This window comes from Haliotis rufescens, unplaced genomic scaffold, assembly GCF_023055435.1.
Source record: "Haliotis rufescens isolate VD_foot unplaced genomic scaffold, xgHalRufe1.0.p SCAF_4, whole genome shotgun sequence".
Classification (NCBI taxonomy): Eukaryota; Metazoa; Mollusca; class Gastropoda; order Lepetellida; family Haliotidae; genus Haliotis; species Haliotis rufescens.
In genome coordinates, this window is record NW_025964112.1 from 14458014 (window position 1) to 14530102 (window position 72089).

Consider the following 72089-nt stretch of genomic DNA (forward strand, 5'->3'; position numbering starts at 1 on the left):
GTTTCATAAAATACATATTCCAGTCGTGGCGCAGGACCACCCTTTTTGTTGTGCCGTCATATCTTGCCCAACGTCTCTTGGACATTAAATATATTAAAAATCATTAAAATTTATGAAGTGATTGAAAAATGTGTCATGACTTGGTTACCGTTTCGAGAAAAATATTTGTTCGCTGTGGGTTAAAATATTAGTTATGTTTAGCCTTCCTTGTCTCGCTGGAAAATCGAGCCTTAGTACCCTCTTCAAGACGATTCAACCATATAAAGAAGCAAACACTCGCCGCAACCGTAACGACTTAGCATTCATACCATTAGACAACAAAATAAGTATTCTGAACAGGATAATTCCCATGGTTAATATTCTCTGTCACGTGTGTGTATTTATTAACATTCGTATCTGAAATATGACCTCTAATTTCATTATTAGACCATAAAACACATTTAGTGTTGGTGTACAAATGATACCAACAGGTTGGATTTTTTTTTTAAAAAAAACATATAAAAATACATGCATACATGCATCCATAATTCCGGATAGATTTACTTGGTATTTACGATCCACATCAAAGCGTACGACACAATCATTTAGCTTCACTGTAAGAAAACATGAATAATACCAGGTTACTACTGTGAAAGACAAAAATGTGGAATGTACGACAATGCTCGTTGCCACGGTAACATCAACGCACATCATCGAGTTATCTCCCTTCGACACAAGCTGAAGTTTGCATGGCAAGAGGTCACAAGGTCACCGAGCTGCCATTTGTCGGTGGAAAGTGTCTTCACATTTATCACAGATCTTGAATGCACTTGGCGGTGCTTTCAGTATCGTCAGGATACCTTTTGTCCCCCCGGACAGGGATCAACCTTTTGTCGAACCCATGTCCACTTGAGCATTGAGAATTTCTTCCAGGTACTTCGTAGAGATTGTCCGTAGGTCGACGAGCATGTTTATGATGCGGGCGAGGAGGAGGACCCCTTCGCCGTGGTTGAGGAGAAGCTGGCACTTGAGGGCCATGCACAGGTCGGTCTCCAGGTTCTCTAACATCTTCCTCGTCTTTAGCCCTTCACGATCTGAAAGGAAAAACAAACGGGTTTCAGAATATTCGAAAGCTTTTCAATGCTACGCTTCTACTTCAAAATCAAATTCTTAGAATCCAATTTCTTCAAAGAAGAAGACTTCAACACACCGAAAACTGGCACTGAACACTTTAATTGTTCAACATATGTCAACGTATGAAAATTCCTGTTTTGACATATTTTGTAGGAGTTGGTACACGCTTTGGGTTTTTTGTACGGATCCAAATAGTGGAGAGCACGTTTTCTTTTCGTTTTTATTCATAACTCGTCCGGGTTACAATATTCAAGGTCTCGGTGGAGCTTTCAAGGGGTTTTGATGTAGATATGTGGAGGACATGTCCAAATCATCTTCCCGAGGCAAGCGTGTCCACTTGCCTATATCAAAGCCTAGTTTGTGGAAACAAGACTTTGCTAAAAAGGCTAGTGGAGGCTCCTGTCTAAGAAAGATGTTTCCAAATATGACGCTTCGGTGGCAAACATGATGTCCGATGCTATTCCCTTTTTTACTTGTGTCATATGCAGAGCTTTATTATGAATGTGGAAAGGGTTTTGTCGTATTTATTTAATGAAGTCAATCCTTAAAAACATTTCGTTGAATATAGCCGTCAACTGCTTCTTACCTGGGCACAGAAGGACAATTGCACAGACAAGGGACATCTCCACATCCGTCAATTCAAACTTCCTGATTTTACTGACGACATTGTGGAAGTTCCTGAAAACCGTTCCCATGAGCCCAAGGTTAGAAAGAGCCTCCGTCTCCATATGGAACTTGAGTTTCTCGTCCACCCAAACCCCATCGGTCAGATGAACATGGGTGGAATCGTGGAGAACCGCCATCTCCAGCAAACAGGACTTGATGAGGACACGCTGGTCCTCAAGGGAGATGTCAAGGAACTGAGGAATCTCCTTGGCGAATGTCGAGATACAACGCACCATGGTTGGGAGATACCGGAGGTAAATGTTCTTCGACTCTTCCTGGGTGGATATCACTTCCATCTGGAACATATCAGCGGGTTTGTAAGTAAAGGTTGAAGTGTGGAGAAGAGATATAACAGTGGTTTGTAAGTTAGGGCAGGAGTGTGGAGAAGAGATATAACAGAGGTTTGTAAGTAAGGGTTGGAGTGTGGAGAAGAGATATAACAGAGGTTTGTGAGTAAGGGTTGAAGTGTGGAGAAGAGATATAACAGCGGGTTTGAAGGTAAGGGCTGAAGTGTGGAGAAGAGATATAACAGAGGTTTGTAAGTAAGGGCTGAAGTGTGGAGAAGAGATATAACAGAGGTTTGTAAGTAAGGGTTGAAGTGTGGAGAAGAGATATAACAGAGGTTTGTAAGTAAGGGTTGAAGTGTGGAGAAGAGACATAACAGTGGTTTGTAAGTAAGGGCAGGAGTGTCGAGAAGAGATATAACAGAGGTTTGCTCAAATTCTTCCTATTCGAAAACGTATAGCCTTTAGGCATTGTATCATTCAATTTCTATTTAGTTACGTTTAAGTCTAGACCAGATAATCCAGGGATTGGCATTATGAGCAATCAACCAAGTCAGCCAGCCTGACCACCCGATCCCTTTAGTCGCCTTTTACGTATGGGTGGCTGAAGACCTATTCTACCCCGGGTCGATAAGTAGTGTCATGTGATCAATGTAATATTCCACTAAAGTTAAAGAACAAAGTTATAGATATAAACACACATGTAACGGATCGCCATATATGTATATGTTTCCCAGATTATTGTTGACACAACGACCAAAGTTGTGGGCTGACAATAACCAAAAATACCCTGAAAAACAACTAAATCGTTACATAAACATTCAGCCATTAAATCTTAGTCTCATTCTAGTACTTTATTTCTTACCAATCAGTGACAAAAATGATGTCTGATACAATTTAATATATTGACTTGTACCATATGTTCCCGTGGTGTTTTTTTTCAGGTAAACAATTGACACGCCTTTGCGTGTGTTTGTGACGGCTGCCACCAGTGGGGCAGGATACGCTCACCTTTTCGCGAACACCTGGTATCACTACTATTTGATAGTGATTCATGAAAACATGTTTATAATACAGTCGGAATCATACACCGACTCTGCTTTAAGTAGAGATTTCTTATTATTAAGGAAATGCTTGTTTTCGTTTCTATTTTCCTAAGAAGCTCTATTCACTAATCATTACTGCAAGCGATTAGTACTTGGAAAAAATGAATGAAGCGAGTGTCTTATTTTTAAAATAGCTTGTTTGCTCACTTCTAGTCTCTGAAATTAAGATATTTTACAGAAAACTAAAGTTGTTAAATTATCTTATACAATATAAAAAAGGAGCCCAGAGACTCTTCATTTTCAGAAAGTGAAATCTACACTCGCCCACTATTATAGACTTGCATGGGCTGTATTGGATATATTTGTTTCAGGCTCTGTATCACCAGCTGTGATCTAGTTTACTGACCTTTACAAATCATTGAAAAACAGCCATATGGCGCTAACCCATTAATTTCAATGATCTGTCATCAATCACGATTTTACAACCATTTCCCAACACCAGTATATCATGTTTCTCGTTAGTGCTACACAGCGGTTTAAATGCCCATGGAGATCTTTACCCCGTAAATGCACTTGTCTCAATCACAGAGGAATGTCACGATCTTAATGTGAACTTGCGAAACACAATGAACTACCTGTACTGATAATCAATGGACGCCTACTACAGTGTACTCTTCATATGAAAGTGACGGACACACGCCTGTATACAAAAGACGTTTTAATAACAATAATCAATCTAAATGTCATGTGTAATTCCAAAAGGCATAGTCCTTGAGTAAACCTACTCTTGTCAAAGGATATGTGACCCACCTACATCATATAACAAATATAGCTTGACATATCGGCGCTCAATGACGAACCACTCAGGTCTGCGATCAGGGCAAAGGGTTCATCATGAGCTTATAGCACTCAACAGGAAATCTACCGCTCTGAACAAATAACTTGCTTTTTACACAGAGATTCCAGCTCTCCTTATAGATAAATATATGGATTAGCGTAGCATGGCAACAAAACCAAACATTTCCGCAATATCAAAGCGTAAACAGTTGTTGAGTCTTAATGACTTAAGGATGGAGTGAGTGAGTTGGGTTTAACGCGGCTTTTAACATTATTCCAGTTACATCATAGCGTGTCAGCTTAATGTGGAAGGAAAGCCCGAAGTGATGCAGGTCTCAGACGTTTACCACTTCGGTGATACCCACGAGCACGGGTATGGTGCTGACAAACCTAGAAACATAATCGGGGCGAACCGGGATTCGAACAGTCATAGGTTTCTGGCGTGCCCAAGGGACGCAACTCTGCACAGAGAATCGCGGCGCCTTAGTCTACTGGGCCACCCGTGCCCCGCACTTAGGATGGAGAAAAGGAACGTTAACTATCGTTCCATGAATTTACATAGTTTTAATTCCTAGTTTCGTCACCTCATAGTTTCGCCTGAAGCATGAACATCACTTTTCCTCCTAAATTTCTAGTGAAGATATGTCTAGTATTTTCTAAATAGTTTTCAGATCTGGTGTTGTGGGTTCATAGAACGGTAAAGCTTGAAAACCTGTTGAATATTTCTTCCCATGGTCTTTTTCATCGGCACCAAAACCCAAGGGTTGACCTGCGTTACTTGTGACTTTTCTCCTACACCAAACTGCCAGGTGAAAATTATAAATATTGTTCAAATCGGAGCTAAACCCAACCCACGCCCTCAAAATTACTCACAGCCTCTTCATTGTACTGAGACTGGTTTATGTGATAAAGTACACGAAGTTCATACAATGTTATTTTCTTAAAGTTCAGCCACGCACACAAGTGCCCACGAAGACATTTCGTGGGTTTATTAAAGGGCAAGTTAGTCTGTGAGTGAGTTGGGTTTAACGCCGCTTTTAACAGTATTAGAGTTATATCACGGCGTGTCAGCTTAATGTGAGAGGGAAAGCCCGAAGTGATGCAGGTCTCAGACGTCAACCACTTCGGTGAAACCCACGAGCACGGGTATGGTGCTGACAAACCTAGAAACATAATCGGGGCGAACCGGGATTTGAACCCACTATCATAGGTTTCTGGCGTGCCTAAGGGACGCAACTCTGCACAGCGAATCGCGGCGCCTTAGACGACTGGGCCACCCGTGACCCCCAAGGGCAAGTTAAGTCAACTTTGCAGATATAAATACTTTAGGGCATAGTTAATCACAAATAATTGACCAAAACTAAATGTGGCAATCGGAAATCGTGTGAAAAACACAATAATAAACGACACACGAAATCGTCTCCCAAACGAAAAGTATCCTCCGGTAAGAGAATTCCCCTCGCAGGAGGTTAAAACGGGTTCCCGCTGCTTGATGCGCTGCGCTGTCTTAACGATCAGGCCGGCTCCCAGTCTGCCTGGTGGTTTATTACGGGTCTTCCTATTTGTCCCGCACCCGAGGGTACCTGTACCTATTAAGGGTACAGATCTACCCGTGCGTGGTGATGGGTAAGACAATATGGGATTAGGGGGGCATCTCACATAAGACAAGTAATTCATGAATAGCTCACAACATATGACGACACTATTCACATACACTGCACTGAGTGAAAGCGTTTAACATATATATCAATGAATGAGTGAACATTTTAATCATTTAGTACGATTTGGGCTATAAAAGGAAATACAGACAAGAGTGGCCTTCCATTGTGGCATTCCATTTACAGTTCATTCCCGATTCTGAGAGAGATCGGCCCTTGGGTTTTGTCGGATATAAGTTCAAGATTAAGACCAGGGTCCACCTGCACAAAGCGTTCTTTGCGCTAAGACTATTGTAAGCCTATGTTAAAGTATGGGAGTTACGATCATCTTAGCGCTAAGATCGTTTTGTACAAGTTAGCCCAGACGTCAAACTTCCATTTAAGCACCAAACACCAAAGCTGACTTTCACGAAGCACAATTAAATGTCTCTGAGCAGTGGGGCGACGCCACAAATCATCTCGAGGGATTGCATCACAATCCAGCTACTTTTTGATGGCACCCAAGACGAAGTATCGAAACCTAGACTATGACCTTGAGGGAGAAGAGACAATTTCTTGCCAACCAGAAACCAGTGAACGGTTTTATCACAATGCTGTTTCCCATCTGGACTGTGACTTATACAAATGGAAATGGGAAATTGGACAAAAAAGACAATATTGAATACAGTGTTCATTCGTTTTATCAATTGTTTATTACACATGTATATTTTGGAGTAAACGACGTCCTCAAATTCACCTTATGCCCCGTCAATACACGTTTGGTGCTTCATCGATGCTTCCAACTTTTTTATAAAATCTGTTAATGTTTTCACTTCGTCTGCAGAAAATGTTCCGGTGGTTTTCCTGCTAGAATTTTCTCATGAAATGGAGACCGCCTCCGTGGTCTTGTGGTAGAGCGTCCGCCCGGAGAGCGGAAGGTCCAGGGTTCGATCCCAGGCCGCGTCATACAAAAAGACGTTAAAAGATTGTACTTGTTGTTACCCTGTCTGGCGCTCGGCATTAAGGGGCTAAAACAAGGACTGGTCGGCTCAGAGTCAGTATACTGTGTCTGAGTGGGGTATTCATGTTAAACTGCGGCATGGTATCTCAGTGAGCTAGCACTATAAATCGGCATCAGTCCGGACTAGTACAAGCAGCGACACACACACACACACACATACACGTGCATGCACGTCGCTATATAAGTGCAATAATCTTGGACGCGACGTTAAACCCAATTTCACCTCACCTCACCTCATGAAATGGAAAGAGTTATCTCCCCAATGTATGGCTCACACGAGGTACCACACCAGGTTAGCATTGCGTGGTCTTTCGTGAGTAGTGCCTCCCCATCTGTGTCACCAACACACCCAAATCTGAAGGGCGTATATGTTAAATTACGAAACGTATCAAAGCTTTCATAGGGCATAAAACAATAGTCCACAATATACATACCCTGGTTTGACACAAATTGTCACTAGTATTGCTACCATTCAGCACACATTCGCATTAATTAAAAATTGAATACACAATTTTCCATTGTTATTTAGTGTGAAGTCAATAGCTTATCCATGCCCTCTGTGTAGACAGTCTCATCGCCACAGCGGCTGTTAAAGTCACCACATATGAAATGTATGTTATGATATCCACATACCTGTGACAGCAAAGTATCATAAAATTCTTCAACAGATACATTTCTAGATGAAGCAGACACATAAATACTTTGTACATTGTCCTGATTTGTTTATAAGTGATAACCAAATAAATATATGTGCCTTCATTGGTATCATCCTCCACGGTAACATCGTATGAATCAAAGATTGCATTCTTTATTAAAAAACCCATTCCCCCAGAGCCCCGAGGGGAATATGTTGAGACCGAACCACTTGTATAGATGGTCGGAGATGAGTCTCGCTTATACTGAGAATATCCCAGTCGGAGTTTGTAGCACAAATCTGTCGCAGAGCGGCATTTTCCGAGTTAGAGTTTTTGACCAACCTTCCACGTCCCAACACCCGCCCTTTAACTATAGTAGTGAACTCTGTTGCGTGGGTGGACGAAGCTCGGCTTCGGTCCCGCCCTCTTCTTGACCGTCCATCCACATTGATGCTTTGCGTCTCTCTGATTGGTCGACCTGTGGTGATCACGTGATCTTTGTTGACAAACACCGTCAGGTTCACGTGCGTCCGGACGTGTTGTCCTTGTGTCATCTGGGTGATCTGCCATTACGGTGGTGGCTCGGTTGATGATTGTTGTTCTAGCATATCCTGTCGATTCTGTCGTACCCAATGCCATGTAGACGATGTCTGTCAGCCTTAGTTGCCAGTCACCAACTGTTTCCACAAGAGCAGGCATATTCGTCTCGACAATTCGTTGTTGTAAAGGCTTGTCACTCAATGTATGCACGACCCGTGAAGATCCGGGGTAGAATAGGTCTTCAGCAACCCATGCTTGCCGTAAATGGCGTCTATGCTTGTCGTAAGAGGGATCGGATGATCAGGCTCGCTGACTTCGTTGATGCATGTCATTGTATTCCAAATACGTGAATCGATGCTCATGATGTCAATCACTGGATTGTCTGATCCAGACTCGCTTATTTACAGACCGCCGTCATATAGCCGGAATATTGTTGAGTGCGGCGTTAAACAACAAACAAACAATGTATACACGAGAGATTTTTTGCTGTCTCTGAAACTATTCTTTTTCGTGATAATGTTTCGCTTATCTTCAATAGACTTACAAGTTGCGATAGCTGCACCAGGATGTTTCACACTGCGGGTCTTTTTCCTCTGTTTTTGTCTATTGAGATATCTCCCAATTTGAGACTATCTCTGATCAGGCTGTTATTTGTAACATATTCACCAGTCAGTGCTCTCTTGTAAATTTCTCCCCACAAGGTTTAGGTGGATAGACAGCTTCGCTGCCTCTGCGTCTAAATGATATTGCGTGCGCGTAAGATCGGCAATGTCTCTCTTAACTGCTATGCAACCTTGTATGTCCGCCACGTAACTGGGACACGTCATTGTTAACGTCACACTTTTCACTTATAAATTCTTCTCTCACTTCTCGGATTTCACCGTTTATCATCCACTAAATTCATTCTTCTATCAAAATGTTCACTGAGATCTTTAATTTCCTGAAATACATCTGACACCGTTTGTCACCATGTCGACTGCGTTGGGTGTCCTCCCTACGGGTATGCGGTTGCCTGTCACTGATGCTGTGGTCGCCATTACTGAACTCACAAAATCTTGACAGCTCTGATGATCGGTATGCAGTCGCTTGCGGGGCACGGGTGGCCCAGTCGTCTAAGGCGCCGCGATTCGCTGTGCAGAGTTGCGTCCCTTGGACACGCCAGAAACCTATGATTGTGGGTTCGAATCCCGGTTCGCCCCGATTATGTTTCTAGGTTTGTCAGTACCATACCCGTGCTCGTGGGTTTCACCGAAGTGGTTAACGTCTGAGACCTGCATCACTTCGGGCTTTCCTCCCACATTAAGCTGACACGCCGCGATATAACTCTAATACTGTTAAAATCGGCGTTAAACCCAACTCACTCACTCACTCCAGTCGCTGGCGAGAATTGCCTAATGCCATGGGTGGAACACCCAGAGATCACATACCGGTATATCGCTGTATGGTCTCTAGAACAGCACAGACAAGGGTGTTGATTCATGCATTGTTATCTTGTTTTCTACATGCCATCTTCTTATCTTGATTTTTAAGCTTGTTTTACAAATACTATCTTAATATTAAATGGACAGAAATACGGATGTATTATGTCAAATAAAACATGTGTTTCAACATTGTCCAAACCGTCTATCATACGCTATCTCGCCGTCGCGCATTCATGTTTTATTGATGGAAATGTATATTTAGTGCCTTATAGATTTTGTGAATTTGATACGTCCATCAAGCTAACTTTCATGTGAAGAAAGGTATTCTTTCATATGTACTGTCTCAGACTGTGCACATTTGTATATGTTTTAAGCTTTTTATATTATAGTTGTACCTAAGGTTAGACTAACATAACATAAACTGTCTGTCTGCCAAAATTACTGTGCAAAGCAACAAAATGGCATAGTACACAGCTAATCCCATGCCACATTAACTAAATGAATTAATTTTAATCATGTTATGTATTTTCCTTATCTTAACCATGTTTTAACTTTACTAGATAATATTATTTGTTTGTTTTTAACGCCGCACTCAGCAACATTCCAGCTATATAACGGCGGTCTGTAAATAATCGAGTCCAGTTATTGACATCAAGAGCATCGAGCCACGCAACTGGGATACGATGACATGCATCAACCAAGTCAGCGAGCCTGACCACCCGATCCCGTTATTCGCCTCTTACGACAAGCATAGTCACCCTCTACGGCAAGCATGGGTTGCTGAAAACCTGTTCTAATTCAGATAAACATTGACACATTACTGTTCCAACTTCTAACTGCCTCTCAAAGACATACACCCGTTTGATAAGATGTAACGGTCATTTTATATGTTTCCGCCACTTTTCTTCTTATCCCTTCTCTTGGGCTGTTCGCGTAGATGTTCACTGATGCAAAATACCCTTTCGGTGTGTCATGAGAAACATACAGTACTGTTTTGAGACCGATTGACAAAGTATTTAACGTTTGTTGTTATCTGTGCAATTTGCAACCACCTCACATCATAAACAAAGACTGAATTTACAGTAACACGGTATTCAATTAATTATGTTGTTATTGTGCAGTTTGCAAGCACCTCTCATCACAAAAGGAAACAGAAAACTGAATATGAAATTTCATCATTTTCAGTGAGAATACGCATGACAAATGAATAAAAGTTTTATTAAAGTTCTGATTCAACCACCATGTTGACGTGAAAGCACACTACATTCTTCATAATACATTTCCCCATATCATATAAACAAATTTTTTACAATTATATTTACAATTTGACCAACTATAATAAATAATGAATGAATAATAAATTCCATCGTCACTTATGAAGTTCACTAAAACGTCACAGATAAACACGGATTCAAGCCAAATCTGTCATCTGACAGAATCCATGAACTGGTAGAGTGATTTCCCATAGAGAAAAAAGGGATTAAAATCCTAACGATAACCAATCTAAATGCTGTTCCACAAGTATTCACTGCCAATTTACTCTAACAATAAGCAGTTATCTTTGGTAAGATACAGAATAATCTTCATCTTAAACACGCTGTTTGTGAGTGAATGTTGTTTAATGTCACATTTAGCATTTAACAATATCCCTGTACTTAATCGAGTCGTAACAAGACAAACTTGTGGTTGATATTATGAGCAACGCTGTCGGGGTTCGATGACATACAATTTATAAAGTCACCGAACCTGACCACTTGGACAAGCTGCGGACCTATTCTGACGGTGATCTCTTGGTATCACCAAAAGCATGAAGTACTCGTTGCCTATTTTGTCCAAGAATCGCCACAGGGTAAATGTCGACCCTCTATCATATGACTCGGCCAAGGATTTATATAAACTTTTTACACATCATGGACAACAAATATATCCCTGCTACAAATAATATTTGTCTACTGACCTCAACAGGGGCCACGTCTTTGGAGACTCTGTCAAACTCCTTCGAGGCGGACTTGAATGCGTCATGTATACAGAGAACCATCTGTTCGTTCTTCACCTGTTTATCTACGTCAACTGCACCGCTCTGGTTTTGTGGAAGGACAAAGAAATTGGCGCTAGATGGTCGGTCCTTTTTCGGACAGCGTCCTAACCGTACCGCTGAAAGAGGAAACAGACATGAAAACATGCACTACACCCTAAGGCAACATCGTCCGTACCGTATGCTATTCACATAATAGAACTTCTGAAGTCAAAATCTCGATATAATGGAAAACTGTTAATGTGATACACCCAATCGTCGTTGATTCGTTGTATGGTAGTATACCGGATTAACGAGGTTTCACCGTATATGGAGGGCGATGGGGTAGCCTAGTGGTTAAAGCGTTCATTCGTCATGACCCGGGTTTGATTCTCCAATACAATGTGCGAAGCCAATATATGGTGTCCACCGCCGTGAAATTGCCAGACTCAATCTCACTCACTCTCGTACTTACTCACCCACTCACTCAATCACTCAATCTCACCCACTCCCGTACTTACTCACCCACTCACTCAATCACTCAATCTCACTCCCGTACTTACTCACCCACCCACCCACTCACTCAGTCACTTACTCACTAATTCACCCACTCACTCACTCACTTATTCACTCACTCACTCACTCACTCACGGTATATGGTTTATTTCGTATGGCCTATAAAGACAGATGGAGGGTACTAAACAAAGAGAAGTCTTTTTTAGTCGAAAAAGAAAACGATTCGGTACAAACATCGCGGGATAATCAGATGCTGTTCCGCAAAACTGTGCCGAATTAGAATTATCGACCCTATTAAATAAACGGCATGATACCATGTTTACATGACCTGACAGCTTTTTTAAAAAGGGAGGGGACCAAAATATCACAATCCTCTCTCAGATAATTTTACTGCCTTCAACATAATACATACTGGTTTTGCTTTTCAAAAGAGGGACAGGACCCCCTGGACCACTACGCCACCCCAGAGCCCTCTTAGAGCTCCCGTGAAGATCCGGGTTAGAATTGATCTTCAGCAACCCATGCTTGTGGTAAGTAGCGACGCTGCGATATAACTGGAATACTGGTAAAAGCGGCGTTAAACCCGACTCACTCACGTAAGTAGCGAATAACGTGATCGGGTCAAGCAGCTCACTGATTTGGTTGACGCATGTCATTGTATCCCAGTTGCATAGATCGATGCTCATTATATCAATCACTGGTTTGTATGGTCCAGACTCAATTATTTACAGACCGCCGTCATATAGCTGGAATATTGCCGAGTGCAGCGTTAAAAACAAACACATAGACAAACAAACACGCGTAAGGAGATACTCACACTCGTGTGACATGCCCACAGTTAGGCATTTCTGTAAGCGACAGAACTGACATCTGTTCCGGCTGATCCTCATGATAAGACATCCCTTGGGGTTATCACACGGTTTGTACGTGATGTTCTGGCGGATAGTCCGTCGGAAAAAACCCTGCAAATTGAAAAGTGAGACTGTATTGATGTTTGCAATAGATTCAGTGATGATTGTGATGATGGAGGAAGGCATCCATAGAAAGGCAGGACCAGAGTGGATGGAAATGTCAAGACAAGCCCAGGAGCAGGGCTCCGCGTCCTGACTTCTAACATCTCTCATATAGACGTCTACAGAGATATTAATCTTAAAAGAAATACAATATACAGAAATCATTATTTTCTTCAATAGAAAGGGGATATATTCATATTTTTATCAATTTTGAATTGAATCACTTGTGGTCATTAAGGGTATGCGCGGATTCTCATATTATATCACATACTTCGTGCATCATTAAATACGGCCAGACATTTTTATGAGTGATTCGGAAAATTTAGTGAAAATGCTTATTCATTCCTACATGTTATTTCATTGTGATTAACGTCCATGTGTAATGCCCTAAACGAACCAAAATTAGTGTGTTTCTCTTCCTCTCTTCTCTTCAAACCTTGTCTGACATCCTTTCCCGGATTTATTTTAACTTCTTACATTTTGTCTCCGAAAGTCTTCCACAAATTGCACTACTACGGACTTCACATTTGCTGATTTCAAAGTAAAAACTTCTTGAATATCAACTATTATGCTCTTTGGGCAGGCAATGGGGATCTGCTTGGGTATTGGCACCTTTGCGCCTCAATATTAATGACTAGCTTTAGCTTCAGTTTAGATAGATAGATCATATATCCTACAGAATACAATGTACAATGCAGATATTACGCCCCAACTTTGCATCCTTCAGTATTAATTGTACTGAACAGATGGTTAAGGTCGTATCATATATCCTCAGAATACAATGTACAATGCAGATATTACGCCCCAACTTTGCATCCTTCAGTATTAATTGTACTGAACAGATGGTTAAGGTCGTATCATATATCCTCAGAATACAATGTACAATACAGATATTACGCCCCAACTTTGCATCCTTCAGTATTAATTGTACTGAACAGATGGTAAGGTCGTATCATATATCCTCAGAATACAATGTACAATCCAGATATTACGCTCAAACTTTGCATCCTTCAGTATTAATTGTACTGAACAGATGGTAAGGTCGTATCATAAATCCTCAGAATACAATGTACAATACAGATATTACGCTCAAACTTTGCATCCTTCAGTATTAATTGTACTGAACAGATGGTAAGGTCGTATCATATATCCTCAGAATACAATGTACAATACAGATATTACGCTCAAACTTTGCATCCTTCAGTATTAATTGTACTGAACAGATGGTAAGGTCGTATCATATATCCTCAGAATACAATGTACAATACAGATATTACGCTCAAACTTTGCATCCTTCAGTATTAATTGTACTGAACAGATGGTAAGGTCGTATCATATATCCTCAGAATACAAGTTACAGTACGCCGTACGCCCCTACCTTGCATCCTTCGCACGAGAAGACGCCGTAATGGAAGCCAGATGCCTTGTCCCCGCACACTTTACACAGGATGTGTCCTCCGGGGGGTGCGCCTGCAAACGAGGAAGAAGACAGTGGATAATTGAACTGTACACACACACACACACACACACACACACACACACACACACACACACACACACAATCGAATTATGGGCTAAATATACTCATCGTCATAGATGAAGGGTCACCTAGGTATGTAGGATGTCAGTGAGCGAGTTAAAACTAAACAAGAGTTTGCCACTAACGTGGCTATATCCCCCGCCCCTGTTGCAGAATTTATGACATAATTAAATCTAAACAAACCCTAATCTTTTTTAACCGAGGTTGAACTTTTCATGGAAATTGTAGAGAAAAGAAGAGGTAAATAATAAAAAATTCTAAAATTTCTAAATAGCAAAAGGCACCAGTTCAGCATGAACTTGACAGACCTGCAAAGTTTGATGAAAAAATATTGAATGGTTTATGAGTTATGCTCCGGAAACGAACCCTACCCTCACAGAACCTAAGTCCATCTCGTTGCCATTGAAACGTAAAAAATAAAAATTTCTAACATTTCTAAATAGCAAAAGGCACCAGTTCAGCATGTACCTGACAGACCTGCAAAGTTTGATGAAAAAATATTGAACAGTTTATGAGTTATGCTCCGGAAACGAAACGTTTCTATATCCCCCGCCAACTTTGTTGGGCGGGGGATAAAAATTAACGTCGCATCGGCATTATTTCAGCATTATAGCGACATATGCCAGTAAGAGTCAATAGGTCTGTGTATCAAGTAAGGGTAGGATTTATGGATGAACAACTTCTATATTACAATTAAGAGCGACGTTTCGGTGTAGGTTCTTACACCGTTATCAAGCAGGTGATATACAGAGTATAAATGACAAGTATATATATATATAGGTAGGAGGCATGTTCAAAGAGTATGTTCACAATGTGATTTTCAGTTGAAGAACTGGTACTTATGCCTGTCACACTGATTGGGTGCCTCTATGAAATTGGAAAAAAAAACCCAGGAAAACGACTAGTACAAACAAAGAATAGTGCAAGATTGAAGGTAATAGAAAAAGCTACCCAAAACACACGCCTGGACTAAGGTTCAAACAGTGCGCCTGTAATACGTGACAAGTAACTGTCAATGTGGGTATAAAATTGTTCGTTCCAGATGCAACTGAACTGCACTTTTGGAAGTTGATTTTTTTTAAACACTTTTATATCTTATCATCTGCGTGACCGGTCAACAATGAGTAGCTCACAGGTGCGCCACGTTCAACCTTGGAACAGAAGCAGCCATCAGAGCAGTGAATTGTATTAGTGCAGGCTGGTCAACAGAAGCAGCCATCAGAGCAGTGGATTTTATTAGTCCAGGCTGGTCAACAGAAGCAGCCATCAGAGCAGTGGATTTTATTAATCCAGGCTGGTCAACAGAAGCAGCCATCAGAGCAGTGAATTGTATTAGTCCAGGCTGGTCAACAGAAGCAGCCATCAGAGCAGTGAATTGTATTAGTGCAGGCTGGTCAACAGAAGCAGCCATCAGAGCAGTGAATTTTATTAGTCCAGGCTGGTCAACAGAAGCAGCCATCAGAGCAGTGAATTGTGTTAGTCCAGGCTGGTCAACAGAAGCAGCCATCAGAGCAGTGAATTGTATTAGTGCAGGCTGGTCAACAGAAGCAGCCATCAGAGCAGTGAATTTTATTAGTCCAGGCTGGTCAACAGAAGCAACGTTCAACTTGATGAGTGTCGTTCAAAACATCAGTTTACAGAAGCAACTCTCAGATTCATGTCTTATATTTCAACTGCGGGTCTCACTGGAGGACATCAGCAACGCTTAATTTGATGGAAGTCATACATTTTGTGTGTTCATGCACAAACTATGTGGTGGATTAAACAACTGAAACACACTGCCTGTTCAACGTCGTTATACTTGTCAAAATAACTCAAATAAGACATAACACTATTTTCATAATTTATGTGTTTACAAAATGCCAAATATACGAGACTGTTTCATATTTCAAAATATCAATGTTTATGTTAATACCATAAACTGGTTGAATAGCGAACAGAATTACCAGTGGTTAGTTTGGGGCTGAGGAAGATGACTCTGACAAGTTGAAGTTATCAAAGTTGGTTTGTTATAGGCGAAAAGGTCGTTTGTTACACGTTAATCCTAGATATTAATTAACAGAAGTTGGTATCATAGAAAGTAAATAGTTCAGAATTCATGATCCTAAGGGAAGTGTTAACCATAGCAATACACCGACAAGAATACAATTTTAGCGGGTGCCTTAAGGCCATTTTCCACCGGCCCTTTTCACCCGTCCTGCTAAACAACAGGGGGTTTGTTGGACTTGCCCCTTACACATGCGGGCTTATGCTATATACATATGTAAGCGAGAGTGAAATTACACAATTAAATGGCAACCATACTGCGATACCATTTTGCTCTTTTGACCTTCACGGTGATAAGCTATTCACATCTGATATGGTAGGGCTTGTTTAGTTGACAGACTTGACAAGGATTTCATGGTCTTTTAATGTGTGCTTTCTGTTCAGGTGCACAAAGAGCCAGGGTCGTTATCACGCAATGCACTCGCAACACTTGTTGATGAAAATTAATATCCATATATTTTTAGTATAGCATCTAAAATGACATACGGGCGAAAACAAGTGCATTAATTTAGAAAGACCAAATGATGATAATAAAGCTGAACTCTTTAAGAAAATGTAATCACATACTTTAGTGAACATTATTTTGTGATGACCTTGGCCTTTGTCATATGACAACTACTTACTAGGTTATAAGGTGCCGAGGAGTTCTTTTTGAACTAAGTAAGATTTGTATTTCTTTAGGATTTCATGTCATCTATACCTTATGGTCCAGTGTTTTGAAACATTTGGCAGAATAGATTCTGAGAAAAGGTATTTTTGCAACATTGTCAACTGAACTGAATGACGACAATGCCGCACGTTGACCTAACTTAAATATATTAACGTCTGTGTCAATCTCACAAAACCTCAGCTACGGCCTTTGAGAATAAGATGGTTAAATTTTAAATGACATTTGATTCTTGGTTCTTTTAAACCTGAGCGAGCGGGATAATTTGTTACAAAGCCAATGCAAATTGAATGTGGAGACAATTTAAGACCTTGGTCAAAGTATTGTCAAGGTCAACTGTTAACCTATAAACTAACAACAGTGCCACAGCAATGTAGCGCATCTAGATATGTAATCACACAGCCTAAAATATATGTTGCTGCTAGCACTTATACTTAAATATTTTCTCCAGAGATAATGCAAACTAATTGACAAATATTAACTTATTCACATTCAATACTTTCTAATCTGCAGTAACTAACTGTATCTGAAGGTAACTCATGTCGTGTTAATTTATAACACTTCAAGCTTATAATAGACACAAGCATTATGCTGACTTGCACCCCAACAAAATCCACAACACAACCTCGTATCTACAGTCAAATTACTGTCTTGATAATGGTTAACCAAATAACTAGAAGACCGTCTGGACCTGATGGAAGCTTTCACTGAAACCTGTAGGGTTGCGACGGGTACTCGAGTACCCGATAACGGGTCGGGTAGCTTATGACTCGAGTCCAATTTTCTGGACTCGAGTACCCGTTCAGGGGAGATAACTCTAATCGCCTTTCGTAACTCGTAAGTCACTTCAAAATGGACGACAAAGCGGACAAACGTTCAAATGTTTTAGGTAAGCCATGCAGGCATTTAATAAAAAACATAATACCTTAGAATAGATCAATAGATGTTTGATGACCTTTTATTCGCAAAAGCATTACAAACAAGTGGGACAACATTGAACTACGGGTACTCGAGTCCGGTTCGGGTATTGTCTGCCGGGTACTCGAGTTCACTTTTCGTACCCGGTCGCAACCCTAGAAACCTGTATCACTTCATAATGTCATTGCACAGATCCCACACTGTACCACATCCATCTTTTTGCCAGTATAACCTTATAACACATTAACGTGCATAGTGTAATCACGTTATGCATTTGTTTGTTGTATTTCCAAGAGTAAGTGACCTACATTTAAAGTCCCATTGGCAATGTTTCAGTCATGTTGGATGTAATATGATAAAGACGCTTTCTTTGCCCACTTGAAAAAAATATAGTTATATAATGAAAGTTATGGTACATGTTCATTCGACTAAAACCTAACTGCATACTTCCTGTCAGTTTCAAGGTTGGACTATGAGATGATGTTGTATAGAACTACAGTAAACTACGGTTATAACGAACACGCTTATAACGAACTGACGGATATAACGAACTTACTTTTTTCGTCCCGACTATTTGCTGTAGTTATGCTGTGTATATGCTTATAACGAACTACGGTTATAACGAACTAAAATTAGTAGTCCCTTTGAGTTCGTTATAACCGTACTTTACTGTATAGCTAAAAGAAGGGGAATAATTACCTTTGAAGGTTGAGAGAAAATTATTAGTAAGCCCCTGACGCAAGATGAACTTTTCACCACTTGCTTGTTCACTCCTTTCCCAAAAGAAGCTTTGACCAATCTGTTTGCTCATATTCAATTACTAAACATACGCTTCCTGAAAACATAATTTAATCAACACCCCCGTGAGATTTCCGGTTTAGGGCTGGTCCCCATCAACCTATGATGGTCGTAAGGGGCGACTAAATGGATCGGGTGATTTCGTTAAAGCGTGTCACCATACCCCAAATGCGTTGTGCCGACAAAACAAGAAACATAATCATAGCGAATCTGGGATTTGTATCCTGGCACGCATAAGGGACGCAACTCTTGCCAGCGATTTGCGACATCCTAAACGAGCGGGCCACCCTCGCTCAATAGAATTGCTAAGGTTCAATAATGTCATACTCTGTATACAGGAAAAAATGAATTGATGAAGTGAGGACAATATAAATCAATAAAAATGTACGTTAAACAACTCACCGTGCTTTGTTGAACTGCGTTTTGCAACCATCTGTCTTGATACACTGATAACCATTCCGTCTGTATTATCTGAAATCATAACAAAAACATGATATTCATCATTTACATAATTGAAGTCATTCCAGATACCACGATATAATCAAAAAGTCTGTACAATGAAATTGAAAATCCAATCAAAATCGAAAGGCTTGAAATGAAACACCAGGGCAAAATTAAATAGGAAATTCGAAACCGAAAACTATTAACAATATAGGGTCAACCAATCACAAACATAAGGTATGGATATGATATGGTCATAGATAATATATATGACAAAGATGGTATAGTGAAACAGTTATATATATTCATATACTTTAATTTTCAACATAAAAAGTGGGATACTTTTCAAACACGTTCGTTAAACATTAAACAATTGTTAAACAAAAGAAACTAATGTACACTCGGCAACAACCGGAATATATTTATCTGACTTAATTGTCGTTATTCACATCACAGATTTGTTACTATTGAAGAAATATTTATATGCTATTTTCATTAGGTTTGTCAATTAAAATTAAGTTCAAATCGGTACATACAGCAAAATAAACAATGGACTAACATGTGATAAAAAACACATATGGAAGCATAATTAAAAATGGAAGATTGTCATGTTTCAATTTGTCAAAAGAAATTTGCATCCCAAATAAGACCACTAATTTGAATAAAGACAGAAAGCGGTGGGCGTTTAATTAGAAACAATGGACAAACATGTGACAAACACGTATAAAATCATCCTTTAACGTGGAAGACAGTCATATTTCAATTTGTCAAAAGAAGTTTTCATCCCAAATAAGACCACTTATTTGAGTGACGACAGACAGCGGTAGGCGTTTAATCGGTGTTACAGTATCAAAATAACAATGCTGAAATATTTTAAAATGTTATCCTATAATACATCAACTAAAATGTCTTTATTTAGCAAATATGCACCCATGCAAAAGGTAAAATCTTCAAAAGAAGTTTAGAGAAAATAATTTTAATTCATCAATATCCCCACCACTCTGAATAATAGAAACAAACGAAACAGGTCAAGAAAGTATTAACGGGGCATATGATCAACGGTCGGGTACCCGTTTCCAGTAATGTGTAAAGCTGAGACACTACAAGATGAATATTTATTTAATTCTAGATTCAAACACATCACGCAGTTAGCAATCACACATAATTAAACTTGTTAAGACTCAACAAGGAGTCCTTGTAGTTGATCGAAGTTCAAATAATTCGTAAATACACAAACTAACAAATCCCCAGTGCTCCATGCTTATCATGAGAGAGGGATGAGGATCGAGGTTGTGTACCATCGTACCAAACGGGGAAGGACGTTGCTACCATGCAATCAGCCACTAGGTTGTCTGAGCTAGACCCCCCAAAAGCATATAAAAGCATACCCCCATCTTGCGAGGAACAGGATAAAAGCATTTAAAATTAGGCATGGTTTTGCAATAGCCCATGAAAACGACCTCAGAGGAAAGATATGGTCAGGTTTAATTTTCTCTTTGCTAAAAGCTGTCCATTGTACTATATTAACACCATGTGTTTAGCAATCACTATAAAATGATGACAGCAGTTGCATAAAGATGAGCGTATCCTGCATGACAGATGGCATTCGTAATAAACACATGCAAAAACAAGTCAAGTGTTCACCTAAAATAACACATATGGTACAAGTTATTAATAGCGAAAAGCATCGGACATCATTTTTGTCACTGAAGCGTCAAACTTGAAAATGTCCTCCACATGTCTACCATAAGACCTTTTGAATGCTTTGCTGAGGCCTTGAATGTTATAACCTATTAAAACAACTTTTCAGCAAGAATCGTGAGACGTACTTTGAAATCTTCGTAGAAAGAGCATGCTCGATTGTACTTCTAAGGCTGCGAAGTGAATACACCAAACTACTTTCCACACCTTTCTTAATATCAACTCACCCAGTTACAACATCCGGGGGTGTCGTTAGTTGAGAATCAATAACATACTGAGCGACACAATTTTATTGAAAGGGTCATACAAAAAGGTGTGGATAACAGAACATGTCATTTTGCGTCAGGTGGTGGACATCGCATCTGTTTCATGACTGTGACCATACTGACAGTCACAATACTTTCTGGTGACTTGGCATTTATTTATTTTTAAAGAAAAACTACGAGCCTACATATTTTTGTAATAAAAACACCTTACAAACATGGATTTTTTGTGGCAGACAATTTCCTCTTTTTTTCACCAGTCTGAAGGATGATTATTTTTTCAAGTATTTTCTGGGACAATTTTTTTTTTTCGATAAACCCCAGGGAGCAGGGTTAAACCTACAGGCCATACAACATAGCTCCACGTGACAGTGGATAACTAGATTGGTTTCACACCCAAATATAGACCAAGTTCATGACACTTCGCGTGGCGGACTAGTTACAAACCAAGTTCACCTGTCACACGCACAGACATCTGGCTTGTTGTCAAGGAAACGTTACTGATGTTTCCTTTCCAAACCAACATGGCGGGAGAGTTGACAATGTGTTTTTAACAAATAGACAGACTTTTGCAGCTCTAATCTTGGTATATGCATTAAGACGAAAATCATCTGACGAAAATGAGCAATCTGATTGGTGGTTTACTTGCAGAAAATTTGCGGACACGCGGTCAACGAAAGTTGAAAGCTCCTTCTGGGTGCAGATGTGTCGGCCTGGAATAGAGCCGGTCTGTATTCCTCGCCGACAGTTGCTATGAGGTAAAACTAAATTCGTAAAGGATGACACACAAGGCACTTTATGTTGCAGATATAGGTTGACCGATAGAAATTGCCTCGTGTCTCATGGGCTTGACATAGGCAAAATATGCAAACTAATGTGTCATTTCGGATGTTCTCCATATTAACCTCGCCAAAGGAAGGGGTAGGGTCAAGATGCTTATGCAACGTTGTAAAGTATATGGTATATTTGGTCTTGTGCGGCCATCTTCCGGTTGTAAGAGAGTTAACTGACTATAAAAGTACAGTTTTCGACCTTGCCGAACTTGGCTGGACTAACGAATTTCTGTGCATAGTCCAGTCAAAATCGCGTAATAAAATCGACATCCTGTTCGTAAACTGCCATAGAAATTTCGGTCGAGTGCAGGATTTGCAAAGCATGTGCACCGTCAAATGGCCATCGTCATAATCAAAGTGCTCAAATAATTTGATGCACTTTGCGAGGAAAGACCCGTGTTGTAACTATATATAGATCTTGATTATCGATCATCGATCGTCTTGACTGGGCGCAACCATTTTGTTTGAAGCAATTGCAAGGTGGAATTGCAAGGTGGAATCTGATTGGTCAATAGGAGGAACAAGAAAGGACATAACTCGTAATAGCCACTGATGGCGCCACGAAATTCCAACCAAGTTAACTCCCTTGCCTCGGAAAGATGAAATATCAGTTGTTAGGGTAATACAAGGTAGAGTACGATTCATTATAGTGCATAACCGTAGGAGTATTTACTGTCCACTGTAGGTGTGTTTATTGTACATTGTAGGGTTATGTACGGTATCCAGCAATATCACAACGGAATGCACAATGCAGGAGCTGCGCACACAGTACCTACGTGGGTTCCAGTCATAATAAACAAAGGAAAAAAACCTCATCGCTGTTGGTTGATGAAAAATAATTGAGTGGAGTATCCCGCCGTTGTAAACCGCGACCTGTCAGCTTCAAGTGGCAGGAAAGCCCGAAGTGAAGCAGGTCTTAGATGTTTAACTCTTTGTTGAAATCCACTGGCGCTGGTATGGTGCTGTCAAACCTCGAAAAAAAATAATCAGGCCGAATCTTGAATTTGAATCTATGATCATAGGTTTCTGGCACGCCTAAGGGACGCAACTCTGCACAGTTACTATATTTTGAAAAACATTCATAGATGTCAACCGTTACAGGCGACGGTTTCCTTCATCATATTTTAGGGCACAGGTGACCCAGTCGTCTAGGGCGCCGCAATTCGCTGTGCAGAGTTGCCTCTCTTGGGCATGCCAGAAACCTATGCTTGTGGGTTCGAATCCCGGTTAGCACGGATTATGTTTCCAGGTTTGTCAGCCCGTATCCGACATAAGCGTTCTCGTCGATTTCGCCAAAGTGGTAAACGTCAAATAGCTGCATTACTTCGGGTTTCCTCCAACATCAAGCTGACACGCCGTGATATAACTGGAATACTGTTAAAAGCGGCGTTAAACCCAACACACTCACTCATTCACTCACTTCATCATCTATGATTACATAACATTAATGACTGACAGTAGACATGTTATAGTTCGACATGATCACACATGTAGTGAGGTTCATCATCACGCTTTGATATATGACTTTGAAAAGTGCGCAATAAAGACATGTTGTACCCGGACATATATATAGATCAATATAGAACAAGGTTTTGTTTGTTTGTTGTTTAACGCCACACTCAGCAGTATTCCAGCTATATGACGGCGGTCTGTAAATAATCGAGTCTGGACCAGACAATCAAGTGATTGACATCATGAGTATCGATCCACGCAATTGGGATACGATGTCATGTATCAACCAAGTCAGCGAGTCTGACCACCCGATCCCGTTTGTCGCCTCTTACGACAAGCATAGTCGCCTTTTACGGCAAGCATGGGTTCTGAAGACCTGTTCTATTCTATTGAAATCACCGAAAATTTTGACAATGATCAGCCATGTTAAAATTGCTTAACAACTTTCCTTTTTTACACTTGCAAAATTAGTGAAACAAGCAGATATTTCTAAATTGATGAGAAAATCTAACGATGAGCAGACATCCGCGGACCAGGTGAATTTTGTTTGTCACAGTCTGAACCATTTTTACGTCACCTTCGGCAAAACACCATTTTCGACCATCCAGTGTGTTAAAATCTCCATCTCTTGATTGGTCGGTTAATTGTAGCGTCGTGTAATTCTAATCGGGCTCAAAACGAAGCTCACGTAGCGAACGAGTAATTTTTATAATAGAATCGAGCTATCATACCCTGGATTATCGAGGATGATCAGATACTTGCTCATTTTCTAATATAGGTCAGAAACTCCCTGATAATATCTTTCAGCCCTTTTAGACGCATTTTAGTTGTTTTTTTTGTTGTTTAACACTGCACTCAACAGTATTTCAGATGTATGACAGCGATCTGTAAATAATCGAATCTTGACCAGACAGTCCAGTTATTGACACGAGCATAGAACTACGCAGTTGGAATAAGATGACATGCATTAACCAAGTCAGCGATCGCGAGTCCTAAATAACCTATATGTTCTAAGTTTGTGAGACCAGTATCGTTCCACAGTTGATTATGCCAATTTTCACGATCTATAATTTTAAGGTTATCCTTAATAAAACAATTGGATATATTGATTTTTCAAAATTAAATTGCAACTGTATATTATTAAAAAAATTCCAGAACAGTATTATCCCAAGATTCTTGAAATTTTAAGGACCATTTTTTTCAATAAATGATTATCTACAAGGCGCAGATAAATGTATTTTTTTCAAAAGAGAAAAACGGCATTTGTTTTGTTTTGTAAAAGACGATATTCAACCCATTTCCCCACTAGAAACAAGATTTGGCGTTTTATTACCTACACCCAAGGAGAAACCAGCGGCTCTATTTGAATGACATTAATAGCTGAGGCGTAACATATGATAGGCTGTACGAAGCCATTGCAAAGAGTATTAAATTCTTCGTAAGACATTCCTCCAATTGATATAAATTTATTAATTATAACGCCTAATGCACTACCAGCTGATTTTATTGCAATTTTGTTTAGCTGTAAAATTTAAATTTAAATGTTCCTGGAAGTATATGCCTAGATATTTAAAAGCCATGGTAATTACTATAACGTTAGTTCAACAAGAAAACGGACGGCAAAAGATAGTGGACGATTTTTGTCTTTATGATATTTATCATTAACCTCCATTGGTTACACCAATTATGTACAAAACTGAGCATCAATTGCAGAAACCTTTCATAAGGGGCAATAAGGGCGAGGTCGTCGGCTGCATACAGTAGGCAACTCACAATAGTGTCATCGATATCTACTCCGCAGCTTAACTTGTTAAAACTGAAAATAATCACGGAGATAAAACACATCCTTGTTTACCACACTATAGACAGAATAGTTATCAGTAAAATGGCCATTTATGGATCCACTTGACGAATTGCTCTCATATAACTGCAACCTAACAGCTAAATAAAATCTACAATTTATACCCACTAGTAGTAATTTAAACCAGAGATAGTTTCTATTGTCTCTATCGAAGGCCTTTCGAAAGTCAATACAAAATAAGTTTCACTTGGTAGATTTACGATTACTTATTATAGAATATAAGTATAAATTTGATCCAAGGTGCTTCGGTTTTTCCGAAATCTATTTTGTTCCTGGGCTAAAACACTGTTGTCGTCAAGTCATTTAATCAAACCAAACTTTAATATATCAGAACATATTTTGAAATGGACAATATCGTGATTGGACGGTAGCTTAAAGGTTTTTTTGGAGTCAGTATCTGGTTTCTTTATTGGGAAAATTACCCCTTGTTGCAAGATATAGGGGATGTGTCATTGTGGAAACAAAACGTAAAAGTCTTTAGTAAAAATTCAACAAAAAATGATTTTTTCAGAGCTTATCATGTGATACCAAGTGTCTCTTGCAGACGAAGTAGGAATATCAATTACACATTCAGTGACTGTACGTAAATGATCCTCGTCGAACATGCCTTCATTATTATATAAAAAGTTTTCCCATTTTTTTTTAGAACAACGTTCGTTTTGGGTACAGATGCATCATCTTATATTACCTCCCACGGGACGTTACCCTGTCTTTCATCTACAATATCCAATTACCAATATACTTCCAATAGTCACGAGAATTAAGTTGGTTATATTTATCTCATTAACGCTGTTGTTCCTGTTTCCAATAAGAACGCTTATTCTTACGCAACAATTTATCAAATAATTATCTTTGATGCATGTTAAAGACTTTTTTCTTAAAGGGATGTGCATAGATGATGCATCAACTTAAAGAGAAAACTGCATGACAACACAATTATAATGGGTGTGTCATGGAATACGTCAACGGTGCGTCACACGTTTTGAAATTAGTTTAATGGTTCTGCGATTATCAAGCTTGTTCTCATTACTAGAAACATGATGTTTTCTTTCTTACATGTGCAAGCTTTGGACAACAAGTCTGTATTAATGTTATATCGATTTGGGTCAAAGTCTTGTTCGCGTACATGTTAAATACGCGCTTCTTAAACAAACACTCTACATCTGGGTTTTTGCAAAATACCGAAATTCGTCCAACTGATAAATTTAGCAACAAATTCTAAAACGTGTGCCCTTTCTAAATAACGCGTACATTGTGAGCTCATGTGGGTCCTATTCAAACCGTGTCCGTCAAAATATAGAATTATTAGTCAAAATGGTCAATACCTAGCAGGTATTTATATCCGCATCACATTAAATGTGGCCAACAAAAGCATAACTATCGCCACAAAACAAACTGTTTTGTGAATTAATAATAAACTTCAACAATCTCGATCGTTACATCCACGATGGGATGAAACGCACACGAACATGGCAACAGCTGTAATTCCATATGCATCGTGATCCCGTAATACTATTACATGTACTGTTGTATGTAACCTAATTTTCTATTTACATAAATGTATAAATCTTAGTAAGCAACATCTCAAATGTATAGTGTTTGTAAATGTATATATTTTAAATTGATCAGCGCGCTAACGCGTACTTGCAATTAGCACTGAATGCGCGAAAGAGTGGTTAACTGATCACATGATGAATGAAGCCTCTACTGTTTGAATATACCCACTCTCTTTACAGCGCATATGCTAAAATAAATTCAGCAGGCAGGCTGAGAAGTGTGAAACAAACAACAACTTATATTAATTTCTTAAAGCTTTCGGTCATTTATTAAAACTTGGCCGACTCAATTGCTAATAATAGTGCAAAACATTTACAATTAAATATCATTTAAAAATATTAATGCAATAAGTATTAAATAATGATATGACAGGTATGCTGTGTTACGTGTTAATATAAAAATCCATCTTACTCATGAACAATCATTCTATTTTAGTCATTCAGGGTTTTGTATTTGTATGTTGTAAGATCAGTCCACTTCGGGATAAAGGGAACAGGGTGGGGATTTGCTACCCACTGGACCATTAACATTGTTGTTTAGACTGTAGTGATTTTGTCATGTAGTTATTTGGGGAGGATACCGCCACACCCTCAGTAATTACAAGTCGTATTGGTAATCTACATTTGAAACCTCTAAATCTAATTACAGTCTAATCATCTAAATGTTCTATTTGATATACAAGTATTGTTTATTTATTTTCAAACTAAAACTTTTGTAAACGGACCATAGATAATTATATGTGTATACTGATATACATGTGTCAAAGTATATTGATATATATTGTTCGCTTTTAAAGAAATCCATTCACATATTGAATGATAAATAGAGAAATATTACATTCGCTGTCGTTAGATAACATTTTTGACGAAATGTGTGGATTTTTTATCATGTATAGTATCTTGCCGAGAGAAAACCAGTTCAAAGTCCATAGAAACTTCATTAGTTTCGTCAAAATGGTATCTAACGAGGCTGAGTTTGGTATTTTATTTATTACACATGATGAATATGTAAGTCACATTTAATTGTAATAAATAACATGTTTGGTTCGTTAAACAGGCTATATCAAAGCATGTACCATATTGATATATGAATATTGTGGACTTTGCTATGCATACGCATTAACAAAGTGTTCCTGCTATTGTGTTTTCAAAGATGACAGCAGCAATGCTCTTGAAATCATAATCTAAGAATCTTCAACAAATGATATTCAAGTGCATAGTTAGTCCACAGAACAACTGTAAGAACACTCGCATCGCCGGTATTATCGCTATGAAATCAACATTGCTCCGTTTCTTTATCTATCACATGAAATTACATCCTGTCCCTACCATTTTGATAAAGGCAAATCAGGAAATCAGAAAATCCCCAAAGGAGTTCACGTTACCTGCACGACCCTATACTTGTTAATTAAAAACAATCAACTCTGCGGGGATGCTGTGAATCCTTCAGAATAGGATATGACATTCGTGATCAACACAATGCGCTTAAAAAATATCAGGCACCGTTCCAAGGAGTTTTGGAATGATTCGTGTCGAGGCTGTTCATTTTGAGTGATCTGATCTCGAAGTCGAGTACGTTCACTCACATACTTTCTGAAACAGTGCCACACCATATGCTTCGAAGAGATGATACAACCGCAGTATCCAGCGTCGTATGTCTGATGACGTTCCAAATAATTCAAACTGACTAAATTTAGCCACTCTGAACTTTATGCATTAAATGAAATTGAAAGTAGAAAGCAGTCGTGTGCATCACACTCACAGATCAATCTGTATGTAGTCTGTTTGTATGTGGGACTCCATGGGGGATCTCATAGCGCTTGTTTGGTTCAATAAAGTATTATTTACACAAAAAAATCTCTTTATTTTTCATGAAAGAAAAGAAAAGTTTCAACGTGACCTTTCATGTGTGACCTTGACATCCAATCAAAACCATTAAAACGAGGCAAACCATGTACGACACACGTGTGATGCACGGATTTAGTGTTTCACAAAGTGTCTTTCAACTAGTAGGTCATATCACCTTATAGGTGCTAGTTTGTTCTGTCAGAGCAACTTCGTAATAACAATAAGCAAGAAAACAAAAAAGTTCAATATACAGATAGCTTTGTTGCTTAATGAGGAATGTCAGAAATATCATATATTTTCAGTGATATGCGTTTCAGAGGGTATACCTGACCAAAGCGTGACCAATAAGACAGATCTAGAGTATATGCACACATATGTATAGACATGAGCATATTCAGACGTTTATCAAGCAAACAATTGTGAATATGGAAAACCCAGCGTAAATTGATGTTCAAAGACGGTTACGAACTGTGACAATACATTAGGCGTCTCATGGTAAGAATACACATGAATATCAAAAAACATAAATACACCAAAAGCTATCATGTGTAAAAGCCGAAACAAATATAAATGAGTAATTTATGTGTTGTCATAGCGTATAAAAATGGCTCCCGGGGAACGGTATCAAACACATCATCTCGACTGCAAACCAGGGAATCGGTCAGGTTTAAACACAGTGTTACTTTCCGTGACTTTGTCAAATGATGTGAAGATCAAGATTATGGGTGCATTAATGTCGACAAACAAAAATATGCCGAGCGACTCTGAAAGGAATTATGCATCAGGTGTCTGGAAAACAGGAAAATAGCATTTTAATTCACGAGGCAGAACACATGTCGCCTCTATTCAACGATTCACTATGTCCACAATGACAATGCTCCCAAGGACAACGCGTGAAGAAAATGAAGAATCAAAAACGTCTGTCAATAAAACAATGCACATCCATTCAGCAAAACATGAACAGTTCTTATAGTCAATTTGTCTCAAAGAGACAAAAGCACATAAGCATGGACAGAGTCCATATGTCGATGATGTCTCTCAACAAGAAGTATGTCGTCACACTTCTGCACAGTTACAGATCAATGTTGATATTTCTCAAATGAGCACTAATTAAGTCAACATGCTCCACACTTTCGGTTGTTTAAACAGCTATAAAACAAACAAATGGGCATTATAGTGACGACAAGACATAATGTATGATATTTAAACAGAAGATCACAAACGCAACATTGTACCTTACGGCATAACTGCCTTCTTTAGTCGTAGTCTAGTTTGACTTGATCACTGTTTTCCTTCAACGAAGCGTTAACGTCATCTGCTCTGCGTTTACCCTGTGTACATAACGAGCGTAAGATACACACCCATCAATGTACAGACAGATGGAGGATTGCGCGACACGCACGCGTTGCTGAAGTTTGCATACATTAGAGGTACGAGGCGGGAAGGGGCGGGCCTAAAAGTATCACCTTGACAACGGAATGTGAGGCGCCTTTTAAACTACTCTTGCGTGATATCATTCATGTTCATACGTGTAGACAATCTGTTGCATACATATAAAATGGATCTTCTGAAACATATCCTTGTTTACGACCTTTGATTTTTGACACACACACACACACACACACACACACTCAGAGCTCCAGATAAGCTGCATATTTGCATCAAATACCCCCCCCAAATTTTTTTTTACAAATTTATAAAATAAATGAATAAAAAATATAAAAATTCAAAACCCAATTTCTTTCAATTAACGTGCGTACAGAAACGCATGCATTAAATGAAAAACTCAAATGTATAAAAACAGCATGCGTAAATACCCAATGAAGCTTTTTCAGCATGCGTACCACGGAGCTAATTTCCGAAACACAATTACGAGCTAATTTACTTTCCAAGTCAAACCTATACGTAGAACCGTTATATACATCTAATATATTGTTTTATATTATTTGAAATCCCAAAATGTGTACTCAGTTTGGGAACCAATAGAGTGATGAGTAGAAACATACATTTCCAAACTTGTGCCCAATCCCAAAATTGACTTTAGTTTTGGCTTATGTTACTTTCCCGCCCACCCTAACCTAACCCATACCCCACCCTCACCCAACACACATCCTCACCCTTGTTCTCAGCCATTGTTAATGAAATTCACGATGTGTAACAATCAAGAAATAAATCGTGATATTCTAGCTGAATGACATCAATATAATAGATGAAGTTACATGGTACATATCATATAGAAGTTCGTTTGTCAAGGCTATATCGCATTTTGCATTTATTAGTTATGAACTCTATTACATATCGTGTTTATTGATCAGGCTTCGAATAATACATAAAATGCACACGCATAAACAATCAAATGTTTCGTATGCCATTGACTTTTACATAAATATTTTGTAATTACTATGGTTACGCTACTGGTGAATCCCATTTATGAATCTGAAAAATGTTCACAATACTACCACAATAAAGGTAACCATTTAAAAAAATAACATTACAATGTTTGCTCGTGTAAATTGTCAGATTTTGCGAAAAACTTTTAATACAAATGTTCAATGTACTGCTGATGTGTGCATAAAGGAGTGTCAAATGTCACGTCTGTAGGCACCGTGCTACTTAGGTCTCCCAACATTTCAGCGATGGCCATATTTAAGAATCCAGGGAGAAATTCCACCCCGATCTGACCCTGTTCTTCAATCAATTATGGAACTTATTTCTAAACATGTCCGAAATAACATTGTTATTTTCACTAGTGATCAATGCAACAAAAAAAACATTCTGGTCTTCAACATTACGTCTTCCAAATGCCAATAAAACATTCAAGTCTTCATTAATACGTCTTTAACATGCCAATAAAACAGTCTGGTCTTCAATTTACGTCCTAGGAAAATAACATGAAGTCATTGTGCAATTGGGTGTCGTTACCATGGTGGATTGGGAGAAAAGTTGGTGAAACATTTTCCAACGTTTCATAACGACCAACGTTTGGATTAATACAACATGTAACCAACCATGTCACATAAACTAAAGCCTGCATAGTACACTGTGCTCTTAAGCATTCTCATTATCACTTCATTAGGGAGCGTGGCATGACGCTCACATCATACATAGCTACACATATATACAGGGGAAACGACACAAGGTTACAAATGAACACAAAATCAACTTTTAACCATAAATGTCTATTGGTGGGTTATATAGTGTGTAACTTGCTTTGAGCAATAAGAATGACATGCATCATTCAAACGGAAGAAATGTGATATTAGAAACGGTATAAGGTACATGTATAGAAGCAGATCGTCATGTTCCACGTAGAAGAATCGGCTTACCTTACTATGTGCCACCAGATATTTTATTAGTTTGTGGGTGTCAAGGTTTCATTGAATTTTACATTTGTTTAGATAATAGCAGGTGTTGTTGTAATCTGATCTGATGAAGTCGCTATATAACAATGTGAATTGACAATACTACGACAACGTTTGCATTGTAATAACTGAACACCCCCTTGTCAAGCTGACGCCATTATACACACAGAGAGAGAGAGAGAGGGAGGGGGGGGGGGGGGGGGGGGGAGGGGAGAGAGAGAGAAAGAAAGAGAGAGAGAATCGGGGTTATTCAGTTGAGACTGATCTACTTCATTACATGGGCTCACGAACATGTCACGCCATTTAGGGTTCAGAGATGTTGCATGCCTAATGTAAACATGCAGTTCAAAAGGGTTATCAAGAGCAAGCAACGAATGTAAAGAAACTTAAATAAAGAAACTTGATCTTTATAAATCCTTACATCAAATGTCAATCGTCTTTGCATTGATACATATGGGCATATTATCGGAATGTTTAACTTTCTTTTCCATTAAACATATCATGTGATATAAAAAAACAACACGCTTAATGATGATTTAGCATTTCAGTTTGTTCAAATACATTTTAAAATGCCACTTTTTATTATTGACTGGTATAAAATGAATTAATTTTGTTATTGATGCCACGCAGTTCGTAAATATACCTACCACACGACTGCATTATTGGAAAAATGTTTTAAAATATGCTTTTCTTAAATTACCGTACAAAATGTTTGCCTTGCCGACGATAAATTTTATTTTTCTACCTAAAGAAGATCTTCATTGCAGATAACTACAAGCTTGGGGCGTCTTTCATCATTGTTAATTCCAATGACTAAGAAAGCAAAATTATCATTTCTGGATATATAATTAAAATAGATTGACAAAAAGTAACATTTGTCATTAGCACCTCGTATAATCACTCAGTTGTTATACAATAGGATATGTGGCATGCTGGACATCCTCACTGATAATATATATGTGTAATGTAGGCATAAGACATTTAGGCAGTAAGTAGGCATTACTATGGGCACCAACTGATCTGTTTCTTTATGCACAGGAATCAGAATTTCGGTTCGGATCAGCATTGGTTAAATCAAAACAAGAGAATATCGACAAGAACTTAAGCTTCTGGTATGTCGAAGATATGATATCGTTTGATAAAGGTCAAATTGTCAATTCCCTTCTATTGTTTACCCGCGCGGAGTAGTAATAAAGGGGAAACCGCCTCATTTGGTTCAGTTTTAGATTCAAGTGACAAAATACTGTCCACGTAACGACAAGAGGTTTGACTCCAACTCTCTAATGATCACGTTGTAAAACTACAGCACGTGAGCAGCTCCAGTCTTTGGTGTCTACATTTCACAAGGCTGGAGGTACTATAGAGTTTTGTGTTCTCTACGAAGATTTCTAAGAGCGTTATGTGATCAAGATTACAACATCAGGCAACAGTAAGCTTTCAAACAGTTTTATGGTATACAGGTGGAAGATATTTTCAAATTTGACGCTTCAGTGTTTGTTTGTTTGTTTGTTGTTTAACGCCGCACTCAGCAATATTCCAGGTATATGTCGGCGGTCTGTAAATAATCGAGTCTGGACCAGACAATCCAGGGATTGACAACATGAGCATCGAGCCACGCATTTGGGATACGATGACATGCATCAACCAAGTCAGCGAGCATGAGCACCCGATCCTATTAGTCGCCTCTTACGACAAGCATGGGTTATTGAAGACCTATTCTACCCCGGATCTTCACGGGTCGACGCTTCAGTGACCAAAATGATGTCAGTTCAATTGCCTATTTTGATTATTGTTCCCAGATTTTTCAGGTGAACAATTGGCTTGACTTTGCATGTGTTTGCGACGGGTGAAACACACACCTTTTCGCGAACACCTGTATCATCACTATTTGAAAGTGATTCATAAACACATGCTTATGATATAGTCGGAATCGTACAGTGCAATCTTCTTTAAGCAGAGATTTCTTATGATTATGGAAAGGTTTCTGTCGCTTTTATTCACAAAAACATAAGGATTTGTATAATATTAACCCTACCACGTCTGAAGCTACCAAGGTTAACAAATGGCTACATGTCTACTTTTAGAAAAATGCGTGTTTCTTATTTTAACCCATCCAAATTTAGGGTAGATGGGCCGGCTGTTTTTGTTTGTTTGTTTGTTTTTTTATAGTTTTTTTTAATTTGTTTTTTTGGGGGGGGTTGTGGTGGTGTTTGCTTTGTTTTGGTGTGTGTTTGTTTTTGTTTTTTTGTTGATGTTATAATTATTTTGGGGGGTGGGTGGTGTTACTTTGTATTCTTCGCTAAATGTTTGTAAATTTGTGCTTTCATATGTCGATCATGACTGACATGTCATGCGCAGTGAAGCGCACCAGAGGTGTGAAATCCGGACAATACCGAGATGGTTTTGAAAGCTCTTTTTTGTGAAACTCGAGACAAACGAAACAAAGTTAGGGGTCGATGGCACCCGATTTGGCCTGGTCGGTAAACACGCATATCGTCTTCTTGCCAAAATGTACATTAAAACTGCCTCTGGAGTCAACCTGTGCGAATTGTCCATTCAATATCTGACACGCTACATATGCCAAACTTGAAGTCAACAGAGCCCAAGTTTGGAGATAAATTTGTTATCTCGAATTCGAGGTAAGCGCTCTAATATATATGTACGTATATAGTGACGTGATTTGTGTGTGTTAGTGTGTGTTAGTGTGTGTGTGTGTGTGTGTGTGCGTGCGTGCGTGCGTGCGTGCGTGCGTGCGTGCGTGTTTTGTTTTTTTCAAGTAAAGATGTACAGATAGGCATGTTCATTGATATTCTCCTGAGAAGATAGCATCAATATTGTTTCAGCAGGTGCTATTGTAAATGTCACGATATTTGTTTGTGTAATTACTAATTTTTCATAGTAATTTGTACAACATTTCACCCCCTTTGATATATGTTGTTCGAGTTAGTTTTGAGTTTTCATATATTGAGAAATGTGTCTAAATCTGTGTTCATAACAAATCCAGAATCGTCTTTATGCAAGGTGGAGTTAGTTCGACGTGTACATATTCCCCACAGGCAGCGATAAGTTTAACTACGAAAGATTCGTTTATTTCTTCAGTCCAGCAAACGTCATGTTTGTTATTTACGATATATAAACCTCTTTCACGTCATAAATAAATAAAACATTGATAGATCACGCCCCATGTTATATATCTTACTCATATCGGTCATTCCTTCTGTTGCTATATCTATTCAATATAATATTAGTAATGCTGGCAATAGATATACATTTGTAAAGAATACGGTTCACTTTCGTATATGCGTATACATGGAAAGCACACTTGGATATACGTGGACATCCCAGATCACGCCAAAGCGGTATATATCAAGCCGGAAACTAACAGAAGAAGGTTATTTCATTACGGTGTCACACAATGTACATACGTATAGGATAGTACCAAACATTCATCAATGCACATTGTCCGGCCCAAAATGACCTACGAAATACCAGAATACAAATATATTTATGATAAAAGCACGTTAGTGATAAAATATGTAATACAATCATCTGAAATTTGAAAAAAATATTATATTGCGCAGTGAATTATCAGTGATTAAACATTTAAGTAGCAGCAGCGTAGAGGGGAGAATTAAGCAGATCATTCTGCATCATTGGTATGGTCTGTCTATTGGTGACATATTAGAGAATAACGGGTCAAGTTGAGAGGCATGTGCCCATAATGAACATCTTATGTCAGAATAGAATGGACATTTAGTTCAAAAGTGGACTTCATTTTCCACTTGTTGGTGGTCACACTATTTGCAAATACGATGAAGTAAGTGAGTTTTTGGATGTGAAGAGCGACCACGTTCTATTTCTAGAGGGAGCGTGCCGCATTTCAGCTTTGAAAGAATACTACCATGATACATATTATTAACATATAGGAACCCCACTTGGATTAAACCATTGTATATAACACGTTCGGTTATTGCGGTTTCGAATATTGCAAGCCGATCAATTAGACATATGTGTTGTTACATGGCCATAAGCGATAATAATTAAGTTCTTCCTAAGTATTACTTAATGGGGTTTGACAAACCTATACACATTATACCTATGTAACTGTTAATAAAATAAAATCCAATGTTAGGCCGTTGCACATCTTCCTGCTCTGTGTGTGAGCGTGCGTGCGTGTGTGTGTTACTGTTTGTGTGTGTGTTAGTGTTAGTGTTAGTGTGTGTGTGTGTGTGTGTGTGTGTGTGTGTGTGTGTGTGTGTGTGTTGTATAGATCAGTATCAATACATTTAGAGGACATACATTCTAACATGGCAAGAAGTAAAAGACTTACGCACTTTCAGTCATTCTTCTTTCTCCGCCTGATTTCAAAATAATAGTATGTTGGGACTCCAGGTTGTCAGACCAGTTTCAATACTCAATAGTGAACGTCATAAGAGTCACACAGCGTCCGATCGTGCGATCGCTTTCCTAAAGACCTCTTAGAGTCATTCCACAGTAAGTTACACAAATTAGTTTTTAAATAAAAAACTATTTGAAATTATTTATACAGCATCTAATTTTAAGTAACGTGTTACAATGTAATTTGTTTGTGAGATATATACACCTACGTGTTTTGTTGTGCGTCAACCAGAAAAAGAGCATATTAGGTACATGTGGGCGTATTAACATAATTTATAATTGAATTCTCCATTTGTGAGATTACAATTCAGTTCTTTCAAACACCGTCATGTAGATGTAATTTATAGACTTAACAGAATTGACCACTAGCTTGAACTAAAAACATGGAGACATACGAACATACAAGTATATCCACATAAGAAATTACCAATAAAATAAAAGATGCATTACCTTCGTTTCTGATATTCCAAATAGGAGTGTAGATTAAGAAAACTAACAATATCTTTAATTAATATCATGAGTGATTATGGCTCCGCTTTTCTGTTGAGTCACAACCATGGGGGTATATTTGAGGATAAAACAAAACAGGAATTAAATAATATTTAAGTTTGCGACTGTACTTCATTAAATATTGGTTTCGTGTATGGGGTTTGGAGAACTAATATGCCGAGGACGATGCCGATATTTTTAATAAAATATTCCTATATGTCACATATGTTTATTGCATATTATGTGAACACCCGAACTTTAATATCCTCACATGTTTACATACGTACGCATCGTTGAAGTGGACACGTACAAATCATGGTACCAGATTTATAAATAATTCTCAAACATTATGACAGAGAAACAACGTTCTTCATACTGACACATATGTATGTAAGAAATAGATATATTTTGTTTACTAACACAGGTATTAAAAATATACAAAATCAGTCGGACAAGCAGGAATGTTAACATAGGCTCAAACAAGACATGCAGACACTTGAATACCCTGTACACGATACACAATCAATGTACTCACCGTTTCAGTAGGTTGTCTTGATCTAAGTAAAGTTGGATTGTTGTAGTCTTGGGTAACCCGAATCTTCTGTGGCAGTTGAAAAAATAATCTTCAAACTATCTCAAAGACCGTTGTTCAAATAGAGTGCCGGTACTATCGTTAAATTTATATTAAATAATTGAATGGAAGTGGTTCTGACTTGATCTGCCCATGACAAAATTTTGATACGCGAAAGACAGAATATCAACGTGAAAATAGTTGGCGTTGTAGAGACGTGACCGATCAGAACTCCCAGTCATATGTATATAAATATCACAGCCGCCGGATCGGTTGAGAATCAGCGTAAACACGAGCACCGAAAGGAGACTACGCTCATATCCGATCAATAAAACTAAACCTTTTTCGATCAAAACTGCACATGTTAGCGTAATGGTTTTGATAAAGATGTATATAGTTGATACACAGACACTATTCGGCCCCTGGTTCTATTATGTCGAAAACGTTTGGTCGGATTTAAGATCACTTCTCCCTTAGAAACCGGTTCGTCCTCGCATGACCTCAGAATCATTAACTATGTCGGCTAAGTGCACAAGGGTGCTCGACGAGTAAATCGGCATATTTGGATTAATTACTCATTTTGAGGGGGTGAAATGCAGCTTGCGTGGTTGAAATGAATAAAGCAGTGGGTGAATAGGAGCAGAGATCGTGTAAGAGGGATATATCACCGTGAACAGGAATATATCTGTTTTTAGGTCAAACTAACCTTAGAGGCTGAACTAGATTTCTGACCTCCAAGGGCACAGGGAAGTAGGCAAATGCCCCATTTCATATACCTCGGTCACAAGCTTTTACACTGATAAATGCTACATTTGTGTACTGCCAACAGTTAGAAATGAGTAAATGTTCATACAGTCTGTGTTGTGGGAGCTTGTGCCAGTCAGTAACTATGGCATTATAGCTGACAAATACCGCGACTTTAGCGCACTTAGTATGAACTGAATGTCAGTCACGTGGTCGGCTGTTCGTGACGTCACGAGAGTTTTATTTGCATCAGCTTTCCAGGTATACTGTGCATTCCAGGTAAAACTACACACAGTGATTGGTTCATTTGTGAAAGGAATTTGATTCAGACTCAAGTCCTTCTAAATCTTATGAGCCGGTTCCGGTTGGTATTAAACGCTGCAAGGGTGGATGACAGCGCGACAGTGCGAGTTCCATTTGCGGGCAGGTATGTGTGCCGAGCGGTGAACACCTCAGTAATGTTTGTACCCAACTGTCACTGTGATATTCCCCAGCAATTAAAGAATAATAACTAATAAGATCTCAAAACTAATGAATAAAATTTATGTAGCTTTAAACAACTTATCCGCGACAACGTGATCAAAATAAGAAAAACAAAAACCAAAGCTTAGTTAATTATTCCAATCTATCGTGAACTCTACCCGCAATCTTTCGTGAACTCTACCCGAACTCAGTAATAACTATAAATCGTTTTGTAAAATTATTTTATTTAATTGTCAAACTTAAATTTGCCAACGTTTCAAGCATCACAAAAAAAACAAAAAGTGTATTAAACAGTTTCCATACAACAGATTACATATGTGCGTTGTGGTATTATATTTATTGTTAACGAACTACCCCCACTTCCTCTCTACAGATGAGGGGCAAAAGAAAGTATACCAAGTTTATGTTTTATGTCCTTGAAAATTGAAAGAACTGTTGTTAAATGTCATTATGTCTGTGTAACTATCACTATAATTTCTGCAACAGTCTGTAGAAAAGTATTTTTATGTAAAAATAAATTCCTTACATGCAGACTAGGGAAATAAATGAATTCAACCACCATGACCCCTACCGTGTTTGAAATATTGTAAATTTGTGCCGAAAACAGCAAATTTATTTATTTTCAATTATTAGATGTATAAGATACCCATCAGCAATTATGTATTATTAGATCTTTTTATGAGTTTTAAATCAAGTTATATTTTTAAAAATACAGCCATGTAGAAGTATTCCTTGAGCGCTGACTAAGCGCGAGGGGAGTTCATTGTTTGGATATATGATATCGCTAACTTAAGATATTTTAAACTGAAACTCAAACATAATAAAATCAACTGAGAGGTATTGGGTTTTTTCTTTAAGGTTATAGTGTTCGACATGTTTGACCTAAATAAATTTATTAATTTAAAGTTTATATAGAGATCAACAATAAAGTGCATTTCGAATTCTTGAAACAATTAAATTTCTCGTAATATGCATTTTGTATATATTTCTTTGTCTGAACAATACTTTATTGGGTGACAATTATACTGCTATATTGGATGACTATTATGCTGTTATATTGGATTTTTTCTGAGCATCTGTGAATTGAGAATAAAATGATCATTAATCTGAATATAACCCCTCGGAATGGAGGCGCCGGACATGTTAAATGTTTGTACAACACTTTTTGTCAGGACATTAAGCGTGCCCAACAAACAATATGGGGATGGGGGTGAGGTATGAGGTGGGGGTGAGGTATGAGGTGGGGGTGAGGTATGAGGTGGAGGTGAGGGCGAAATCTAAAGGTAAAGTTGTTTCCATTTTCCCCACCCACTTCACCCCTCGGAATATCAGCTGACTGATAATAATAACTTAGGATTTTTTACAGGACCTTATGACATCTTTTTTTCATAATTTTTATTTTGTTATAGAATCACATATTTGATTTCAGAAAGATACTATTGTTAATAGTGGTTTGACACAAATGACTGTTATGACTGCCTATCAACTGCATATGTTAATGTCCTACCGCGAAAATGACAATGTTTTGTTTTCTTCGTAGAACTAGGCGAAATTAAACAAGTTGTTGGGCTATTCGATATGTGGTTTGAACATTTACTTTCTGAAGAATCTGGATTGGTTCTTTCAAACATCTTTAGCGATTAAACAATTAACGTGGTTACAGAATGTAAATTGTCAAAATAACATATGTAGAAACATAAACAGACATTTAAAAAAATCTAATTTGGTAAGTCTGTAATTAAAGTAACTGTAATTAAATTATTTTTTAAAGACTTAAAGTTATACATTTCAGTGGTCCATTTGATTAGTTTTTACACTACTTTACCCTTTACGCCAAATGGAATCTGTTTCGGTGGATAATCAAGCGGCTACAATGTACAATGTACGAGGCAGTTCTAGAGTCAGCAGCTTCTTGATTATAAATGTTATTAGCTACTTGAAGTCTATTTGTTTTTATGATAAAGTCATAGACTGATTTAGCATTTGTTTACTTAAGGCAGCATTACCGTTTAAAATAGTATGAAAGCTATATCCATAACTGAAATAGTAAATGTTATTTCTAATATATTTAGCACGCGCGAAGAAGTAATAAATTGAAGTGCATTTTGGTTTGGTGTCAACAGGAACAATCATACCGTCATACCTGTCAAATAATAATATAATACATTGTCGGTTGCAGCGACCTTAGTTTTGGCACATTAATATATATATATATATATATATATATATATATATATAGAGAGAGAGAGAGAGAGAGAGAGAGAGAGAGAGAGGTAGATAGATACATAATATATATATGTTTTATATATACTTTAATTGTATGTATGGATGGATGGATGGATGGATGGATGGATGGATAGATAGATAGATATAAATATAGATATAGATATACAGATATATATATATATAGATATTATTTTTTTTAATTTGCCAAAACTAAGGTCGCTGTAACCGACAATGTATTATTTGACAGGTATATATATTTCTCATTTGCCAAAACTAAACCCAGCGACATTAGTTTTGGCCAATTAATATATATATATAAAATACAAAAGTCCAAAGATGAGCTGTATAATTTACTCAACCGGTTTCACGCATGTGATTTTCAAAATATATATATTTTAACTTTCCAAAACTAAGGTCGCAGCAACCGACAATGTATTATTTGAAAACATCTAACACTCGTCCTTAAATAATGTATGGACGATCTATTCGGCTTTGTTGATTATGAGAAAAACACATAATTCATAAATGATATTATAAAAATATGCCCATCATGGTCAATTTAGTAACACAAATATGATAAATTCAGATTCAAGCGGAACAATGGTGCACAAAACAGGTTTCATTGACATGTTATTCCATTTATATAATCACAGTACATATTATACAATGCTCTCTTCTTATCGTGCACTGGAACAGAAAGCGTCGTCCTTAGTCTTTTTTAATAAGATCTTTTGATTAATTTTGCAAGTAACTTTGAGTATATTGACAACAGACAGAGGTTTGTGTTTACTGTCATGGCTGACATGTAGGTCATGATACAAGTAGTCGGTTGGTGTTATTCTTCTGTTCTAACTTCGCCTTCGGTGATTTTATCTTTACGACTCGTAGGTCACATTACTGACTCTGTCCTCCATCGAGCAACAGTAAAACCCTTATTTACATGTTGCTTTTGAGAATGCAACTTATATTTATTTGGGCTTCTGTTTAACTTGTATACATATTTTTATTCTACAATGTATCACTTTCATTTGCATATCCTATGACCATTTTCCCATGCACAACATGTCGATTTTTGTGGAGTATATATACACAAAACACGTTAAGAGTTGTAATCTGCTTACACGCGTGATAAAAATAATGAGATGTTATCTACAAGCTCTGAGGCATATATAATTCATAATGTTCAGCCCCATACATATTCAAACTCGAAAATAGAAATGACTAAAAAGTCACTTTTTTTTTCTTTTTTTTTTTAATTCTTTATGGTTTTACGTGTTTGTCAACCTCCTAACTGTGTTCACGACAACCACAAGTCAAGGTGTTCACGACAACCACAAGTCAAAACAGACGAGAACATTTTGAAGTCAATAACAATGTTGTCTCAGGTTTTACATCAATATGAATTGTTCGTTGGATAACCAGAAAAAAAATGTATTGTGAAAAAATAATTAATTGTTTAAGTGTTCGGCTACTCTTGAATAAAAAGCGTTATGGTAGACAGGTTGAGGACATTTCCAAATTTGACGCATCAGTGAAAACAATTATGTCCGATGCAACTCGATATATTGACTTAGCCTATATTCTCGATGTTATTCATCAAGTGAACGATTGACTTGCCTTTGCATGTGTTTATGACACGTGTCACTGGCAGGAAGGATACGCTCACCTTTTAGCAAACAACGGGTATCCTCATTATTTGATAGTGATTCATAAACACATGCTGATAATACAGTCGGAATCGTACAATGGACTCTGTTTTCTGTAGAGATGTTTTATGGTTTCGAAAATATTTTTTAGCTTTTATGTACTGAAACAGTGACCGAAACCGACATGCCGACCCCTCCACCATAAGTACTTATATCCTGAAAGAAAATGTGGTTTGAGTTAAATCTCAATAATATTGTGAAAAACAACTATAGAACAGTTGCGTTTGCCGTCGAGTGAATGTTGTAGTTGTAGACACTGACACCAATTTTAACGTGCATTCATATAACGTTGGACATTAATAACGTTATCATCAACTGGATCATTCTATAACTCGCCTATATTTCAATATTTGTACGTAAGTCTACATTTTTTTTTTTTTTTTTTTTTTTTTTTGCATTTGAAATTATATTAAGCTCTAATTTGTTATATCTGGATCAGACACAATATTATATTTCCCCTGATTGCTGAAAGTATTTATTCATGATAATGATGTGTATTTCATAATTTATCTTATTCTATGATAATGATGAATTTTTAAAAGGTACAGAAGTCAGAGAGGAGATAGTGGATAATAAAACAGTGTACAATGTATAAAAAAGCACGTATTTATCAGACAGTGTAAGTTTATCTAATACAAGTTAAACGTCAGGGACTCTTATAGACCATCTCAATTCTGCTACAAAATAATGCCTTGTTATACCAGTCCACAATTGTGTATCAACTTTACTGGTTACCGTGTAGACCAACTTACTAGTGATCATTTATAAACGTACTACTGGTAAGCTTGGATAGATTAAACCAACTCACAAACCGCGTTTGAGACAAATAGATAGTGCACAGAATATGGGCAGACATATTTTGTTTGTTACAGGTAGAAAGGGTGTACGTATGTTATGCACGTGCAGGCCATGATGATGAAATTGACCACGCCCTTCAAACTTCTCAGCAATCACAATTATTTGATGAATGGCATGACTCTAATTTATTATTGCACCCTGGGGTAATACAGTGTTCCATTTTGTACAGCAAATGAATTCCCTTCATCGTAACGATATTTCTTAATTGCTTTTATCTATGCAAATTTGCTGTTACCGTTTTCAGTCATCGGGTACTCACTTCAACACGTACTAATGTGTTATTGAACTCGCCACAAGAACTCGTTGTCAGCTGAGACAGGACACGCACATATCCATTGTACAACCTATCGCGGCCCACCCGCTACCCCTTTCTTCACAATGGTGCACCATACCAATGCTCGTGGGTTTCACCGAAGTGGTAAACGTCTGAGACCTGCATCACTTCGGGCTTTCCTACCACATTAAGCTGACACGCCGTGATATAACTGTAATACTGTTAAAAGCGGCGTTAAACCCAACTCACTCACTCACTCACTCACTCACTCTTCACAATGGTACGAGCCAGATGGCCGTCCTCACATACAGTCATACAGGGTGAATTGTCAGGTCACAACTCAACGACGTGAACAGGTGTTGAGAACATTGACGTGACAGAGAGTAGAAAGTAAACATGTATGTCATCACAATTAGGTACAGCAACAAGTCATATTTTTCCTTCAACAAACATATAATACAAAATCTTGGAAAATTTGAATAAAGTTGAATAAATTCTTCCCTATATATCTTATAAACCCTAACACACGTATGACCGTCACAGTTTCACAATGGTGAGGTGAGGTGAAATGGGGCTTAACGTCGCGTCCAAGATTACTGCACTCGTATATACTGAGCCGCAAAAGAAACACCACCCCAAGTAACATTGCATGAAAAGTTGTCATTTAAATATCTGGGTAATTTTTGGCGAAGTTTCTAAAATTTAACATAAACTTGTCCGGAAAAATGAAATTGGATGATAAAAAAAACAAAGCAGATGACAATAAAACCGATCGCCCAAACGCATCACGGCAACGGTCATGGTAACCTGATGCACGTGAGTTCCGTGCAAATTGAAATGCACATGCGTTCCCCAAATCCACCCAGATCGGATAACATTCATTCGTTGTTGAATTGCTACCACATGCCAAGATTGAGAAGACACCAAGCCCTTGGACGATTGCAAGCTGGACAAACCGCCCGGCAAGTAGCCAATTCATTTCAAGTCAACATAAGGACCATATACAGGCCCCAGCAACGGTACCAGGCCACCAACACTACAGATGACCGACCACGTAGTGGAAGACCAAGGTTCACCACCCGACGTCAGGATCGTCAGATTGTGCGACAACATCTTCAAGAACGCTTTTTTACTGCTGCGGAAATTGCTCGACAGACCATGGGGACACACCAGAGACACATTAGTGCGGACACCGTGCGTGACGATTGACGAGCAGACCCCTCCACTGTCACAGGCCACACCGAGGACCCATTCTGACACCACGTCATCGCCGGGACTGTCTTCAGTGGGCAACACAGCACCAACATTGGCGCCACCAGCAGTGGAGAAGAGTCCTCTTCTCAGACGATAGCCGTTACTGTATCTCAACAGCAGATGGCAGAGAGAGAGAGTCTGGCGACGACGTGGGGAACGTTATTTGGATGCTTGTGTTGTTGAGAGAGACTCATGGGGTGGTCCGAGCATGATGGTGTGGGGTGGAATTGGTCTTGCACAGAGGGCCGGCCCTGTGGTTTTCCAGAACATCGGTCCAGGGAGAGGCAATGGTGTCACAACAGCTCGGTACTTTGATCAAGTCTTGAGACCACACGCCATACCTCATTTGGCACGTCGCCCCAACCACTAATAGAAGCATGACAATGCACGTGCACACACTGCGAGAGCAACGAGAGGCTTCCTCCAGCAGAGGGTGGCCCAGTCGTCTAAGGCGCCGCGATTCGCTGTGCAGAGTCGCGTCCCTTAGGCACGCCTGAAACCTATGATTGTAGGTTCGAATCCCGGTTCGCCCCGATTATGTTTCTAGGTTTGCCAGCACCATACCCGTGCTCGTGGGTTTCACCGAAGTGGTACAAGTCTGAGACCTGCATCACTTCGGCCTTTCCTCCCACATTAAGCTGACACGCCGTGATATGACTGAAATACTGTTAAAAGCGGCGTTAAACCAGACTCACTCACTCACTCACTCACTCCTCCAGCAGAATGGCATCAGAACTATGCAGTGGCCTGCCCTCAGTCCCGATTTAAATCCCATTGAGCACCTGTGGGACGAGATTAAAAGACGGCTGAATGACGTCCGACCAAGGCCGACAACTGCAGCTGAACTGAGGCGTCCCTCAGAGTGTGGGCTCAAGTGCCTATAACAGGGTAACGACAAGGGTAACAACAAGTACCGGCTTTTAACGTCTTTTAGGATGACGCGGCCAGGGATCGAACCCCAGACCTTCCGCTCACCGGACGGACGTTCTACCAGTAGACCACGGAGGAGGTCCACAAGGGATTCCATACAGACACATGTAGCTTCCCATGTCGAATAGTTGGACCTTTACGTTAAGACAAAGAGAATCAGGTTCTTTTGTCTTCCCGGATCTTCACGGTTCCTGTCGAGTAAAGGTCGCGCGAGGGACACTTATTCGTGAGGAACTTTAATCCAGAGTTTGAAACAGGTTATTCTTTTTATTATTCATTAAACTTTTAAGAAAGAAATGACGAGGACGTATGAAATGTCACTTATCAGATGACATACTATGATCAATGTGTGACCAATCAGTATTCATAATCGTACACATAGTTATTAGTAATACGTAAATATCGCAAATTTCTTTTAACTCGATCTTCATATACTTAATGGTAATATTAATAAAATGATGGACTGGTATTGTTGGTGATAACCTGAAATAACGACCACCTGGCAACAAGAAATACAGTTTTATCTTAAGCCTAAGGGAAACGGGGACATATTACCTTAATTATTCGTTCATACACACAACATGCAAATCCTAACTGCAGAATAATATTTCAATAAATGACTGCGTTTTTAAAATCACTCATTTATTGCTTCTTACAGAGTTTCTAATGATGGCGTATTGATACACATTAGCACCGGTAACTGTTCTTTTCTCATGCGTATGTAGCCATAGGCAGTTATTGCCAATCCCCAAACAGACAAATCAGACAAAAATAACGGCCTGATAGTTGGACGGTTTTGTGGATGATGGCGGACATTTGGATACTGATCATGCCCGGTGCATCTCTGTCTATGTCTCTGTATGTGCGTGCCTGTCTGTCTGTGTCTGTGTGTGTGCGTGTCTGTATGTGTATGTGCGCGCGCGCGTGCATGCGTGCGTGCGAGAGAGTGTGTGTATGTCTTCCTGTGTGCGTTTGGTGTGTCTGTGTCAATCTGTGTGTCTGCGTGTGTGTGTCCGTGTGGTGAGTGTGTGGCTCTCTGTGTGTCTGTGTTTGTGTGTCCGTGTGTGGCTCTCTCTGTGTGTCTGTGGTTTGTGTGTCCGTGTGGTGAGTGTGTGGCTCTCTCTGTGTGTCTGTGGTTTGTATGTCCGTGTGGTGAGTGTGTGGCTCTCTGTCTGTGTCTGTGTTTGTGTGTCCGTGTGGTGAGTGTGTGTCTCTCTCTCTGTGTCTCTGTGTTGTGGTTGTATGTGTGTGTGTCTCTGTGTGCGTATGTGTTTGTGTATGTATGTATGCGTGTGTCTGTCTGCCTGTCCGTCCGCCTGTTCGTCCGCTCGTCTCTGTGTGCGTGTCTGTCTGTCCATCTGTGTGTGTGTCTGTCTGTGTCAGTTTGCGTGCGAGTGTGTCTGTCTGTTTCTCTGTCTGCCTGACTTTGCGTGCTTGTCTCTGTCTGTCTCTCTTTGTCCCTCTCTGTATATGTGCGTGCGCATGTGTGTATGTGTCTGCGCGTAGGTGGGTGCATTCGGCACTCTCTGTGTTTGTGTGCGTGCCTGTCTGTGTGTTTGCCTGTCTGTATGTCTGTCTGTGCCTGTCTGTCTCTGTGTGTGTCTGTGCGTCTGTCGGTCTGCCCGTCCGCCCGTTCGTCTCTCTGAGACTGTCTCTCACTCTGTTTACCTGTCTGTGTCTGTATGGGTGTCTGTTTGTGTGTGCGCGAGTGCGAAAGGCTGTCTCCGTGTGCGTGTTTCTCTCTGTGTGTGTCTGTGTGTGTGCGTGCTTGTGTGCGAGCCTGTGTGGCTCTCTCTGTGTGTCTCTGTGTATGTGCGTGTCTGCCTGTCTGTCCGTCCGTCTGTCTGTGTGTATGTATCTGTCTGCCTGTCTCCGTGTGTGTGTGTGTCTGTCTTTGTGTATCCTTCTGTCTGTGTGCCTGTCTGTCTGCGTGCCTGTGTGTATATCTTCATGCGAGTATGTGTCTGTGTGTCTGTCAGTATGTGTGTGTCCGCGTGTGTGTGTGCGTGCGTGCGTGCGTGCGTGGTGTATGTCTGCGAGCTGTGTGTCTGATTTTGTGTGGTGTGTGTGCGGGCTCGTGTGCATGCGCGTGTTTATGCATGTGTCTGTGTGTCTTTCTGTGTCTATGGTGTCTGTGTGGGTTTCAGTGTGTGTACGTGCGTGTATGTGTTGTGTGTGCGTGCGTGCGTGCGTGCGCGCGCGCGGGTTTGTAGTGAGTGTGTGGCTGTGCGTGTAGTGTGTGTGCGCGCGCGTGGTGTGTGTCTTTGTGCATGTGCGTGTGTTGTCCGGTGTATGTTTCTGCGTGTGTCTTTCTGTGTGTGTGCATGCGTGGTGTATGTGCGTGTTTGCACGGTGTGTGCGTGCATATGTGTGGTGGTGTGTCTGTGTCTGTATGGTGTGTGTGAGTGCATGCGTGTACTTTGTGTGTGCGTTCGTCGTGTGACTTGGTGTGTGCGCGTTGGTGTTTTTGTATGTGTACCTGTGGTGTTTGTCTGCATGTGCGAGTGTGGTGTGTGTGTCTGCATGTGTCTGTCTGTCTGTCTGTGTGTTCGCCTTGTGTGTTGTGTGTGTATGTGTGTGTATGGTGTGTGCGTTCCTTATGTGTTTTTTGTGTGTGCGTGTTTGTGTGGTTTGGTGTGTCTCTGTGCGTGTGTGTGCATGCGTGTATGTTTGGTATGTGTTTGCGTCTATGTGGTGTGTGGTGTCTCCGTGTCTGTGTATGTCTGTGTCTGTGTGTGTGCGAGCGCATGTGTGATGTGTACCTGTGTGTTTTTTTGGTGTCTTTACGTGCGTGTACGTGTGGTGTGTGTTTGCGTGTGTGTGTATGTAAGGAGATTCTGTATGTGCGTCTGTCAGTCTGTCCGCCCGCCCATTTGTCTCTGTGAGTCTGTCTCCCACTCTGTTTCTCTGTCTGTGTCTGTCTGTGTGTCTTTTTGCGTGTGCGTGAGCGAGTGGCTGTCTCTTTGTGCTTGTTTCTCTGTGTGTCTGTGTGTCTGGCTGGCTGTGTGTGTGCGTGCGTGCGTGCAAGCCTATGTGGCTCTGTGTGTGTGTATGTGCGTGTCTGTCTGTCCGTCTGTCTGTCTCTATGTGCCTGTGTGTATGTTTATGTCTGCCTGTCTCCGTGTGTGTGTGTCTGTCTGGCTTTGTGTATCATTCTGTCTGTCTGTGTGTGTATGCGTTCATGCGACTGTCTGTATCTGTGTGTCTGTCAGTAAGTGTGTCCGCGTGTGTGTGCGTCCGTGTGGTGTCTGTGCTGTATGTCTCTGTATGTGTGCTTGTCTGTGTGTGCAGTGTGTCTGTTTGTGCAGTGTGTGTGCGTGCGTACGTGCGTGCGTGATGTATGTGACTTTCTACATGTGCGCGTGGAGTGTGTGTGTATGTTTCTACATGTGCCTTTCTGTGTGTGTACTTACGTGGTGTATGCGAGTGTTTGCATGGTGTGTGCGTGCATTTGTATGATAGTGTGTTTCTGTCTGTATGGTGTGTGTGCGCGTGCGTGTGCTTTGTGTGTGCATACGTCGTGTGTCTGTGTGTGTGCGCGAACGTGTGCGGTTGTGGTGTGTATGCCTGCATGCCTGTGTATGTATTGAGCTTCTGAATGTGTGTCTGTCGGTCTGTCCGTACGCCCGTTCATCTCTGTGAGTGACTCTCACTCTGTTTCTCTGTCTGTGTGTCTGTTTGTGTGTGTGTGAGTGCGAGTGGTTGTCCCTCTGTGTGTGTCTGTTTGTTTGGCTGCCTGTCTCCGTGTGTGTCTGTCTGTCATTGTGTACCCTTCTGTTTGCGTGCATGTCTGTCTGTATGTGTATGCGTTCATGCGAGTGTGTGTGTCTTTCAGTGTGTGTCTCCGTGTGTGTGTGTGTCTGCGTCCGTGTGTTGTGTCTCTGTATGTGTCTCTGGGTTTCTGTGTGTATGTCCTTGTGTGTGAGCGTGCGTGCGTGCGTGGTGTGCCTGTATGCTGTGTGTGGTGTGTGTCTATGTTTGTGCGTTTGCGTGTCCGTGCGCGTGTTTATGCATGTGTCTGTGTGCGTATGTTTGTGGTGAGTGTGCGTGTGTGTGTCTGTGCGTGTAGTGTGTGTGTGACGTGTGTGTGGTGTCTGTGTGGTATGTCTCTGTATGTGTGTTTGGTGTGTATGTGTGTGCGGTGTGTGTGCGTGCGTACGTGCGTGCGTGGTGTCTGTATGTGCGTGGTGTATGTGACTTTGTGCATGTGCGCGTGGGGTGTGTCTGTATGTTTCTATGTGTGTCTTTCTGCGTGGCGTATGTGCGAGTTTGCATGGTGTGTGCGTGCATTTGTGTGGTGTGTCTGTGTCTGTATGGTGTATGTGCGTGCGTGCGTGTACTTTGTGTGCGTGCGTCGTTTGTCTGGGTGTGTGCGCATGCGCGTGGGTGTTTTTGTGTGTGTTCGTGTGGTGTGTGTGTGTTTGTGTGTGTGTACGAGTGTGGTTTTTGTTTCTGCATGTGTCTCTCCGTGTGCGTGCGTGCTTGCGTGGTGTGTGTGCGTCAGTTTGTGTATGGTGTGTGCGTGCCTTACGTAGTCTCTGTGTGTGCGTGTTTGAGTGGTATGTCTCTGGATGTGTGCCTGTCTGTGTGTGTTTGGTGTGTCTCTGTGCGTGTGTGTGCATGCGTGTATGTTTGGTGTGTGTCTATCTATGTGGTGTCTGGTGTCTCCGTGTCTGTGTGTGCGAGTGTGTGTGTGGTGTGTATCTGTGTGTGTTTTAGTCTTTACGTGCGTGTATGTGTGGTGTGTGTTTGCGTGTGTGTGATTGTCCGTATGCGTGTGTGTGCGTGTAAGTATTGAGCTTCTCTGTTGGCGTGTTTGTGTTTGGTGTGTGTGTGGTGTTCATCTGTGTGTGGGTGTGTGTGTCTGTGCATCTATGTGTGTGTGTCTACGTAAGTGTCTGTGTCTTTGTGTGTTTATGTGAGTGTGTGTGTATGTGTGTGTGTGACTGTCTATGCGTATGTGTACGTGTTTGGTGTGTATGTGCGTGCGCGTGCATTCGTAGTGCGTTTCCGTGCATGCGTGTATGTGCGGTGTGTCTGCGTGTGTGTGGTGTGTATGTTACTGTGTATGTGTCTGTCTGTGTGCCTGAACGCTTGCGTGGTGTGCTTGTGTGCTTGTGTGTGTGTGATAAAATTCCAGGCCTCCCCCAACAGTGCACCACGGTCCACTTGAAGTTATGACAAACTTGCTCGTGGTCAGTCTACGAATGTTTTACCCGTGAATTATCAAGCCCACTGTATCCTTTGTGGCAATTATCGTTTTAAATGTATGCATAATTACTTAAGTTGTACATGTCTTTGGTATAGATTTAATCCCAACAGCATCAACAGTAGCACATACAATCAGAAAATGGTATTCGTCCTCTATACCAGGTTGGTTGGTTGGTTGGTTGTTTAACGCCACGCTCAGCAATTTTCCACCTATATGACTGGTCTGTAAATAATCGAGTCTGGATCAGACAATCCAGTGACTGATATCAATAGCATCGATCCACGCAATTGGTAACGATGACATGCATCAAACAAGTCAGCGAGCCTGACCACCCGATCCCGTTCGTCGCCTCTTACGACAAGCTTAGTCGCATTTTACGGCAAGCGTGGGTTGCTGAAGATCTTCACGGGTCGAGAGAAGAGTTTGTAATTATAATCCGATGAAGTATTTAAAATGAAAGGTGCTATTTTAATTCTACATAATACTCACTCTAGGGAACAGATCAAGAGTTCGATGTCAGGAAAAATCTTCTTATGTCTTGAGACATAGCCGAACGCGAATCAAAACTTATGAAGTGATAATATTGTCACCATGAAAGTAGATAACATTGACATACCTTCTGCAGGAAAAACAAACATATCATACCTCTTTTGCATGATAGTTTTCAACAGAGCCCATTGGATTTTAAACTGACACAATTAGTTTGGTATTTCAACTTGTGCTGCCCACAATGGCAATGCCGATTTTCTCGATTGGAGCTGTTATTTACTGACTGTAAAACAGGTTCAATTAAACTGATTTGTCAGAGTGAAAATGTGCAAACCCAATAACATACCCACTCCTAAACTTACAGAAATAAGAATGTTCATACGACATCGAACTTTATGTGTTTTTATCAACATTTAGATCTGTACTGTATACCGAGAAATATATACATATTCTGGATTAAACATACGTATTTGTTTCAATCAATGTCATCCTAACGGAGCAGCCGAACAATTGTAAATTTTCTCACAACAGTTTTCAGTTTACCCTGTGGAAAAGACAACCGAAGCAAACCTTTGCTCTTAATGCCATCGAGCAAAACGTTAGTTCTTGATTATTGTTCAATTCCGGATGAAGAGTATTTCAAAGATCGAAACTTAACGTGATCTCGGCAGCTATTCGCGTAGCGTCTTTATAATGTCCTCTGTGTACTTGGTATGTCGTTCTCCAGGTTGACGTCTTCGTTGTTAATAATACCGAACACAGAGTGATACGCCTACAGGTCCTGAAAACACTTTTATTACCTAAATATAACGTCATAAATAACGTTTCTCTCCTTCTGTTCCCGTATATCGTACGTGTATATATGCAGTTAATGTTAGCTGCCCTCAGCGAACCAGCCACGTGGGTTACAACGGCAGCGAGGGGATAATTTCGATTCATCAAAGTGAGTAAGTGAGTATGGTTTTACGCCGCTTTTAGCAATATTCCAGCAATATCACGGCGTTGGACACCAGAAAGGGGCTTCACACATTGTACCCACGTCGGGAATCGAACCCGGGTGTTCGGCGTGACGAGCGAACGCTTTAACCACTAGGCTACCCGACCGCCCCCGATTCATCAAAGCATAGAAGTACGTCCGCACATATACAGTTTCCAAAGGGGTTGAAAGCTCTGGGCCTTACATAGAAAAACGTGACCTAAAGACACTAAATATTTAATTTAAACATGATCCCCTTACACATTGACGATACACGTTTGCCAACGATATTAAATGGGATTTGCGCAATTCTTTTATTGCAATAGCATAATACTGTCCATTGATTGTCGTTTTGGGTGGCATGTTATCAAGTAGTAATATGCCTCTTGCATCCCAAAATATGGTGGCCATTACCTTGCCAGCCGATGGTTGAGTGCGAAACTTCCTCGGAGGTGGAGAATTGGGGTGCTTCCATTACATGGATTCCAATTTAGTTTCTAGTTTTAGTGGTGGATCCATGTTTCATCACCTGTCACTAGACGAGAAAGAATCCGGCTTCATCAGCAGTATAGATATCCAGGAGGTCTCGACAACTTTCAGTTCTCTGATGGCGATCTTGAGCTCTGAGAATTCTAGGTAACATCTTGCAGATACCTTGGACGTACGAAGATGTTCGTGAATAATGGTTCCAACAATTCCAACTGATACTTGGAATTCAGATCCTTTCACTCGTCGGTCAGAAAAAAATCTTCTTTCTATAGAAGCAATAGTTTCCGGTTGGGTGGCATCTGTCTGACCTTGGGTCATCGTCTATGGAGTCCCCCCCCCCCCCCCCCCCCCCACACCCCCAGTGTTATGTATGGATTATATCCTCTACGCTGTTTTATATGAGGGGTTACAGTGTAATATATGGATTATATCCTCTGAGTGTTTTAGATCGGTTGTTACAGATGATATCGTCTACATTATTTTTTATATGAGTGGTTGCAGTGTAATATATGGATGATATCCTCTACAGAGTTTTATATGAGTGGTTGCAGTGGAATATATGGATTTTTTCCTCTTCTGTGTTTTATATGAGTGGTTGCAGTTTAATATATGGATGATATCCTGTACAATGTTTTATATGAGTTAATGCAGTGTAATATATGGATGATATCCTCTACAGTGTTTTATATGAGTGGTTGTAGTGTAATATATGGATGATATCCTCTACAGTGTTTTATATGAGTGGTTGCAGTGTAAAATATGGATTATTTCCTCTAAAGTATTTTTTATGAGTGGTTCCAGTGTAATATATGGACGATATCCTCTACAGTGTTTTATATGGGTGGTTGCAGTGTAATATATGAATTATATCCTCTACAGTATTTTATATGAGTGGTTTCAGTGTAATATATGGATGATATCCTCTACAGTGTTTTATATGGGTGGTTGCAGAGTAATATATGAATTATATCCTCTACAGTATTTTATATGAGTGGTTGCAGTGTAATATATGGATGATTTCCTCTACAGTGTTTTATATGAGTGGTTGTAGTGTGATATATGGATTATATCCTCTGAGTGATTCAGATCGGTTTCAGGTGATATCCTCTACATTAATTTATGTGAGTGGCTGCAGTGTAATATATAAATTATATCCTCTACAGTATTTTTTATGAGTGGTTCCAGTGTAATATATGGATGATATCCTCTATAGTGTTTTATATGGGTGGTTGCAGTGTAATATATGAATTACATCCTCTACTGTATTTTATATGAGTGGTTGCAGTGTAATATATGGATGATATCCTCTACAGTGCTTTATATGAGTGGTTACATCGTTCTATATTCATTCATGCATGCTTAAATGTGTATGCACAATATGTACACATTCATAAAATATAGATTTCTGATAAAAATACTTGTTACATGAAAAAATTGTAGAATTCATCCCCAATGTCGTTTTCTTCACATATATTAGTTTCGATAAAAAAAGGGGCATATATTTCCACCAATCGATTCGCTAGGAAGATAATGGTTACAATAAATATTTCAAAATAATTCTTACGAATTTTATCCATGTATGGTTAAAATTTGCAATATAGTTTACATTGTAAATTATTGTGCATCCAATTACCGACAAGTTTAAACTGTTATCACTTAAAAGTCAGACTCAGAAACGTATTATTCTTGTTTTGAGAGAAATACTCTGGGATTCTCTTCTAAACTTCCCCATTAATGGCGTATTGTTCTGAGAGTAGCTTAATATCTAAGGAATCATAAATGTATTATTTCAAGACACTGTATATTTTCAAATCCCCAGCTGTCGCTACCGACAATGGACTTAAGACATAATAGCACACTATTATCACACGATGATGAGCAATCCTCACAAGAAAACCAGTCTTGATCAGATGAAATGTGTGAGAGATACGTAAACACGTTGTTGTCTCCTTATAAACAGCCTACGTAGCTACTGGAAATTTCTTCTTCACAGTGCCCTCACAAAAAAGAATATTCCACGTGTTTTTAGCTGACACCGTCCGCCGTTTACACTATCACCGACCGGAAGTTTACAAACCACGCTAGTTTCTCAATATAGTAACTTCCCGACATTAAATAGTACTACATTCGTGACGACTAATCACTGCCCTAATACAGTGCAATAAACGTCAACCGAATCTCAACAGAAACAATGTAACACAGTTACAATCATTGTTCAACAATAAAATCCATTGCAATATAACATCATAATCATAAGAAATCGCTGCCGTTAGGTCCATTCTGCGGTTCCTACCCATAACATAATGTCTGTGAATCACTATGAAATAGTGATATTACAGGTGGTCGCGATAAGGTGACAGAGCGTATTCTGCCCTACATGTGGTAGCCGCCACAAACACACGAAAAGGCAAGCTATGCTGTTTCTTTAAGTCAACTTCAATTTTTCAAAAACTTCTTTTGATCTACAGCAAACGAGGTTAGATAAATTGACATTTCTCAATTTATTAAGAATAATTCCGCACATGTGAAATTAAAAACATGTTATTAACATACAGCCCATCAACGTAAAAATACTTAACAAAAGGTAAATTTGAATAAGTCATAGTGACATTGTCGAGTCTCGAATCCGTAATTATTGCGGTCCTCCAAATATTTTTCTCCCCATCTTCTTCATTTTACGATGGATTGTTGGGTTTAAGAACATCTACTTCCATTTACATTAACCGGGGCTCCGTAGCTTTAAGTAATTCTTTCAATTATTTTAATAAATATGTTTTATCGTTGTTGAAGCTTGGTAAAACATAAAGTACTATTTTCCAGCTGGACAAATCCCTATGACGTTGCCTGGAAGACAAATAAGTAATTTGAGAACAACACAGACGACTTGTTGGTATCGCGTGATTCGAAGAAAATCTGACACTCAGAGTGACTGATTAAGTGAATAACGTTTGATGAAAGCTGAAGACGTTCGTCGAGCGTGTACGCCGCCATAAGAGTTATGGTATGTGAATATACAGATAGAGTGAGTGAGTGGGTGAGTTGGGTTTAACGCCGCTTTTAACAATATTCCAGTTATATCGCGGCGTGTCAGCTTAATGTGGGAGGAAAGCCCGAAGTGATGCAGGTCTCAGACGTTTACCACTTCGGTGAAACCTACGAGCACGGGTATGGTGCTGACAAACCTAGAAACATAATCGGAGCGAACCGGATTTGAACCCACAATCATAGGTTTCTGGCGTGCCCAAGGGACGCAACTCTGCACAGCGAATCGCGGCGCCTTAGACGACTGGGCCATCCGTGCCCCCTATACAGATAGATCATCATCGCATCAATGTATCAGTTCCTACAACAACAAGCCAATGTTTAGGTTTTCTGTGTGTTGAAACCAAAGAGGTCTGTGTAGCATTAAAGCTTTGACAGCCTGCCTCACGATGAAAACTCACACACAAAACACTGATACAAAACATATTCTTAATTATTCTCTCCAGCTGTCATAAAATTGACAGCCCTAATTCATAAAGGCCCTTTTGAGCTCGTGTTTTTGTATATAATCACTTGGATTAAGTTATCGCTTGAAATTAAGGTCAAGAGGTTGCAATAATGAAAAAAAATGAAAAGAAATTAGTTTTGTGCAACGTGGCTCCCTGTTTGGATCCAAACTAACGAGAGTTCACCGTCGTACTCAATGCTTAAAGGTGTTACACGATTTAAACGTTTTAATTCCGTCTTCAATGTCCTCACTGTGGACAACATACTGTTCGTTTTATTTGCATTATCAATACAGCTCACAATTGTTCTATTCGCATGTTTACAATTGTACTTGCTTCATTGTTCAAGTGATTAAATATAGTCGAAATTATGATATAGTCAGAATCGTACAATGGAGAAATTATAAAGTGAGTGTTATTGATATTTTTGGAGGTCCCTACATATGAAAAATACACGATTTTGTGCAAACTTAATACGGATGACGACAAATTCTAACAGACTCAACATTCCCTGCCTTCACCCGTCCATCTGTGTTGGTGAAAACACGAGGACAGGGGTCGAGACAAAGGCATTTAGTCACATTCCTCGCTACTCGAGTCTGAACCGTCCGATAAGTGAACAATAACAGGGTTTACCTCAACCCCAACCTGCCGGCGGTATTCCTGCTCTTTAGGCGTCACTTGGTGTTCTGCATTTTGCCCAACGTCTGGTGTTATGCACGAAAATGATCCGTATGTAAGATCTTTCACATCGGATAACCCTGATAACGTACAAGGCATGTTGTGTCTGGACACAAAACACTTGCAGGTAGCCCAGATCAGCTCATGTGCATTTAACGCTTAGTACTGAAGTACGTACAACAATGTGACCATATGAAGTCCAGAATGGGTGTGGGTCGTATTCTGTACATGCATAGGAGTTTTATTGCTCTGATTTTCTCCCTAAGCTGCTCCTTTCTCAGACATGCTCTAATCGTGGGCGCAGGACCCATTACGAATCCTCAAACATTCACATTTTTACTACACACCCATGACATATGTCTTGGTTGTTTCCTCCGCCAACATGTTCTGTCGATTGTCATGTTACACCTAGTTCTTCCTTCTTCTTATCCATCCATTGCCACCACTCGATATCTCTTTGTGTTTCTGTATTCATCTGTTATTATCATATATCTCCAATTCTTTTAGGGGCGGTCGGGTAGCCTAGTGGTTAAAGCGTTCGCTCGTCACGCCGAACACCCGGGTTCGATTCCCGACATGGGTACAATGTGTGAAGCCCATTTCTGGTGTCCCACGCCGTGATATTGCTGGAATATTGCTAAAAGCGGCGTAAAGCCATACTAACTCACTCACTCACTCCAATTCTTTTAGAGAGTATATAGCATTTACCTAGTGTACCTTACTGAGACGTATTATCATTTCTTCACATCTTCTCTCATTGACATGGCAATTACTTGAGCTTTAAAACCGAAGTTAGTACAAGCATTGATCCAGCGACTGATCATCCTCTTCATCTTTGACACAAGTTTATTTTCTTACAGTCTTTGCAACTGTGATACTTCTTTTTTTGTTATATTCGCTTCATGTTCTTGCTGTGATCCACATTGATTTTGTTAATTAAGTGATCTAAGTTAATATATTGTTTAAAAAACATTGGATATTGTCCTTTAACTGCCATTAGGGTTGGAGCCATTCTAATTTCAAAGTTACTCATATTCCGTTGGACCTGAGACTATAAAATGTAAGGAGATACACATATCTATTATAAACTCTTATTTCTTATTTTTTATATGTATATGGGCGATATATATATGGTGTATAGATACACACAAAAACGAAACAATACAGGCAAAAATAATTATTTTACTACCCGATAATAGGTAGTGCAAAAAGTTGTTTTTTCCTGTCATCCCAAATTAATATTTCTAACTATAACTCCCTTGAAATAATCAAAATAAAAATTTACTTTCGACAAATTTTCGCCAAAAAATAAGCCCTCAAATAATATTTACAGTTAAAAAATTTACACATAATCACAAACAGTTTATTGAATAATGTCAAATCAAACTGGTATTGAATAATACAGTAATCCTCACTCACTGTAAACACTGTCACAACAAATTAGTTCTTGACAACCCTGACGAAGGTAAGCTGACCTAGATCTGAGACCGCCCCGTGCCGTACCTTTTCCTCTCGATCTGCATTCGCACGGATCTGATCACTCCACTCTCACTGAGCCTGCACTTAACTATAACAACAACGCCGCCTGTTTCCCAGTGTCCAATAGAAATGTCAAAGACTTTTGAAAAACACCAACTCCGCACCATGGTAGACCATAATAACTTGTGAGTAAATGTATTTTTTGTGGCCTATCTGTTTCTTACTTTCCTGTTCTTTCATTCTTTTCTTGTTACAGAATATACCGGGTACACAACATACTCTTATCTATCGAGTTAACATGCACAATCATGACATTGGAAGATCAGATAATGGTTGACAATATAAAAATAATCAGCACAAATTGCCAAGGCCTGAACAACAACAAAAAACGTATAGATGTTTTTCAAAATTTGAAAAAGCAAAAAGCAAATATATATTGCCTGCAGGACACCCATTTCACTAAGAACATAGAAAATAAAATTAAACAAGAATGGGGATCAAAACATTGAAAATTTAGTTGTTATAAAAGTAACGCCCGAGGGGTAGCTATCATGTTTGAAGAAAACTTTGAATTTAAAATATTAAAAGAAGTCCATGATAATGAATTTGGTAACTTTCTTGCTCTTAAAATGCAATTAAGAGAAAAAACATTTACTTTAATCAACCTGTACGGTACAAATACCGACACACCAGCATTCTTCGAAAAAAATAATAGATATTGTCACTGAGTTTGAGTCGGATCACTGCTCCATCTGTGGAGATTGGAATTTTATCCAAAACCCAGATATTGATTTGTATAACTATAAAAACGTGAACAACCCAAACGCCAGAGAAAAAATATTACATTTCATAGATGAACAATCCCAGACGAGAGACGATATACGTGGAGACAAACCAAACCCATAAAACAAGCCAGATTAGATTACTTCTTGTTGTCAAGAGACCTTGAAAACTCCGTAGATAAAGTTGGTATAGACCCTGCTTACAGATCAGATCACTCTATACATTGGATCTCGTTAAAACTTAATAGTATCGAGAGAGGAAGAGGCTATTGGAATTTTAATAATTCCCTACTAAACGACAAAACTTTTGTTGAAAAAACTAAGGAAGCAATTAAAAATACAATAGAACAATATAAAAGAGGTGTCGACGAACAAGGGAATGACATATTTAATATAGACGACCAACTTTTTTTCGAAACACTAATGTTGATGATAAGAGGTCAAACTATAAAATACTCCTCGGAAAGGAAACGAGAGCGAGAACAGAAAGAAAACGACTTACAAAAACATATCGAAGCATTGCAAATCAACCTCAAAGGATATAGAAATTAAAAACGAAATACTAAAGAAACTTAAAGAGGCAAACACTGAACCGGAAGAAATAAATAACATAAAAACAGAAGGAATAATCCTGCGATCTCGGGCGGAATGGAGAGAAATGGGAGAAAAGCCAACAAAATACTTCTTATCCTTAGAAAAAAAGAACTATCTGAATAAGGCAATAGCTAAACTAGAAACAAAGAATGGACATACCATAACTGAAACAAAAGATATAATCAACGAAACCTAGAGATATTACGAACAGTTGTACACGAAACAGACATGTAGAAACGTAGACCTAGATGATATGTTTAAAGACCTTAATATTCCAAAACTAAGCACACCACAACAGTTAGGCCTCGAAGGTGAGTTAAAATATGAGGAAGTTTTAACATCTTTGAAAAATATGAAAAATGAAAAAAGGCCGGGTCCTGATGGATTACTGTAGAATTCTACATTTTTTTCTGGCTAGATCTGCATAAATATCTGATACGATCATTGAATCTAGGTTTCAAAAGAGGAGAATTATCAGTTAGTCAAAAGCAGGGTCTAATAACATGCATTCCAAAAAAAAATAAACCAAAGGAGCACTTAAAAAATTGGAGACCAATTTCGCTATTAAATGTTTCCTATAAGATAGCATCAGCAACAATAGCAAATAGAATAAAAAAAGTTCTGCTAACAATGATTACCGAAGATCAAAGAGGTTTTATGTCAAAACGATACATTGGAGAATGCATTAGATTAATTTATGACATTATGAACTTTACTGAATGCATGGAAATCCCAGGGTTGTTGTTACTTATAGACTTTGAAAAGGCGTTCGATTCAGTAGACTGGGTTTTCATCCAAGAAGCTTTGACGTTTTTTTTAATTTTGGACCTTCAGTTAAGCACTGGATAACAACATTCTATCACGATATAAAATCTAGTGTTTTAGTTAACGGTTTTTCTTCAGTTTTTTTTTAAAGTAACAAGAGGATGTAGACAGGGTGACCCGTTATCTCCTTATATATTCTTGTTATGCGCAGAAATTTTGGCAATAATGCTACGCACTAATAAAAATATAAATGGAATTAAGATCGATGAGATAGAATATCTAATTTCCCAATTCGCAGACGACACATCTCTCATATTAGATGGAACTGAAAATTGCCTCCAAAACACCATGACAATTCTTCAAACATATGCGTCTTTTTCAGACCTAAAAATTAACACAAGCAAAACGCAAGTGTTGTGGATTGGCTCACAACGCTTCTCTGATAAAACTATGTGCAAAAGTTGGAACTTAGATTGGTCAAGAAAACGTTTTACTCTTCTCGGTATTATTTTTACTCATAATTTGGCAGAAATGGTAGAAAGAAATTACAATGACAAACTTTAAGTTTAAAATTCATCATGGACTCTTGGTTAGCACGTGACCTGACCCCATTAGGTAGAATTACTGTACTAAAAAGTCTTATTTTACCTAAACTAACCCACCTTTTCTCAACCCCACCTAATCCAAATGAAGGGCTTAATAAAAGAACTCGAAACACTGTGTTTTCGTTTTATATGGAAAAATAAACCCGACAAAATCAGTAGAAATACTATGATGAAACCTTATGAAGAGGGAGGTTTAAGAGTGCCTGATATTAAAAATACAATCAACGCTCAAAAGATATCTTGGATTAAACGTTTGTTCAATTCAAATCCCCACTCTAAACTTACCACTCTTTTGATTAATAATATAACTCCAACACAAATTGATTTTCTGCAAAAATGCAAATTCTATATTTCGGAAAAGGTTATTAATGATAGTACCAATGCGTTCTGGAAAGATGTTCTGTGTGCAAGGGGAAACTTAATAGAAAAAAGGAAATTCTATCAAAGAGGAAAAAGATATATTACCACAATCTTTATGGCAAAATACGAATATAAGAATCGGGAACACTCCGGTATACTATAAACATTACTCGGGAAAAGGCATTAATCTTGTAAAGGATTTGATAGACGAGAACGGAAATTTTCTAGATCTTTTAAACCTAAAACATGTATACGACTGTAAAACACATTTTCTGGAATATTCTAGTCTTATCCAAGCAATAAAACAATATTTAAAGCGTAAGAGTATAGCCCTAACATCTAAGTTACATCTTCCCTTAATACCGTATTTCCTTGAAAACATAGTGGAAAGGGGGGGATGTAGGGTGTTTTATGATATCTTAAATAAAGTATTCAACAACATGATATCCCCCAAATACATTCAAAGATGGGAACTAGATCTGGGCCTTAACATGACGGAAAAAGATTGGCAAACGATTAATCGTAGCCCCGACAGATATAATGTGTCCTCAAAACAAAAATGGTTCCAATACAGTATTATTCATAGAATTATACCAACAAACGAGTTACTGTACAAAATGGGATATAAAGAATCATTTCTTTGCAATTTTTGTAAACGAGAAAAACAAACCTTAGTGCACATGTTCTTTGAGTGCACAATTGTAAAACATATCTGGAACAACCTTACAAAAGGGATCAAAGACAAAACTGGAATAGAACTAGAATTTTCAAAATTCACAATTTTATAAGGATATCAACAAAAACGAAATGATGTATTAAATCATATTCTAACTGTAACAAAGCAAAACATTTTCAAATCAAACATTTCCGACTCCATACCAAATTTCCAACACATCAAACAAGAAATAACCGATTACATCAACAGAAATATATCATATTCACAAAGTGAATACACACAGTTCATGACATTTTGGTCTCTCTGTCACCACCTATTTGTTTAAAACCACGAACTTGCACAAACCAACAATGACACTGGAATAGGTTTTGTTTGTTATCATCTATAGATATACTTTGTAACTTGTATGTATTTAAGATTGCATGTAAACTATATTCTGTAAACTTATTGTTTGTGTACTCAAAAACGTAATAAAATAATAATAAAAAATAAACTCTTATTTCTATTTCAATTTGTTGCAACAGATCATTTTACATTTTGACCTTGAGATTTGGATATATCCTCATTGATAACATCCCCCATGCTGCCTTCTTGTAAATGTTACAATTCGTGCAATGGCTTAAGTATTGAGGCTGTTCGGCCGGGTATTTAGGAAATATGGTGTTTGTAAGTATATTAGGCCATGATATGTTGTAGTCTATAACTCTAATGTCTTGTCCTTGGATAGAGACGCCCTCGAGCTGATGTGGTCTTTCCACCACACACAGATAGGCAGTTACTCATATTAGACACTGTGGTGGAATTTCCAGTAACTCGTTTCTGGCTTTCACACGAACACTTACATTTTAATGTGAGCTTAATAGATTAGTTTATAAATAATACAGTCTCCAATGAAACATCCTCCTCTGTCTTCAGTTTATATAACTGTAAGGTCACAGACCCTTAATACAGAATACATGATAATGTGGAAGCGGTTAAAAATGTTACCAGGATTCATTTCTTAATAACATGGCATGATATATAAATAGAGATAGATTTCGTGTAGTCGTTTTGCTTACATGTGACATTAAAGAGTGAAACATGTATTTATTTGGATGTCAAGGTGTTTTTGTTCAATATATTTTTCCTTAAATTATCATACTTACAATATACAAGCAAAAAGTGAAATTCATCTTCGACATTTAAAGAACACTGTCTACATTATCTAAAACATTTTGGTATTTATTTTGTGCCTGCCAACTTCAACCATTAACATGTGTGAGCTGCATCTAAGTTGTGTTAAAGATATTCTGCATTGTCTTATATTTACTTATACGCTGGTCGCGTCATACCAAAATACTTAAAATATGGTACTTGTTGTTACCCTACCTGGCGCTCGGCATTAAGGAGACAAAGGGTCGGAGTCAGTACACTATGGCTAAGTGGGGCATCAATGTTAAAACTGCGACATGGTGTTACAGTGGACTAGCACTATAAAACCATAGATATAGCCTCTTTCTTCAGATGTTCTGGGCAATGTGTCAAGAATGAAAGCAAATGTCATTTGAAGTTTAATGAGAAAAACAATATCTGAAATGCCAGATTTCATCATTGATTACATAATAATAAGGCGATAAGACATTTAGACAAGAAGTAGGCATCCCCATTCTCACTGATCTATTTCTTTATACATATTAATCGAACTTTCTTCTCGGACTGGCAAAATCGAAACAATGGTCAAGATGTTTAACTTATAATAAGCTCCAGGTATATCGATGGTGTGATCAATAATCGTCAAATCGTCAATTTCCCGTCCATTGATTTACCCACCTGAACTAGAAATAAAAGAGACAAGTGAAACCTCCTTATTAGTCTGTCATATAGATCGAGGACCAATTAGGTCAAATACAGCAAATACAAGTCTTATAATATTTGGCATTTGGCATCATTTGTTTAAGGAAATGGACTTTTATTCGGCTTTATTATGATAGTTTAGCAACCGTTTTTTTCTGTAAAATACGTTCATTTCAGAGACTAGATGTTAGTCTACCGCCCTATCTGTTTCTGTGTCTGTTTTGAGGTACTATTGAGCATTCCCTTTCTAAGAATATTTCAAAGAGCTGCGACCCTTGATTATTTGTTTGATCTATGTTATATTAAAGGCCTCGGTAAAACTTTCAAAACGTTTAATGATATACATGTGGATATTTAAAAAGAATTACGTATCAGTGACAAAATGGTGTCCGATGGAATTCCCTATTTTGGCTCAGTGTACGATATGATCCCGTGTTTTTTTCCAGGTGAACAATTGACTTGCCTATGCATGTGTTTGTGACGGGTGCAACCGGTGAGGCAGGCTCACCTTTTGCGAACCCCTGATATCGTCACTATTTGTGCGTACATTCCTACATTCTCACGCTTCTTCACTTGTCTATCCTCTATGTAGTGCTATTCAGAAAGAGTGGCACTGTAAACGTGGGTTCATGTCATTCAGTATTCTAAACTAATGATTTAGTTTATGTTGATGGGTGTATGTCCCCATAAAAGGGTTATTTTATGAAAACAATCAAATCAATTTACTAATTGACGTTGGCATTTTATAAAAGTCTAATTCTCAATACAATTCTCTAAAAACTTTTAATTCCTTAAAAACGTCAAATTGGAACGAAAAGTGTTTCCTCTATGAATTTCTTTTACTATATACATCTTTTTAAAAGATATAGTCAGTGTTCGTTCTGAAGCGTTACTTGTTGAATAAAACTTTTGAAGTACTGTTGGGAAAACATGCACGTTCAACTACACGAACATATACGGTACACTTGGACTCAAAAACAGCTGAGGCGTGTAGGTGGCTTGATGGAAATTATATAAAAGCTGTATGCTTACATAATTCAAATGTGTCACGACTTGTAAGCGTATTATGGAATGAGTGCCCAAAAGCCACACCTTTCATTTATGAACATAAGGTACAATATATACATGTTTTACACACACAAAGACGCGCAACGTGCTAAATAGGTGATCGATCAATCAAGATGTGAAAGAAGAAAGGCAGAGAATATAAAACCGGTCGGTCCCTTTCTTAATGTGATATTGGGCGTGCTTGAGAAGTACCTTTACTTTTGTCTGTCTGCCTGTGGCGGTCAGTTGTCTTCCCTGATTGGGTGTTCAAGTACTTGACGTGAAACTGAAGTCCAGCCGAACCCAGCTTTTGGCCGAGTACCAGTCAGAGCCCTATAACAGAAATAACAAATATAATATGTTAACGTTAAAGTGATTTATGTTATACAGTTTCGGACACGTGTGGCCCGAAGACTACGAAGGTCACAGCGAGATTAGATAGATGTATTCTTCACGGGTCAAATATAACACTGTAATGGTCTCATCTTTCAGCCGATGACAATTCGTGTTGTTGCCTTCGCCATCGGAGAGTGACATGCCACAACTTTTATTGCCTGTCCAGAAACTGTGTCACATTAAGATCACATATATAACTCCTCATATTATACAATATACCATATTCGACGTAATAAGCGCCTACGGCGATATTTGCTGATATATTGGCTAGTGAACAAGCCCAATTTGCATCCCTTCCGATTGATCAATATACACAAGACTTATTTATTCGGTATAATACGCACACGTGTGTTATATGCACCCTTAGTTATGGGCAATTAAATTCTGGAAAAATACATCTGTCGTACATAAACATATCAGGCTGTCAGCATAAACCACGAAATTTATCTTTCAACTATGTTTTTTTCCACCAAAATAATACTCTAATAAGAGCCCCCTATTTCTAACTTTGAGAGCGCCCTGTGCACTTATTACGTCGAATACGGTATGCACTGTGCTGTTGTTACGGTTCATTCGCAGGACGACGACCCCCTGTGTCGTATGAAAACAAACTAGCAAAAAGTGAGGTCGTCGTCCTGCGAATGTGTTAATCCGCCAATCTAGTTAAACAATGAGTATCGAGTGTTATTTTAACAACTCGAGCAAGTAAAAAAGTGGAACTGGATTTGAAACGAACGAAAGAAAGACAATAAGGGTGGAATATTGATTTATTTACAAATAATTTGAATGTATATGTGTCGGAAATTTTACTTATAGTTTTCTATAGTTACATAGAAGCAGGGCAGTATATTTATAATTTACCACAATTTACCACAAAAGCATGTATCAATTATGTACTAAGAGGACTTATATGTTTGCATTTTCATAGAACAAAAGACATGCTACTTTTTAAAACACTTATTTTTTTGTCCTATGAAACAAACTGTGGAATGTTAACACGTTTGGCTTATTGTGATAACATCTAGGTAACGAATCATATGTATCGTTTTGAAAATATTTACAATGGAAAACTGCACTAAATTCATCACCAACGTCGCTGCTATCACATAAATTACATTTCCTTTCAATAAACGGTACTTGGCTCAAGCGACCCACTTCAACTGGAACCTGTGCTGAGCTGAACTGGTGAGACGATGGCTGTTTACATACAAATTTATCAAAGTATTATTCAGCTGCAAGTACGGACTGAAATATTATATACGCTACAGTTCTTGATTATTAATATTTATGAGTCCTGTAATCTATTTAACACAATATATCTTATGAATTCACAGAGTTAAAACAATTTGAATGCGAAAGATATACATTTTTCTAGTCTTAAAAAAGACAGCTTCAATAACAATAAACAATAAAAATTTATTCCTATTATCCTTAGTACAAATAACAAAAAAAAACAATTTTACAATATCCATGAGACTTTTGTTGGTTTAACTGGCATGATACAAGCTCCAAATGAAACAATATGTGCGTATATCTAATTTTGTATGGGTTTTCTGCCAAGGTCCCATATATATGATGGTGTGCTGTTTTTCAAAGGAAGAGGTTTACGTAAAAAATCTAAATAACCGTTTCAATGCGTTTAGAATATTCTTGCTGTGTTGAATTCATTTACTAGTATCCATGAAAAAAGAAACCCAAATACTTTTATTCATCTACCTTTAACATTCCGTCATCTACTTGCAAAGATACTTCTCTGTCCTTTAAGTTACAAATATAATTAAATTCATGTTTCGACGCATTTATACTCAACTGTATAACTTTGCAAAAGTCATAATTAAATTTGTTTAGATGTTTAATAAGCTGGTAGGCCTTTGCTAGAATATGGTATCATCCTTTACATCCTTGTGTAAATAAGAATGATTCCATATCATTCTAAGAGAGACTAAATAACACAGGAGAAAGGGTTTTACCTTGCCTTACTCGTGTATTACAAGGGGGAAATCTGAGCAGATATTTGCATTCTTTATACGTGATGTTATACCTTGATACATATAACATATTAAGCGAAATATATTTCCATTAACCCCAAACTTCAGACATTACTCTACAATCCAAATCATTACAGCCATACATTATGAAATGCTTCTTAAAAAAACTAGTAATGTACAATAAAGCTTTATTCTGTCTGCTTTTCAGTTATACAGTTAAGGGAGAACATTTGATGTGGAGTACAGAAATTTCTCAAAACTTATCAGGATTATCTCCTATAGTTATCACCTTTATGTTTATATATTGGGCATGTTATACCTTTAGTCCAGCTGTCGGGGAAATGCCCGATTCTTAGATGATATTAATAATAATAATAATAATAATAATAATAATAATAATGACCTTGAACTTATTGCCAATGGAGGATCCACATTCAAAAAACAGATTATCCTTGTCGAATCCTGTTCTGATAATATCGGATGTCCTTTGCACTCGACAAATGCAACATTCTTCATCTGAAAGGTGGCAAGGTGGAAGAGGGAGGATCGGTCAGTTTACTTGGAGGAGTTATTGACCATCTCGTTGAAGACTTAAGAAAATCTGGAGTTCAGAGCTGAACGCTCGCAATAAAGTAAAAGCCACAAATACATATGCTGTACCCGTCCTTTCATATTCGTTTGGTGTTGTTTATTGGACGAAACAAGAAATTCAAGGTATTGACACCCTCACACGAAGAATCATGTGAGACGATAGATCCCACCATCCTCGCTCTTCCCTCAATTGCTTATATTTACCAATCATTATGGGAGGACGCGGTTTGATTAACGTTTGGGCTCTTCATGATAGAAGTGTTTTGTGCACTTTTGCACACATTTATTTATCTGGTGGTCCTCTTGTGAAGCATGTCAAGGCTCATAATGAAAACAAGGCATTCCACAGTTTTCTAAAACATAATCTCAATGTCGGTGTTGATTTTGTTGATGGTTCGGTACAGAAATGAGTGTCAACCAAGCGAAATGCCATATCAAGTCGGCCCAGCTTTGGCACAAACACAAGCGGCATGATGGGGTGGCTCGATCCTTTTATTACCGTCTTCGCCATGCTTGTGGTTTTGACACAGGTCCATCAATGGTACGACCCGGAATATGTAGAGGGCGTCATTGAAAATGATAAATACAAAATCCTTTGGAATAGGCCCGTATACAGCCTCAGACATATCCAGGCCAACAAACCTGATCTTGTCCTTTTTGATAAATCCAATGAAATCATTTATATCATTGTATTTTCTGTCCCTTTTGACAGTTATGTGATTGACAAGATTGAGGAAAAACATGGCAAATATGCAGACCTCGCTTTCGAAATGTCACGCTTGCATCCCAAGTACCAAGTTGTCCGACTCCCCATTGTTCTCGGTGCCTTAGGTTTGGTAGTACCCGGAGTACCCGGGTTTGCTACCAGTAATACAGCCCGGGTTTGCTACCAGTAATACAGCCCTTCTGACAATCTGGGTAATGCAGAAGGTTGCAGTGTTGGAGAATCTTCACAATATCCGAAAAGTTCATGGTGGGTTTGACTAGTCAGTGCCATTCGCTGTCTGGACTGCGTGTAGAGGGGGCAAGGGCCCTGAGCTGATGATGACCCTAACCAGCCTGACTGTGCCAGGATCACCCCAAAACCTTCTTTGCTGCATTTTTTATTTTAATCTGCAAATAATAATAATAATAATAATATTAATAATAATAATGCGCCACATTCCATTCACTAAGTGGATACTTATAGCGCTACACTATTATTACCCTATTCAATGGATCAGTGTGCACTCGATTTTCATTCTCAGCTCCCTGGGGAGTATACAGCCCAAGTGGCCTGTGTTGGGCACTAGAAGGTTACAATCTCATCCTACCGGGTAGCCTCTCACTGCTGGGTGAAAGGAGACACCACTTGCTTAGTGTGGGGCAGGATCGAAGTCCTAGAAACTGTCAGGAGTCAAGCTGCTAAACACGGTCAAGAAACAAATTATTCTATCCGAGACCGACGTTTCTTAACGTCACCTGATTTGTGACCTCTGCGCTGTGCACAGGACCACATGCCACCACCGGACATATAAATCAACCATTTTACCTGACGTATGTGGACATGAATATACAAAGGCTTTTGTCGCTATTTTATACATTTATATATTCAATGATAACTCAACGACAACTTCATAACCTTCATTAAATTTCTTAAAATGTTCAAACAAATCATTTAGATTTGGTGTACATGTAGGATCTGAAAGGTTACTTCTTTTCCAAAAAAAATTTAAAAAGGGTATTGTGACAGACAATCAAATTTTTTTGCAAGAAAGATTGATGCTTTTCAGCAAACTTGATTAGGTTAAGAAGATACTTTTTATGAGCGACTGGTCGCATAGGGTGAAGGCCGAATGTATTTACAGCTGACTTGATGTCAACTTACATGCAGTAATATCTTCAACCCAGGTAATTACCTCACTGACTGAACATTCTTTATCTGGAAGTATATAATAGGTATGCATGTCTCTTCCTCTGGTAGGCCTCTTCAAAACTCGAAATGTTCAGAGACATTTTAACTATTAGTTAAATTGATGATGATCATTGGGACACATGGTAGATATTTGTGTGTAATCAATAAGGGCATTCGTAAAAATATGTTTTAAGTAGTGTTTTTCTTAATAAATAAACTGTCACCAAGAAGTACTAATTCATGAAATAAGTAGGGCTAGAAAACAGCAGTTCCTCCCGTTCCTTTTCATTGAGCTTGGCAATATCCTTTTTCATTTCTGAATGGATAAATCTTTTTCCTGATTCATACTGTGCATTAAGCGTATCCATATGTTTCTAATTGTCCATGTTTATTTGCGTTTAAATTTGCTGAACATTGTTACAAGATATTGTTGTTAAAATAAAATATTTTTTCTAAGTCTTGGAAGTTAAGTACATACCATCGGTAAATTTATCAATGTATCATGTTCTTGAGGTTATATATTGAATTACCTTCTTGACGTTGCTAAATATTTTAAAGAAATAAAGATTGATCGCTTTGTTTAAAAAAACAATAAATTATAACATGTTTTCACTCAAATGCTCTTCAGCTGAATCCTACTAAAGTGGCTGATGGTTTTGTAAGAACGTGTAGCTACCAGAAAACCTTCAAGCGACTCATCAACACGGCGCCAAAATCAAATGATATCTTGCTGTTCCATATATAGAAATGTTGTTGAAAAACGCCGAGCGAAAAGTGCAGCCGTATGCTGTGTTACGTGAATTTACAAACCCGGTGTGAAGTATCGCAGGATCCTGCAAAATGTATTTTTGTTTGTTCACCAGCTATCTACGATAAATGCTGGAATTCAAAGCCTGTTTAAACATAATTGAGGTATTTTTAATAGACTCCATTTGTACAATACATTTCATATTAAACAATAACATAAAAACTCACTTTTGATAAATTGACATGTATGTATTTCCCTTTCAGTTACCCAAAAGCCCACATTAATATTTCATGAGGCATAAACAAATAGAGCATGTCTCCAAGCCTCACGCAATAGAGCAGTTATACATGCGCATTCGCACGTGAATATGAAGCACAAAGTTACTTATCCTGTTGAATAAAATGTACTTAGCAAATCGTTATCTACGTGGTGGATGTGTTCGTCATTGAAAAATAAAATAAAACGTGACCTGTTTATGTATTTTCATAGGTTTTTTTAGGTGTGTCTTGGAGGTGGAACCAGCTCTATCACGAAAACAAACAAATTCATTCAATACCAAATAGCGACTTTATCAATACACGAGCTATCTGTCCATTCTAGATACACGAGCTGCACATTGTATATTTCATTGAATATATATAGATACACGAGTTACCTATTGTATAACTTATTGAATATATAGATACACGAATTTTACATTGTATTATTTATTTAATCTATAGATACACGAGTTGCACATTGTATAATAAATTCATGAATAGATACATGAGCTACGCATTGTATAATTAATTGAATATATAGATACACTAGCTACGTCTTGTACAGTTACTTGCATGGATGGATACACAAGTTACACATTGTATACTAGTAATTTATTGAATATATAGATACACGAGCTACACATTGTATAATTACTTGCATGTATAGAAACAGGAGCTACACATTGTATAATTAATTAAATATACAGATACACTTGAATTACGTTGTATAACTACTTGAATGTATAGATGATACACGAGCTACTCATTGTATCA

General features: G+C 38.7%; 1 protein-coding gene across 2 annotated transcripts; it reads right to left on the reverse strand.

Annotated features, from left to right (window-relative positions):
• Nucleotides 1-411: 411 nt before the first annotated feature.
• Nucleotides 412-37779, reverse strand: LOC124140499 (nuclear hormone receptor E75-like). 2 transcript variants are annotated; one of them, XM_046508070.2, is made up of 7 exons: nucleotides 37452-37779; nucleotides 19115-19183; nucleotides 14122-14213; nucleotides 12548-12692; nucleotides 11158-11354; nucleotides 1700-2075; nucleotides 412-1073 (listed from the first exon to the last, which is right to left on the reverse strand). In XM_046508070.2, exons 2-7 carry the CDS (start codon nucleotides 19167-19169, stop codon nucleotides 862-864), a joined length of 1077 nt encoding a protein of 358 aa, XP_046364026.1. In that variant the 5' UTR covers nucleotides 19170-19183; nucleotides 37452-37779; the 3' UTR covers nucleotides 412-861. The 2 variants fall into 2 exon arrangements, with proteins under 2 accessions (XP_046364026.1, XP_046364027.1); XM_046508071.2 differs by lacking the exon at nucleotides 37452-37779 and adding an exon at nucleotides 29903-30096.
• Between the last annotated feature and the right edge of the window lie 34310 nt (nucleotides 37780-72089).

Coding starts and splice junctions, on each gene's coding strand:
- LOC124140499 (XM_046508070.2), bottom strand. CDS start 19,169: ATGGTTATCAGTGTATCAAGACAGATGGTTGCAAAACGCAGTTCAACA. Junction 14,214..19,114: donor ACGCAGTTCAACAAAGCACG/GTGAGTTGTTTA, acceptor CCTCGTTTGCAG/GCGCACCCCCCGGAGGACAC. Junction 11,355..12,547: donor TGTGGGCATGTCACACGAGT/GTGAGTATCTCC, acceptor TTCCTCTTTCAG/CGGTACGGTTAGGACGCTGT.